The sequence below is a fragment of the Pelmatolapia mariae genome, linkage group LG3_W, assembly GCF_036321145.2.
Source record: "Pelmatolapia mariae isolate MD_Pm_ZW linkage group LG3_W, Pm_UMD_F_2, whole genome shotgun sequence".
NCBI classification, from domain to species: Eukaryota; Metazoa; Chordata; class Actinopteri; order Cichliformes; family Cichlidae; genus Pelmatolapia; species Pelmatolapia mariae.
Genome location: NC_086229.1, coordinates 17,643,999 through 17,716,087, shown reverse-complemented (window position 1 = coordinate 17,716,087; position 72,089 = coordinate 17,643,999). Strand labels below are relative to the sequence as shown.

The 72,089-nt window shown below is 40.3% G+C and overlaps 2 protein-coding genes across 2 annotated transcripts; one reads left to right on the top strand and one right to left on the bottom strand.

Moving 5' to 3' along the window:
- Positions 1-34,427: 34,427 nt before the first annotated feature.
- LOC134621039 (tumor necrosis factor alpha-induced protein 2-like) lies at positions 34,428-40,792 on the bottom strand. The gene is made up of 11 exons (XM_063467442.1): positions 40,669-40,792; positions 39,766-40,411; positions 39,456-39,567; positions 39,128-39,250; positions 38,712-38,806; positions 38,511-38,603; positions 38,276-38,402; positions 38,054-38,173; positions 37,529-37,684; positions 36,128-36,249; positions 34,428-34,569 (listed from the first exon to the last, which is right to left on the bottom strand). Exons 1-11 carry the CDS (start codon positions 40,790-40,792, stop codon positions 34,428-34,430), a joined length of 1,860 nt encoding a protein of 619 aa, XP_063323512.1.
- A 17,225-nt stretch (positions 40,793-58,017) lies between these two features.
- On the top strand, positions 58,018-59,626 carry LOC134621029 (nuclear factor 7, brain-like). The gene is made up of 2 exons (XM_063467432.2): positions 58,018-58,116; positions 58,230-59,626. Exon 2 carries the CDS (start codon positions 58,235-58,237, stop codon positions 59,624-59,626), a length of 1,392 nt encoding a protein of 463 aa, XP_063323502.2. The 5' UTR covers positions 58,018-58,116; positions 58,230-58,234.
- The last annotated feature ends 12,463 nt before the right edge of the window (positions 59,627-72,089 follow it).

The following is a 72,089-nucleotide window of genomic DNA, read 5'->3' as shown; positions in this document are numbered from 1 at the left end:
ACTCGGTGTATACATCTTGACCTCCGAAACAGCATGGATACCGACTCCTTCCCTCATGGCCCTCCAACGATTCATTTCTCGACGAGGAACACCACTGGAAATCATATGTGATCAAGGAACTAACTTCAAAGGAGGAGATAAGGAACTACGGGCTGCTTTTGACAACCTTGCTCCGACTCTACAGCCGGTCCTGATGACTAAAAGAATCCGTTTCAAATTCAATCCCCCGCATGCACCCCATTTCGGTGGAGCCTGGGAGAGGGAAATACGTTCTGTGAAGAATGCTCTGTAGAGAACCATTGGTGCACAAATGGTCACTGAAGAGGTCTTAAGAACAGTCCTAATTGAGATTGAAGGCATTCTTAACTCAAAACCCCTAGGCTACCTCAGACATATATTCGATATTGATCCCATAACCCCAAACCTTCTCATTATGGGCCGATATGATTCTTCACTTCCCTTAGTATCCTATTCTGGTTCTGACCTCCTAGGTTGATGACGATGGCAACATGCACAAATATTGGCAGATCACTTCTGGCGGCACATCATAACAGACTATCTACCATCCCTCCAAAGAAGATACAATTTGGCAGAAGGAGAACCCAGATCTCACGCTGGACTCTGTTGTAATGATCATGGATTCATGCCTTCCACGTGCCCTCTGGCCCATAGGAAGAGTGACACGCCTTCTGAAAAGCCCAGAAGACCGCATCAGAACTGTGGAAGTCTTAGCACAGGATAAAACCTATATCTGCACTGTCTCCTGCCTGATTCCCCTGCCCCCGCTTATCATATCAACATATTTCTTACTAGAAATATGGGGGCGGCTGTTGTAAAGACCCACCTTTTAGCACATCCCAGCACACCCACTCACTTCACCAGATGCACCTTGTTTCTCTCACCTTTAATTGGCTTGTCCTTAATTGCACTCACCTGTCACACATTATATAAGGACTGCATTCACTTTTGGCTCACTCTTTCTTCAGTCCCACACAGGGCGGCAGCAGAGGTGAGGTTTTGTTTGGTTTTTTTTAATTTTATGTATTGTTTAACGTAAGGAGTAACTTAAATCTCTGTTTTCTTTCAGCATTGGCAGTCCATGTGTGTCTTTCCTTCTTTCCTTCTTTGCTTTATTGATTTGTGAGAATAACAGGGAGAACCCTGTGAATGAGTAGATGACTGCTTATTCTCATTCTGATCGGATGAGCCCATGATGCTGATTACTTAAACCCTGAGCCTTCCTTCCTTCATAACAACTAACATAACCACATTAACATTATTGACACTCGCTGACTTGAACAATCTAGCAGGTGGAGATGGCCCACATCTATGGGACTGATGTCTGCTAATAACCCCCATTGTATGGACTGATAACAGCCAAAGCGGGTGAATAAAGTCACCCAGTCGCTAGATGTGCCATTACCCAGCATACATCACTCCCTCCATAAATGCAATAAACGATACAAAAGTAATGGCCTATAATTAATTTATCTGCTGTATCTGCTGTTTATCAGGTAGTTGCTTACATTATATAATATATTGTGTTCAGTACATGTCACTACAGTGTGATTTCGGAAATGTATAAATATACGGAGAACAGGCTCTTCCGCGGCAATCTCTTATCGTCAATAAACAACGGTTAGGGAGCTCTATAGTATTCAATAAGAGGACCCTGCACATCAATTCTCGACGCGAGGGGGGTACCCTGTGCGTTGATAAGTGAAGCAGAGGGAGCCTGACCATGCGTCACACATTTGACGAGTTGAGAGTGAGAACGTGTTGCTTCCTCACTTGCTGCTAAAACCTATATTGTCTGTTCCTAGAACCATGCCTGAGCTTATTTGCTTCTTCTTTTTTTTGTTTCTGTTTTAACAGCTTGATTTTCCTAATGATTTGCATGTTGGTGAAATAGATTCACCTTTGTGTAACCTTGCTTCTGCTTCTTTAAGCATTGATGCACATCATTAACATAATTTTTGGTTTTAAAGAAGCATGGGTCACATGACCAAAAATACCACTATAGTGGTATTATTTAGTTTTTGGAGTGGCACCACTTCCAGAACTACATGTTGTTGTTTTTATCAATAAAAGTCTTTCAAACATGATCATCATAAAATGCTTTGTTGGTCAGTATATCACAGAAATATGTTAAATAAAAGTTTAACACTTTGGTGCCACTGCCAAACCTTTTGATGAGTGTATAGACTCACAGAACCTGTTGCCCTAAAGGTTTTAGAGAACAAATCTACACGTCCACTTTTTAAAAATTACAAATAGGCCCACTTGAAGATATCAAATATTTACATATACAATATTCAGCTTTAAATTTAAACATTTTCATGTTCAGCAAATCTTTGTAAGATCTCCAATTAGGGAAGGGAAGGTGTTAATCATTAAACTGGTCAGAGCTTACAACATAGAAGAATAATTTAGATAATAGTGCAGTTTCTAGAGCGAGGTCACTCCCTTCTGGTTTCCTCATTTCACAGTAAAATATATGAAAAGAACAAACAAAGACAAAGACAAACAAAGTCAGCTTCAGTCAACAGGTGCAAAGATAAGCTGTGAGGTAAGTTATCCATCATTCATTCTAAACTTATAGTCTTGTATATGTTTATATTCTAAACATTATTCTAAAACCTATAAATGATGATACAAACCATTTTTTAAAGACACAATAGATTTTAAATATTCAAAAAGTATTGGATAAAATTATTTTCGATATGCATATAAACTATGTACTAAGCAACTTATTAGACTGCAGATAAGAAACCTTAAATGAGAAAATCTTTGATAATAAATATGTCACAGTAATCATGGTGACTATATCTGTTATACAGAAGCAAAGAATGGAAGAAACCTGTTTACTGATCATCCTGCTCATTCTCCTCTCAGGTCAGTAATATTAATATCTTAAACATTTCAAATATATCCTATAAACACACTGAGACAGATTGATGTCACTTGGGTAATCAGATTACATGTACAGTTTTTTTTTTTTAAATGTATTTATCAACACACCAACCACAAGAAAAGTTAGAAAGTCTTTATGTCCTCGTACCACAAGACCTGCGTCTTCCTATTTTAATGTTTGGATTTTGATTCATTGAATGACGTTTTGTTGTTATTTCTATGGTATCTATTGATTCAAATAGTTTTTCATGTTTTGGCTGCTGATACGCGGCAATTCCCCAGCTGTGGCAATAAATAAGATATTTTTTTCCTTCTACTTATTTTACTCCTCATTCTTATTATTACTGTTATTAACAACAAGCCAGTGTATTCCTAGTGCTGGTCCTAAGCCCAAATAAAATGGGAAGACTTTCTTCACAGGTTCTTGCACTACATTATCCATTACAATGTTTAAGAAATAATTTTTGTTGTTCTTGTTTTGAAACATTACATAAACATTTTAAAAACTATTTATAATTTAAAAAAAGCATGTATCAACTGCAAGTTTTAAAATAGTCAACTGAATTTTTTTTATTTAGCTTTAAATACATTCAATGCTTTAAATGTATTCCTTCTAATAAAAACCCAACTAGTTAAGTAGTTTTCAGTCACATTACTAATTAAAAAAAAACACCAGGAGTAATTGTTAGATAAGTGACATGAGATGGTTAAAGCAAAGAAAAGAGGAATATGTTGCTGGTCTGCTAAGTTAAAACCAAAGATAATATAAATCCAGTATTATTATTATTAATTCTTATCATTATATAACAAAGGGGTGGGCTGCTTCTCTCCACCCCATGGAAAAGGGTAACACTACCTTGGTCTGGGTGCAGTTTCCCCCTCCAGGGGCAAGGGCACCTAGACCTGGGGTATAGAGTACGCTTGGGGAGTGTGATTGTGTGTACAGTGTCTCTCTATGTCTGTCTCCACGTTGGGTGAGTGTTGAGTAATTGCATATGAGAGCATGAGGATGGGAATGGATGTTTGTATCTGTGTGTGCCTGTATGTCTGTGTCCATATGTCAGGTTGGGTATCAGGCGCCACCTCTCTAGGGACATCTCAGGCCCTCCAAGGTATGGAGGCCTATCTCCTCCCACCACTTCCCCTGCCAGTGGCAGACGCCCTCAGACATTGGTGCGTTGGTGGTTCTTTGTGTCCGGGGATGGGCGTCCAGGTACACACCGGCTCACTCCTTGGTGGCTGCTTATCGGGGCCTGGAGCCTGGGGCTCACTCGGGCCACTTCGGGGGTGGGGTGCCCTCAGCCTCTCGGCCTGGGGCTCGGTCACTCTGGCACAGCTGGCTGCCGGCGGAGCTCCCAGGCACGTCACTGCAACCCCCCCTGGCTTCTGCTCTGCGGCTGCTAGGTGACCCCTCATTTGGGACTCTCCTCAGCTCTTTCTGGGATAGTGGCGCGGCTGCCCCTCTGTTGGTCTTCCTTGGTCTCTTGTGTTCTGAGGGCCTCTGGATGTCTGGAGTTTTGATCTCCTCCATACCTGCTTCATGCCCTGGAGGATGGGGCTGTGGCTCCCCACACCCTCTAGCACAGGGGTCGGCAACCCGCGGCTCCGGAGCCGCATGCAGCTCTTTAGTCCTTATTTTGCGGCTCCGGGTGGTTTGGGAAAATAGAAGAAGTATTTCGCTAAAGTGCATTTTATTTGTTTAGTTCTTTTTTTTTTTAACTTGTAGTTCTAAATTGGAAGATTATTGTGATTTTGAAATATAAAAATAAAATGATATCTTATTATTTTTTTCATCACTCAAAATAAGTGTCACACTCGCGGAAGCCAGTATACCCGCTGAAACGCCGTGCATTTATCGAGACTTTCAACCCCAGATAGGCCAATTATGGATCTTCGGATCCACATTATGTCGGCAGCTATTCTCCACCGTGAACTATGTTAAAAACAAACACCGCTCCCGCCTCACAGATGACAGCTTACAGTCCTGCAGAAAGATGAAAGCCCCGATTTGCAGACGCTGTGCGCCGAGGTTTGGGACCAGAAGTCTCATTGTAAACATATCACGGCAGACCCGACGATGTTTGCATTAACATGCTTTTCAGCATCTCTTTATTGACCACTTTTCACACACGGTTGCTGTACGCATAAAGCCGGCTGTAGCTTTCCAGCACACAGCCCGAGAACACAACAGCAGAGAGAGCACAGACTTTAAGGCGGCGAGGCGCAATTGCGTGTGCCGCTCAGGTGCGTCCGACTCCCATGCAGCGGCACTGCAGACCACGCCCCGCCACACACATTAACAAGGTAAAATAGATATTTAGGCAGAATTTTGCAAATATCTATTTATTTATTTTTTTAGCAGCATAGTGCTTTTTTTCCAATTACTTTTTAAAAGTCAGGTCAAGGCTCCAAAAGCCCACAGGTGATATGAGGGTGGCGGCTCACAACAGTTTTTGTTTGCTACATGGATCATTTTAGTTCAGCTGGGTGTCTTTCCTTTTGTTATATTTCTTTAAGAGGTCAAAATGTGTTAATTACATAAATAAAATGTAATTTTCTCTGTTGCACTTCATGGATTTTATAAGCAACACACCTTAGTTGCTCTGTGGATTCTTTTAAAAAGCAGTTAAAAACCTTTCTGTTCAAAAAGGCCTTTTGTTGATCTACGTAATTTATATTCTTGACCTTATTTACATTTGATCTTTTACATTGTGTATAATGTATTGTATCGATTGTATTGTTTACTTTAATATTTGTGTACAGCGCTTTGTGACTGCCTGTCTGTGAAAAGCGCTTAATAAATAAACTTTACTTACTTACTTTAGATGTTCGCACAAAGCAAAAAGGTAAAAAACAATATATACAGTGTTATCTTCATTTTAGATTTCAAAAAGTATTTGCGGCTCCCAGTGTTTTCTTTTGCGTGGAAACCAGGTCCAAGTGGCTCTTTGGGTGTTAAAGGTTGCAGACCCCTGTTCTAGCAGATCATTACATGTATGAACCTTTTAAAAACAAGCGCGTTCATGTTCACAGGTGTACACACGGGTGCTCACACACACAAACTACACCCTTTTTGGCTCCTACCTCAAAGCACACTGTGCGCTGTCGATCTTACGTGCTGAACAATAGTGTTTAATATTTAGTATTCACTGTTATTTTCCCATAGATCAGTGGTTCCCAAACTTTTTTTGTCCCCCTTTGTTTTACAAGAAAAATGTCCGCGCCCCCCCCGCGCGCGCACTAACAAGTCCTCCAACCACATACAACCCCTATTTTGCTCCATTGCGGTTTATTTCACACCTCAAACATTTAGTAAACAATTAAGCAAATACAAGTAATCTGCAATAAATTACAGGTAGTAATAAAATAAACTACTAACTCTTTTATGCTACGTCCACACCTACACGGGTATTTTTGAAAACACAGGTGTTTCGTTCACACGTAAACAGCGTTTCGAATCACCGAAAACGGAGATTGTTTTAAAACTCCTTTTTTGCGTTTCTGTGTGGATGAAGAATGCAGAGTTCGTCACGCAACGTCAAAGGTATGTGCCTGTTTTCACGTCATGCCACGTTATTGTTTACATGAGATGAATTGCAGAATGGCAGATAGAGACAAAATACTGTTACTGTCATGGCCCTGGGTCAGTGACCCATTGTTTTTGGTTGTGTACTTTTACTTTTGATAGTTTTTGTGTTATGACTGTTGTTTTGGGTTTCCTAGGGTTTAGTGGTGTTCCCTCTGTTTGGTGTCTTCCCTGCTTGTGCATCCCCTTAGTGTAGTTGGTCTCTGTGTTTGGTCCGCGTCTCTGAGTCTGTGTCATCACGTGTATATGTTGCCTGTTTTACTTTGAAGGTCTCTGTCTTATGTCAGAGTGTTCTGTTTACATTTCCCCTGCCCCGTCAGCTGTTATGTCTCCCAGGTGTGTTTCCCTCCTGTTTCCCATCCCCTGGTTACTGGTGTGTATTTATAGTGTGTGTTCACCCGTCCTCGTTGCTGGTTTGTCTGTGTTGTTCCCCTTGGTCTCCCTGCGTCTCTCCGTCTGTCTCTCTGTGTATTTCCCCGGACTTCCATGCATCTTCGTTCTGGTTCGTTTTGTTAGTTTGCCCAGTTTAGGTTTTCCAGTTTCATGCTCACCCGTCACTTCTGTTTGTATCTACCTTTGTTCAATAAATATTCACCTGCACCAGAGCTGCCGCATTTTGGGTCCTATCTTCAATACCACACGTCTGCCACACAGGGCGTGACAGTTACTGTTAATCTGACTATCTTCAGGTTTTACACGCTTACATTTTCACACACAGTTACTGTCCCTCTATTTAGAAAGGCAGAGGCGTCACGGTATAATTATTTTATGTGTAGTTGTTTTTTTCCTGTGTAATAATATTCAACATTGCTGTCAATACATTTTTCCAAAAATGCCTCACTGTGCAAAATGGGTTTAAAAACATAAACAACTGTGGGATACTGTTTGTCCGTGATTTGAACCGGGGGACAAATCGTGGCAGGATCAGCCTGAAATTATTTGTATCCCACTGTAACTCTACTGTATAAAGAGCTAACATCTCCAAAATGTCAGGAGTAGTTAGTCCATTACAACAAGTGTTTGTGAACTAAAAATCAAGAATGTGGGATACTGTTTGCCCTTGATTTTAAGAGCCCAGCGCGTGCTCCTGATGCAGGGAAAACTAATTATGCAGGGGAGACCTACCTTGGCACTTGTGCAGGTGAAATCAAAGGGAAGATATGCTTCACCATATTTTCTAGTCTTTGGCTTAGAATGAAGTTGGTTTGGAAACATATTCAGCTGTGCTTCATCCCCTGCTTTGCATTTGTGTGGGCGCCCCATGCTGGCCGTGTCCAAGCATTTTGAGTTTATTACCCCCTTTCATACCGCGCCCCCCCCCCCCCCCCCCCCCCCTGCAATGGCTCTGCACATGCACATGGGCCCCACACTTTGGGAAGGTCTGGCTTACGCTATGATTCAGCACAGCAAGGGAGGGGGCTAGTGAGTCCTGTGAGATTCGCTTATGCTACGATTCAGCACAGCAAGGCAGGGGGGAGTAACTCAAATGTGCTGTTAGCATGTTAGCTGAGTGATGCTACTGTGAACCGAGGAGCTATTGTCTTGATGTGAGCTTCTACTCAGGGTTTTTTCTTCCAGTTCAGAGCAGAAATGTTTTTGTTAATAAAATGGCTGTTGTTTTTTCCCCCCACAATTTTAATTATAAGCTAGATATATTTCTACTAATGGAATTAGTTTGCTAACAGCAACAGGGATGAGTCAGTGACTCAGCTGCGCTTGTGAATCATGATTCACGAGTCAGTAAAGTGATTCTCGAGTATTGAACAATTCGTTCATGAATCGAACATCACTATAGATGAGATTGATTCTACATTTTTACTGATGTGATGTTCTACAAAGTGTTTTTATTTGTTTTTTTAAAAACGCAAAAATTTGTTTGTTACTTAGTAAGTACATATTCAGTAAATGCACGACGTCTCTGAGGCGCGAATTCCAGCCAATGACTTTAGAAAACAAGGACGACGCGTAGAAAAAATATCCCGCTTGTGGAGGCTGCCATCTTGCATTTTTGGCACCAGAATCTGCGCAGTAGTGACGTGAGGTGGAGCAACTGCATCAAGCTCCCGCCCACACACCCAATGAACATGACCGCAAACACGACCCCTTCACTTTTTATGTAGCCCAGCTGCTCCATTTTATTACTGATGGGTTTACCGTGACTGACGACTCGTTAAATTAAGTATTAACAACCATGTCACTGTTATGAAAAAGACACACTGCTTATCATCTTATAGATCTACAACATCTAAAATCACTCTGTTGTTAATTCGTTTGCTAGATTAGCCACTAGCATACGCAATGTGTTGGGGGCTTGTTGCTAGCTAGTTAGCGATGCTACACACCTGTTACTCTAATAGTCTGTGTTACTGAATGATTCAGGACTCCTTAGGTTTTGTTATACATTTTTAGACAGCGATAAGATCAGCTGCAACCTCCACAGAGGCCCAGAGTTACTGTTAATATCAAAAATGTAATGCTGTCCTTTGAGATTTTAACATTTAAGGCTGTGAGTGTAATGGATCTAAAACGGTTTAAATCTTCAGAACCGTCAACAGTCAGGTAACATGGAGACTTTAGTGTAATTTGTTCTTTTCATTTAATAATAGTCCATATTATATCAACAGCTACATTCACCCTGGGGAGAAACTAGTGAGGCAGACCATTGGGACTAAGCTGGGTTTCTGGGTCCAGAAGTTTGGAGAAACTTCTTTCCTTTTTTTCATCACAGCTGTCCTCTGCCAGAAGTTCTGTTGACCCACTGAGAGAGGCATCATTTAAGAAACACCAGGAAGCTCATGGCATTGATCAAGCAGGACTCATCATCTTCACCAGCGGCTATATGATAACCCGACGGGCGGGGCTGAGATAGATTTTGGTTGCCCGGCCGAAGATATCGCTAGCTGCGGGACGTCGGGCTAGCGATTTTGCGAACCCTAGGTTCAGGAGGTTAACTCAACCAAGCAGTCTACTTCCATGTACTGTTTAGAATACCAGAATAGGGAGGATGGTGTAGGTTTAAGTTTATTGGATTGATACATATATACCAACAAGACAGTGTACATCACTGTGACAACAGCGTTTGTTTTCTTTCAAAGGCTTTATGGTTTTTCCTATAATACCTGGTGGGCTGGTCTCTAATCAAAATGCCCGGGCTAGTGGTGTGCGATACTGCATATTTTGGTATCGATCTGATACCAATTAAATACGGGCCAGTATCGCCAATACCAATACCGATACCGATACTTTTCAATAAATAAGGTGGATGCGTCATTGAATTGCTAAATCGCAATTAATTGTCATGACCTTAAGTGTTTTTTGTGATGTTTCCCTTTTTATTATTAAATAGTTAAAACCCAGGACACAATTAAGAGTAATAATTTATTTATAATTAAATTAAAAATGCTTTATTATTGTGGCAGGTGGTGGTCTGCGATGCCGCTGCAGGTGAGATGGACTGACCTTCACGGCATCTACAATCATGCCTGGCCGGCTCAAAACCTGTGTGCTGCTTGTGCTTTTGTTGTTTTTGGTGTTGATGTGTACAGCTGGCAGCGGGAGAGCTGCAGCCTTGAATGTACTGTCACAGCACCCGTGTGATTACTCTAAGGGTGGACAGCGTGCGGCTCGGGGTGAGCCAGAGGCTGGCGCCAGTGGGACCTGCCAAGATGGAGACGGCGGTCAAGGTGCGCGGGGGTCGTGCCACGCCTGAGGGCACTGTGCTGTCCGCTTCGGCCACCTCCAACTGAGGCTGGCACGCTGCACGGCCGTCTGCCCAGCTGCCTGTGAACCACGGCTCACCACCATGCCTGATGTTTCCACGCCGCTGCTTGCCACAGCAGCGGCTGCTCCGGGGCTTCCACTGGAGGCGCGGGCGACCGCCAGAGTGGACACTTCCCCGTCGCTGGGCCGGGGCATGGGGGTATGTGGCGGGGCGTGTTCTGCGATGCCGCTGCAGGTTTGGTGGAGGTGATGTGTACGGCTGGCAGCAGGAGAGCTACAGCAACTGTGTGATTAATATAAGAATAAATGATGCTGTGAAGCATGAAAATGCCATTGGGTCTGGCGATCTTTTTTCTTTTTTCTTTTTGAAAAATCCTAAGTGCACGCAAACCAGTAAACAAATTAAAACAAATACTGTTGATAAACTATAATTCAAAAATTACAATTAAAATCTCCAACAACAAAAACAACTGGTAAAAATATGATTAATATGTAATCAACTTAAAAAAACCCCAAAGTGTCTAAGTCACTTCACGTGACAGCACAACACCAAAACATAAGAGTGGGGGAGAGGGAGCAAAGTGTGCCTGCTTTTCGCTGACACAGGAGCGGCGAGTCCAGCGACCTGGTTGTTTCGTCTTTGCCGACAGCACAGTGTTGTAAATGAGCAGAACTTAAAGTAAAGAATCAATCTCACCAGGCTAGAATCGATCCGATACCGATGCCGACTTGGTATCGATACTATCGATATTTGGATTGATCCGCCCACCACTAGCCCGGTCCAGCCCTGGCTGGATCGGTATTGGAACAGGTCACCCAGATTAAATTACTTGGTGTTACCATAAACCACCACCTTTCATGGTCTCAGCACATCAACTCTGTTATTAAGAAAACGGGACAGGGCATAGCTATAGCTAGGAAATGCTCCTTTTATATTGCTTCTTCAGTTATGAAAGATGTCATTAATGCACTAGTATTATCTCATCTAGAGTACTGTTCTGTCATTTGGTCAGCAGCTAATAAGACAGATTTGAACAGACTTCAGTTAGTCCAGAATAAGGTGGCCAGATTAGTGTTAAGGTGTTCATACTATACAAATATGCATGATAAACTTTCTTGGCTTTCTGTACAAGCTAAATTATACTATGGCTTACTTATATTTTTAAAGAAAGCAATACTGTTAAACACACCATACTTTTTTCCGCTCAGTTGCAGTATCCAGATGAAATACATAATCATACTACACGATTTCTAACAAATCGCAATTTAGTAACTCCACGAGTTAAAAGCAACTTTTTGAAAAAGTCTATTATATTTAAAGTATCTTTTCAGTGGAATAAATTGCCTTATGCAATTAGAGAACTGTCTTCTATTCATAATTTTAAAAATCAACTAAAAGCCTATTTAGGCAGCTTTTAATTATTGTAAATATTGTAAGAGGGCAATGTCATTTGTAATGGAAATTTGTGTATTTTGTCTTAGTGTTATTGATATTTATATGCTCATATTTTCACAATTGTAAAACCTTACTGTGCATGTAAGAGCCATATTATATTTTGCTTCAACTTTATTGTGTAATATTTTATTTGATTGTATTTAATGGTTTGAGCCCCAGGAAGACTAGCAACCTGTCACGGCTCAGGGCAGCGGCCGTGTGAGGTGAGGAAGGAGGACTCAAATGCAGCACTTAAGACGTGAGGGTGATTTATTAAGAATACTGAACATAAAGTGGGGATGGCAAAACAGAACCAAGGATGAACTAAAGTGGGAGAAACTAAACCAAAGAGTAGCAAACCTGAAATACGAGAGGAGAACTGCAGGGAGAGCACATAGAGGAGACATAGAGGAGACATAGAGGAGACATAGAGGAGACATAGAGGAGACATAGAGGAGACGCAGAGTACGCAGGGTAACACGGAGGATGAACACAGACGACACGACGAGGAGTACAGGCAGACACGCAGTATAAATACACACACCAGGTAATAAGGAAATGGCAGACAGGAGGGGACACAGCTGGAACTGATGGACATAACGAGACACAAACCTACAAAGTAAAACAGGAAACTCACAGACTGTTTTACACAACCAACTGGGGGCACGAACAGAACACAAAGGAGAGACACAGGTAGGAATGAAAGAAACACACAACTCAAACCCTAAGAACAAATACAAAATCAGAATAAACTAGAAAAAGGGTAATAATAAACTGAAAGCGCTGGGTCACCGACCCAGGACCATGACACAACCACTGTTGTGGAAGCTAATGGGGTTCCTTATAAATAAACAAATAAACAGAGACCAGTAAATTCACCTGTAAATTCATCCTGTATCACAGCAGGTGATTCAGCATCCAGCTGTGATACAGGAAAGTTTACAGACTACTTAGAAGTGACAGCTGCATTAATTCTGGAATCAGAATTGCATAAGAAAAATGCAATTTGCAGTTTATTGTCTAACAGGTCAAATCTCCTACTCAGATATTCAGCAGTACATATCATGTCTTTGGCATTTGAAATTCTTATATTTTTTTTAATATTAACAGTGCAGTGTTGTTTTTGGTGAAGGCCGAGAAAATACGTTTTAACTTATGAAATGTACTTAGCATTACTTTTTGCAATCTTGGTAATCAGTTGTGTTAATATTTTTACATTTTATCTGACATGTTTGTTGAGTTTTAAATGTCCAGATCTTTGATTTTTTTTTTATAATTAAAAAAGCTTACAAAAGTGAACATTAAATATTGAGTTTTGCTAAAGAGAAAAGGGACTCGGTTGTACTCATTCCTTTTAAGTTTTGTTCCCCCAAACATTTGTAATACATGTATTATTAGTTTTACTATATTAGTTGTGAATGGTTGCACTACACATAGATTTTGCAGTTTGACTACAGAGAAAAAGAAATAAAATTAAAAAATATAGCTCATTCACCAGGAGTACTTTCTTTTTTGTGTTATCGTTCCCTCCATTTAAACTCCAAGAACTTTGATGTTTGAAGTTGCACAGTGATGTGAAACACAAACATCCACCAAATGTGATAAACAAAATGTTATAGAAAATAAAAGGACAAATCTATGTAAAAATGTAAGGAGTAAAAGGAAACTATTTGAAAAATCTACTTGAGTACTAAATAAAGCATTTAAAATGTGTTACTTCCTGCCTCTGGCAAACCTCCATTTAGTATAACTATTTAAATGGTTTTAATTTTTCAGTAATTTTCAGTGATTTGTCTAACAGCCCAGTTTCCACACTCAAAAACTTTTTATTTTTCTCAGGAGGACTTTCTACTCTTCCTCCCCACTCCACAGAATACCACTTTGTGAACCAGCTGAAGACCTGGACTGAAGCTCAGAGTTACTGCAGAGAACACTTCACTGACTTGGTCACCATCTACAACAGCAACATCAACCAAGTGCTTGTGACAATGGCGCAAAATATTGATGATTAGGCTTGGATAGGGCTCTATGATGATCCTTACAGCTGGAAGTGGTCCATGGAGGGACAACTTTTTTATGTTGGCAGTACACATGAATTTTTGATCTGGGCTAATGGCCAACCAGACTGTCTAAATGCAAAGGAATACTGTGTGGCTCTTCAGGGACAAACACAGATGAATGATAGACCCTGTGGAGATTCTTACCCTTTCCTGTGTTACAATGGTAGGAAAAAGATTCGTTGCCCTAGTTATCCAACAATTTTTGAGATTCATAGTCTGTGTGTTTCAAAATGAATCCTTTTCTGAATCTTTCACAGCCAGCAGTACAAGTTACATCTTAGTGATGGAGAGTCGCTCCTGGTCAGCGGCTCAGTCGTACTGCAGGACATACCACACAGACCTGACCAGTATAAGAAGCAAAGAGGAGAAATCCAACATCACGCTCACTTTGAATGGATCAGGGGTTCAGTATGTGTGGATTGGTCTCTACAGGGATCCCTGGGCCTTCTGGTCTGACAACACAACCTCCACATTCACTAACTGGATGTCTGGTCAGCCTGCGAATTCATATTCATCTGAGTACTGTGGAGATTTGAATTTAATGTTGGGGAAATGGAATGACTGCAACTGTGGTTTCAGACTCTATTTTTTCTGTTTCACAGGTGAGGTCCAGAATGCAAACACTGTAAGATCCTGTCATCATGTAAAACACTAATGTTTGTGTTTCTAATATGTGGTTCATTTTTAGCAGGGAGAAAGCAAACAGTGGTGAAAATGAAGCTTCAGTCAGAGGCAGACATGCACAGCACAGAGATCCAGCAGCAGGTTTCACAGCAGGTCAGCAGTTCAGTCACCAACACAAACTTGACACAAGTTCAAACTATGCTTCATGTTTTTCATCATCTGCACATTTTGTCCAGCTGTCAGGCCTCATGCTGTCAGAAGGACTGACAGACTTCAGGATTCGTTGGAGGAAAGTCCAGAGTTACCATGACGACCAGTTGAAGAAGCAGGATGTGGACGGTGGCTGCAAAACTGAAGTCTGACTGGACTGAACCACTTCATGTGTGAAGTTAATAACATGCTGTGCTGAGCTGTCTCATCCTTTAAACCTTTCAATATTTCAGAGTGTAAAGTTCCACCAACAGCTCATTTGTTCAGCTGCAGTTGTAGTTTGGTAGAAATTCTTTAATCAGAGGTCCACTCACTGGTTTTCCTGATCGGCTCTAGTCTCTTGTTTTGTTTTCCAGCATCACTTTCAACACTTTAGACACTGTCCGTCTGTGGACGTCACTGCACAGGCTTTGTCTGTTTGCAGTTTGTTAGGATTCATAGTTCTATTTCATTGTGACAGCAACATCTGCTGACTTGCATAAATGGTAAAGAAGAAAGTGAGGAGACTCAGAGCTCTGCTTGAGAAGGTCAGGGTGGACAACAAAATATTGTACTGTTTATGTCCTGTTTCTACTTTTACTGTTTGTTAACTGTAACAGCCATAAATGAGACCATAACAGTCCCAAACCTTACCTGATATACATTTGGATCATCGCTTTCAAGGAAACCCAGTTGCAATGCATGCTGGATGTCCTCGTATCTGTCACTTTAACTTCACTGTCACTTTGGATAAGCGGATAAAGTCACAAGGAGCTTACTGTAGGAAGTAGAGCAAGTGATGGGTAAAGTTTGCGCTGATGTTGCCATAGTATTTTCTCCTGTGTTGACATATTTGTCTACTTTTGTTATTGTTGCTTTCAGCTTTCTTGATGTTATATTTTAAAGGGTTTTTATGTGGTGTGTGGTTCATTCAGGTTATTGTGTTAGAAATAATAAACAGCTATTTGTTTGAAAACGATGCATCCATATAGGACGTACAAAAAGTAATTCAGAACGAGAGAGATATATTAAAGTAGTAAAATTGAGTAGTATAGATTAATTTCTTATTTAATAATATAATTGACTTTAACAAATTTACATTTTGCCAATATTGACATCTTTGTTTGTTTCATTAGCTTAGCTGGAGTGAACTCATGAAAATAATTTCATATTATTCTTTTGAACTTAATGTGTGGTGTGGGTAATTTGAGCTTATTTTTCAATAACAAATGAATGAGTCCTTTGTGGGGGTTTTCACTGAGTAATAAATCAGGTCACATTGATACAGATCCATGAAGCGCTGAAGTGTATCCTTGCTGCCATGGTGCAAGATGGTTGCCAGTCTATTACAGGTTTAATACATAGAGACAAACAACCATTCACACCTATGGGCAATTTAGAATGACCAATTAACCTAACACCAGGGTTCAGGTTTAGAAAGGAACCAGTTCTGTTCTCTATGAAGGAACATAACAACATCCCTGCCAAACACACTGGAGCCAGTGGCATTTTTTTTTATGTAAAAATGCCAAACTTTTTAAACCAGCTGTTAAAAAGTAAAGAGGAAGTTTAACCTCTGGTTGATGACAGATTCATGTTTATATGTCCGAGGGTTTTTTTTTTTTTTTATCCAAAGCCGATCTGTGTGTCACGATCTGCAGGGCACATGAAGAAAAACAAATGATGTACTTTTGTGAGATCCTGACAATGACTGCTTCCCTGCTATTAGCACACATCCATCAGTGAAGCTTGCCAGAATACAGCAGCTGGTTGTTGTTGCTATAAACTGACACAGAAGTGCTTGGAAATTAATTTTAAAACGCTTGCAGAATCTCACAAAAGCACGCCTTCATTTGTTTTGCTCTAATGTCCCTTGTGGGGCTCTGTAAGATATGAATCAAGGGTTGTAGCGCATTATGTTACCACGGAAAGCAAACCACAGCAGAGCAGGGAGGATGGGAGAAGAGTGGCGCGTGGGCAGACATGGTTGCCGTCTGATGAAGCGGGCTGAGCTCAGAGACACAAAGTAAAGTATCAATCCTGGTCCTGTCGATCAAACACCAATAATACAGCGTCGCTGTCGCTTCTATCAATCCACCACAGCTGAAGCAGCCATGTGTTCACTTGAGTCTCTGAGAGAGTTCATAGAGAAGAGGCTGACTGCTGTTTCTCAACAAATCTTCTGCGAGGTTCAGAAAACCATCGTCTACTATGAGGAGGAGATCCAGCATCAGCGCAGACTGCTGGATATTAGTGATGGCCAAATTAAGCTTTCTGAAGCATTGAAGCTTGTATTAAAAAATGGTTCATTACTCGAAGCTTTGCACACACTCTGGGGACATCTGGTGGCCAAAAATATGAAGAGCAGCTTGAATCTACAAAATGAAACGAACTGCATCCTTAAGACTGCCCATTCTACAGAGTGGAATTTTGTTTGATATTGGGCCACCGTTGTGAACGTTTTTTTGTGGTGAAAAAATTGTTGTTTATTTGTTTAATAAATAATTTTGATCAATAAACTTCCCTTGTTTAAACATGCACCATGGTGTGGTTGTTACGCCCCAGTCTAGGGGTACAGGAACGCAACATAAGTTTGAAAAGATTGCCCCGCCCTGGTCCCCAAAACCATACACAGAGGGAAAACCAATTTCTTAGTGAACGGTGGATTATTTTTCTACACTGCAAAATGAAGCTCCGGGGTGAACAAAGGCCAAAATAACAAACAAAACAAGCTAAGTCAGGAGGAGGTGCTATCTAAAACCCTATGTGAAATCAAAAACCAAACAAAAGACAAGCGCTACACCTAACTCCCTAACTGAGATAGACAGGAGAAAACAGTGCAAGGAAAAACAATAAGGCAGCTCGCCCCTTCTGTTCCAGTGCTATTTACAATGAAAACTAATGTAAACACTATATACAGAATTCAGAAAGTCGCAAAAGTCACAGGCACAAATGTCACAGGTTTTGGAGGCCAGGGTCAGGTCTGCTGCTGCTGTCAGTGGCTGCCCCGGGACAACTGCTGGTGAGGGATTTTGAAAGCGACCACGTGATCAGGGGACCAATCAGCAGCCGTCAGCTCATCCAATCAGGGACCTGCAAAGACTTAAAGACACAGACAAAGAAAACAGCCACCAAAACAGATCATGGCCAGGGCCATAACACCCCCCTTCCCAAGACCAAACATCTCCCCTATAGATGTTTGGCACTTAGGAGTTCAGAAATCCACGCGACAGCTCATCTGCCATTACATTCTCGGCCCCTTTTTTGTTATGGATCTCCAGATTGAAATCCTGCACTAAGAGGGACCATCTAATGAGCCTTTGGTTAGAATTTTGCATCCTAGTCAAAAACATGAGGGGGTTGTGATCGGTGTAAACAATGACGGGTGATGAACTAGAACCGACATAGACCTCGAAATGCTGTAGAGCAAGCAACAGAGAAAGAGCTTTTTCAATGGTACTGCATTTCTGTTGGTGGGAGGTGAATATTTTTTGAAAAGTAACCAGTTGGGTGATCAACACCCTGCCTATCCTCCTCCTCCAAAATTCTTACAGAAGCCACGATAATAGCCGGCCATTCCAAGCCATTCTTATATATATATTTTTGTACTGGGGGTAGAATTGACTGTGAACTGAAAAGGGATAATGCATATGTACTTGCAAATTAAAAACATGATGCATTTAAGGTAACCCTTTTATTAAAGAAGAAAATGTGTTTCTCTGTGTAATGGCCGAGTCTTTTTCTCTTCATGGAGATAATTTCTCCTGCCTTAAAGAAAACCCTCTCACATGGAACAGAAGAGACTGGACTGCACAGGAACTGTAGAGATGCAGGTATATGGTCTTGCTGCGGCCAACAAACTATCAGCTAAAAAGAATAGTTGAAAAAGAATTTTCACGTTTTCAGATAAAATAAACATGCACAATACAAAAACAAACAACAAGAACATAAAGCTGGCAAACCCAACCAAAGGTGACCAAAATCAACTCAAAATACTCCCACATGACAGAACCTCCCCTCTTCCTCACTGGTTCCATATCTCTCAATAGAATGATCAGTGGTTCGCTTTCTCTCACCATCAAAACACTCCACAAATCCCGCGAATGATTCACTTCCTTATAAACCACTGAATCAGTTACGTTCTAAATGAAGCTTTTGGCGTCACTGATCATGTGACTCTGGCCAAACGAATCAAGCCTCAACACAGTGCTTCTGAAGCAGTGTGTTGATTTTTTTGACACACTGGAGCGTCAGCTTCAAGCAGGCCATCACTACAGGATATCAGCCGGAGACCCGACATGCTCACACGGCACAGGTACGGACATGTGTGCAACTCTGTTGTTGGAGCTCAAGTTCCTCACTGTTGATGAAAACATGAAAGCTTGTCAGCGTCTCCGGGATTTCTCAGATGTTAATTGGGAGCAGAAAGCTGTTACCTTGGTGATAAATTTTATTTCAGAGTCTAATTTGTATAAAATGTCGGACACTGGGCATCTATGGAACGCCAAGACTGACAAAATGAACTAATTAAATACACCATTAAATAGTTAATTAATAATTAATTAAAATGGGAAATAATGAATTTAAATATATATTTATGATACATTTAATTAATTAACGATTGACATATTAAATTAATTAATAACACATTTAAAAAATTGACAGTTTTAAATAATTATTTAATGATGTATTTATTTAATTCATTTTGGCACAGAGCTTTGTTTGCTTTTTTTCCCCCTCACATGTCAGCTGTTTAACACCTGCTGCTAATTCAAGAAACACGCCCACGTTACCTGGCGATAGTCACAGTTTAACTGGGAACCAGGTGCTCGATATAACGCAATGTCGGTGCATTTTTCTGCACAAGATAAGTAAATATAGTTTTTTTCCCCAAGCGCAGAGCTGCTGGAGCTTGTTTCCCTACAGAACATTTTTAGCTCAATAGTATTTTGCCCATTGATCATAAGTCAATTAGCAGATGATACTACACTATTTTTACAGGTTCTCTCGCCCTAAATGAAATTTCACTATTTTCAAAAGCCTCTGGTTTGTACCTAGAAAATGTACAAACCAGAGGCAAACTAGAAAATGTGAATTATTAACTATTCATGATTGTAAACCCAGTATCTCTCTTAACATAGCTATTAAAACTGAAATTAAATATTTGGGTATTATAATCTCAAAGAATACTAATAATAGAGAAAATCTAAATTTGGAGCAAATTACCCAGAAATCTAAAAAGATCCTAATCAGCTGTACCTTTTATCTTTTTGATTTGTAAGATATGCACTGTATTTGTTAATTTGTATTTTGCATATGAAATTGGAGGAGTTGTACTTGCATCTTATGCCATCAGCTTGTCCTAAGTCACAGTTTCCTTCCACATATAGCTTTGCAAAATTGTATAAAAAAAGCACTTGCAGCAGCAACAATGTAATATTTCAGAAACACGCTTTGCCGATCCGATCAGCTGTTCATAACACTTCCTACGTTGGAATAGACATCAGCGCCAACTATCGCATGTCCGCCATTACCTGCCCAAAACCGGAAGTGACGGAACCGGATTTTCTGATGGACTTGGTTCTATGGCAGGTCTTAAAGGGTTAAGAACTATTGCTCAGGACCACTTTATAAAGTTACAAAAGAAAATTGAAATTATTCAGTAAATATTGGGATGCTCTTTAAAATGTAAACACAGTGATGTTTACATGTAATGATTTTCAAGTTTTAGAAGTCAGAGAAGTCATTTTATTCAGAATGGAACCTAGAAAACATTTTTTAATATTTACATTAAATACATTTCAAGCTTTTAAGGGAACAAAAGTCAATTTTAATTTTGATGGCAGCAACATGTCAAAAAAAAAAAGTGAGACCAGGACAACAAACAGCTGCAAAACAAGTGCTTAAAAGAAACGGCTAGAGGAAACATTTGGAAAAGGTGCTTGGAAAGAAAAGCGTCTGGACTTCTTTAGGTTGCTTGAAGACGTTTCACCTCTCATCCAAGAAGCTTCTTCAGTTCTAAGGTAAAATGGTGGAGAGTCCAAAATTAACACTAGAATTACTGAGCCTTTTTTCCCTGGTGCAAGTCCCTACTACTAGATTTACTGGCCTGCGCAAATTTGCGTAAATTCCCCCCCGACCTTAACACCTCTTGGTACCCCGCTGAGATTTTCACAGGTCGTCAGCTCCATTGTTCTCCTGCTTTTGTTGTGCAAACACACCCTCCCCCAACCCCTAACCATGAGAGATTCAAGTTTTTCCTTCCCTGCAAGGCTACTTTCCTTCCTTACCTGCCTGCATGCCTGTCCATAAACATATATACACAGAGTTGTACATATATTTATATATTTATATAGCCACACCTTATATAATATGCATAAAGTCTAGTTATACACACAGACACATCTATATCATACACACACACACACACACACACACACACACATATATATATATATATATATGTGTGTGTGTGTGTGTGTGTGTATATATATATACACACACACATATATATATATATATATATACACACACACACATATATATATATATATATATATATATACTATATATACTTTTTTGCAATGACAATGCAGATTTTCCACTTGTGGGACAAATAAGTGCAGATTTGCTGTGTGTGTGTGTGTTTGTGTGCGCAACATTGGCATTTGTTTACTCAGATCCAAGGCAGGCCAAACTTCTGTGTTACAACCTACATACAAAAGACAGACATTCACAATATATGGGTACACAAGTCTGTTTTATTTCAAAGTGTTTCAAACTTTACATCGTTTGCAGACCCAGTGTCCATCATCCCTGCATTTGGCACAGGTGAATTTCTTACATGTTGCACAGGTAAATCTGCTGCGATTCCTGTTGCAGCTCTCTTGCACCTGGCACTGCGTTGTCTTTACAGTCCCTGGCACAGCAGCTGCAGCAGCCTGCCTCTGTGCTAAGATTTCCTTGTGCTGCATGAATCGGCAACGAAGTTGCTGAGCTAGAAGACGCAGAAACAATCTTCTTTTGCCTGTCCACCCTGTACATGCCTTGTACAAAATGTAGGCATTCACTGCCGCCAGGTCCAGCATATTGTAGAAAACCGCTACTGGCCACCTGCGTGTTGCTGATCTTACAGAATACATCCATGTCATTTGGTCCAACACGTCTACACCACACTGTAAAAGCAGAGCGAGAGAGTCATGAGTATATGTTTTTTTCTATAGGCCTGTATAGCACACATCAGAAAACATTGTAGCACTGGTGTAAAATTGTACACACATTCACATACCTTCATGTGGTTGTAGTCTGTGATCGTGTTGGGTTTCCTCTTTCTGCCGTCACCGATCGTCACGTCTTGGTGCATGGAACTTAGAACACACACAGTCTTGGTTTTTTTAGGTGCATAAATTGTCAAGGAGACACTGCCACTTCTAAGCACTGAAGTGGAGAATACCTCTCGCTTTGCAGTATCTTTTGCAAGCTGAGGAAGTTCACGCCGGACTTTATTCACCGTGCCCAGTAATGTTGTTTTGCGCTGCAGCAGTCTGTGCGACAGTGACAGTGAAGTAAAGAAATTGTCCGTTGTGACATTTCTTCCATCATCCAAAAACGGCTCCATCAGTTTCATGACCACGTTCTCTGCCAGCCTCTCTCCCTTCTGACGACTGGGGTCCTTTCCCAAGTAAGGAGATGCACTGCAGACATATTTGGTGTCCAAATCCGTGGCCATCCAGAACTTGATCCCAAATTTGTCTGGCTTGGTTGCAATATACTGGGTGAATGGACAACAAACCTTGGTAGGGAACAGCTGTTCATCTATGGTCATGTGTTCCCCTGGAGTGAAACTCTTAGCACAGTTCTCGTTGAAGCATGTCCAGATGTCGGAGATCGCTGCAAATTTGTCTGTTTTCACCCGTTCTGCCCGCGTGTCCCTGTCATCAAATCGAAGGTGTTGCATAATTGAAATGAATCTATCTCGGGGCATTGTCTCTTTGATTAGTGGCACCAGAAAACTTTCTGACCAGCAATCCACAATGGCACCAACAGGACACGATTGCTCTTACAAACAGGATTGAAATGGGTGCCATAAGTTCATGAACTGCCAAATTCCAGTCCGGCTCTGTTCTGCGGGCTTGATGTACCGTGCACTCTCTGATGGTCTGCAGCATTCCCACGTCTAACAGGCAAAGGAAGCTTTGGAGCACACTTGTAACTTTACGCTGTCGGAAGATAAACAAATAGAAAATGGTAAATTTACATGAACCTCACTCTAAATGGGTTTATATAAATATCATATCTAATATGGCAGTGACAAACCTTAGCAGACTCTGTGGGTCCAGCTTGCGCAGTGAAGCACGAACGATTTGCTTCTGCACTGGGCATTCCAATGTCCTCCTCAACCCACACAGTGCCGTCTTTTGCCGTGTGGTTCTGGCTGGGCTTCCCAGTACCACGGGGCCTCTTCCGTGGAGGCATGTTGGGTTCTTGTTCCGTCTCATTTTTAGATTCTTCTGAGGAGGTACCAGTGGCCTGCTGGACAAATGAAACCTCTCCTCCATCAGAATCTGCTTCGTCCATTTCCCGAAGTAAGGCCAAAGCCTGTTGCGTGGAGAGGTTCTTCCTGCGTGGCAGTGATACGGAGGCCATCCTGATGTGCGTTCTCAGAAATGCGAACAAGAAATGATTCTCCGGCCTGGGTCGGTCTGCTTTTATGCACAGCACAGTGCTGTAGGCAAGCAATGCCACTCCCTCACATACACAGTGACGATGGAACAATGGAAGATCTGTGCTGAGAGTCAAGGAAGGTGTGAATGTGTGTCTTTTATATTTGCAGGTCAGTCAATGTGTGGGATATTTTGTATAGATACGGCAGGCATTTCTGAAAGTTGTAACACAGAGGTTTGGCCTGACTTGGACCATTCTTTCCTTCCCTGCAAGGCTACTTTCCTTCCTTACCTGCAGCGTACTATACCCCATGGTAGTTTCTATGTGCAATATTTCTCATATGCAATATTAGATCTTGTCAATCCTTGTCACTACATTGGATGCCTGGCCATAAACATATATACATAGAGTTGTACATATATTTATATAGCCACACGTTATATAATATGCATAAAGTCTAGTTATACACACAGACACATCTATATCATATATATATATATGTGTGTGTGTGTGTGTGTGTGTGTATATATATATACACACACACACACACACACGTAGATAGATAGATATGTGTGTGTGTATACATACACCAATATTTTTTAATACACGTGTCCATATTTATGTTTCCAGATTGTTTGTATAGTGCACTTTCTATACTGTGCTCTGTCCACTTTTTTGCAATGACAATGCAGATTTTCCACTTGTGGGACAAATAAATGCAGATTTGCTGTGTGTGTGTGTGTGTGTGTGTGTGTGTGTGTGTGTGTGTGTGTGTGTGTGTGTGTGTTTGTGCAACATTGGCATTTGTTTACTTAGATCCAAGGCAGGCCAAACCTCTGTCTTACAACCTACATACAAAAGACAGACATTCACAATATATGGGTACACAAGTCTGTTTTATTTCAAAGTGTTTCAAACTTTGAAACGAACCTTGGTAGGGAACAGCTGTTCCCTACCAAGCATTTCTTGCAGCTGGCAACAACGGTCGTGCATTCAGTATAGTTGTGACTTCCGCAAAAAATGTGGTCAAAATCTCATGAGTAAGTTGAAGCATTTCTACCAGGCATTCCTGAAAGTTGTAACACAGAGGTTTGGCCTGCCTTGGATCTGAGCAACTCTGAGTGAGCAAATGCAAATGTGCCAGGCCTCAAGGACAATGGGTGGTTTGCACAACAAAAGCTGTAGGAGAAACAAGCTGACGACCTGTGAAAATCTCAGCAGGGGTGCTTAACACCTCGGGACTTGCACCAGAAAATAAAAAAGCCAGTAATTCTAGGGGGTGTTGGGTTTAGGGAAGTTACGCAAATTTGCGCAGGATAGTAAATCTAGTGTTAAAAGAGCCAAGAGCCTTTGGCTCTTTTAAGGGGAGAGTACCCAGCCACTGTTACAGATATGTAGAAGACACTTGGGTCAAAATCAAAACAAAAGAAGTGGAATCCTTCACAGTACACATTAACGCCGTGGATAAGAACATCAAGTTCACCAGCGAAGACACAAAGGATAACTGCTTGCCTTTCCTGGACTGCGCTGTGCACATTAAAGAGAATGGCAACCTCAACATTGAGGTTTACCGGAAGCCCACACACACGGACCAGTACCTCCTCTTTGACTCCCATCACCCTCTGGAACACAAACTTGGAGTAATCAGGACCCTACACCACCGGGCAGAACATGTTCCCTCCAAGCCTGAGGGAAAAAAGAAGGAACACACACACATAAAGGAAGCAGTTAAAACATGTGGCTATCCTAATTGGGCGTTTATAAAGTCAGCAAAGATGCACAGAAAAGAAGATCAGACACCAGCGAGGGAGGATAAGAAAGACAGACGCAACAACGTTGTTATCCCCTATGTAGCCGGTGTATCAGAGAAACTCAGGAGAGTTTTCTCCAAACACAACATCCCAGTGTACTTCAGACCCAGCAACACACTCAGACAGAAACTGGTTCACCCGAAAGACAAAACTCCAAAACACAGACTTAACAATGTGGTGTATGCTGTACAGTGCAGCGAGGAATGCCCAGACCTCTACATTGGAGAGACCAAACAGCCACTTCACAAGCGTATGGCACAACATAGAAGAGCCACCTCCACAGGACAAGACTCAGCAGTCCATCTGCATCTAAAGGATAAAGGTCACTCTTTCGAGGATGCCAACGTTCACATTTTGGACAGAGGGGACAAATGGTTTGAAAGAGGAGTGAAAGAAGCTATTTATGTCCACTGTGAGCGACCATCTTTGAACAGAGGCGGTGGTTCACTACACCAACTGTCTGCATCTATAATCCGGTTTTGAGTTCCCTTCCCAGACGCCTTAACGCCCACTCACACCTTGGCTCATGTGATTAGGTAAAGGATCATCAGGGGGCCCTTTGTCCCTCTTTGGGGGGGAAACTCCCACTGGGACTCTCCACCATTTGACCCTAGAACTGAAGAAGCTTCTCGGATGAGAGGTGAAACGTCTTCAAGCTACTCAAAGAAGTCCAGACGCTTTTCTTTCCAAGCTCCTTAGACTACAATGACCTGGATGATTGAGAACCTTCACAGACAACATTGATGAATGATTCAGTTCCACATATGATGAAACCACCACCACCACCCCCATTGTGCTCCAGTCAAATTTGATTGATATAAAGGTTTTATCTCTGAAATAACTCTCTGGATAACTGTTTTTGTCACGTAACTGGATTGATCAGGCCTCAACCCTGACCTGAACAACTTGAGTGTATCACCTGAAGGCTAAGCTTCTGCTCGTCTAGCTCTTAGGGTCACTGAGGCACGCAACTTACCACATAAAGCTGGAACTCTCTTAGGGGAAAAACTGAAAAATGAAACAACAATGAAAATAAAATAAAATATTGCTCATCAGATTATAACAGCTAAAAACATGAAATTTGCATTATTTGGATGACCTATATAAAATATATTCGAACCCAACAATAACACCTCTCACTATTGCCAATATTAACAAAACTAAAAAGAGTAGGTCTAATTATGAAAAAGGTAATGTGGCAAAATGTTGTAATAAAACTATTACAACAACTAACACCTGAGTAGAAAAGTTTTTTTAACTGTAAAAAAACATATTTAACAAATTATTTTCATAACTTTTCTTAATGCATGCTCAATCACCCAGGTAAGTAAAAACCCAAAAGTCTTAATCAAACACCACTGATCAATAGTTTTTGATTGATAGCTGTAACAATTTGAATATTAATGATCACAAAGCTGAGGTTACAGTCTATTGTTAGTCTGTGGGCGGGTTTTAGTTATTGTGCAAATGTACTGTTTATAAGATTGGGGAAACCTCCGGTCAGTTGATACTGAAGAAGTCACTTGGATGAGTGACGAAACGTTTCTTTGACTGAAAATGCTACATCCAGATGAACAGATCCAACCTTTTTGTAATTTTCTGAACTGAATGACTGAGTGTATATGGAGGTATTCTTCTGTTTTAATTACACATGATTCACGATGAAATGCTTTGCTTACTTTGCAACAAAAACAGCAGTATAAAAGCTGCCCAAAGAGGCTATTCATACAATGAATTATATAAATGTAGTTTGTTCATGCCCAATGTTCCCTCTAAGCTGTGCACATGCGCAATTGTGCACTGCTGGCAAGGTCTCTGCACACAAAAAAAAAATCCAACCTGAATTGAAATTAAAATTAATACTTTAACAATTCTGTTTTGCAGTGTTAGTCAGTGAGTAACTGGCTGCTCCCATATGGGATTAGAACGATGCCGCCTTATCCCATAGTTCAGCCAATAATGCGATTCACATTCATATATATGCAGCTAATCAACGTCATTGGCAGGCTATGACAGCGTCCTTATGTGCCGACACCGGTGTTTGAGCTGACAAAGCAGCGTGGCTGATGTGGAGTGAAGCCACGTTGATGACAACGTGTACAATGCCAGTTTTCTTCCTGAAAACTGGCGTTGTTTATATTTACTGCAGGAAGAAACGGTAAAAACGGCGTTTTATGATAAAATAGGCTCGAACGCCCTCTCGACAGGTGAGCAAAAACAAACCCCACCCCCCTCTTCCTTTCCTATTCGTCCAAAAAAGTACCATGTCAACCAATCAAATAACGATATGGCAACGTGGCATCAAGTTGTTAAGAACCGGGGGGAAGTTTTAGGAGTGACGGCGGTGTTTAAAGATGTGAGAGATTTGAGACGTTTAGCACAAATCTTGTGTAGTTAGTGTGTAGTGTAGTCAATAGTTTTGTTGTGTGTGTCAGAACAATGAGGCGACTGCTGAATGTTACAGGTGTTACAGGAGTGATACATCTCCTGTTGTCAGGCCTGCAGGTATCAGACTGTTGTTCTCCTTTATCTCATAGTGGACAGAAATTATTTTTTGGAGTGGCACAAATAATTTGTGTGGCATCAGACTTTATGCAGAACAGCTGCTTGTTGTGTAAATAGCTTGAAATGTTTATTTAAAAATGCCTTGGCTGCATTTAAAAAAAAAGCTGCAAAAAACTTTGTTGTTTGCATAACTCAGTAACTTTTTTGAAGAAGTAACTATATAATTAATTGCCCAACATTGGTCATTATATACTGTATTTTGCAGACAGAGAGTTACAGGACTCTCTCCCAGACCACAGACTCATAATACAGAGCTCAGAGCTTTATGATAAAGAAATTTAAAAAAAAGAAAGTTGTGTTTTCGAAATTGGAGTTCAAGTTATTTTTACTTCCAATAGTGTTAACATACTACACAGGTCATGAACAAGATTTTTTTTAATTTTCATTGTAAATGGGCTAAAGCAGTTAATTAAAAGTAGTCTAACATAAATGTAAACGCTGTAATTTGATTATTGTAATAAACCATTTAACTTGGATGGATTCAATGCCGGCGTGACCACAGTGCACACGTCTGATGTCACTCACAGTGGTCCAAGGGACCGCTCAGGGAGTTTGTGTGTTCGCTCAGACACGTGAAAAATTAGAGGGAACATTGTTCATGCCTCTATATTGTAAATCAAACCACCAAAGCAGCAAAAAAGCAACATGATGTTTTCATGCTCCTGCAGCACATTGATGCTAAACGTTCTCAAACAGCTGATTTCATGCACTGACCTGTGCAAGTGAAATAAGATAAATGCTGTTAATCAATAACTTTCGGGCGATCGTGGCTCAAGAGTTGGGAGTTCGCCTTGTAATTGGAAGGTTGCCAGTTCGAGCCCCGGCTTGGATGGTTTCGGTCGTTGTGTCCTTGGGCAAGACACTTCACCCGTTGCCTACTGGTGGTGGTCAGAGGGCCCGGTGGCGCCAGTGTTTGGCAGCCTCGCCTCTGTCAGTGCGCCCCAGGGTGGCTGTGGCTACAATGCAGCTTGCCATCACCAGTGTGTGAATGGGTGAATGACTGAATGTGTAAAGTGCTTTGGGGTCCTTAGGGACTAGTAAAGCGCTATATAAATACAGGCCATTTACCATGTATTAACACATCAACTACAAGTACAGAGACAATCTTTACCTATTCATACCACAATACCAGCATTCATTTTAAAAGATGTTACTTAAAAAATTTTTTTAGATATTAAATAACTGTTTTAATTTACTTAAATTTACCATTTAACGTTTGCATCTTCTGGCAGTCTGAACATTGGAATGAAGCACACTCCGAGTTGTAAGGGCTGTAACAACAACACTGGAATCACACTCACTTTTAGTCCAAACTAGCAGCTTCCTCTGAGTGAGTCCAGCTACAGGAGAGAAAAGTGGAAAACTCCAACACTGCTGCTTCAAGCTGCTGACGCTCCACACACTGAATGTGAGTTTGATCAAAAACACGACTCAAAGGAAGTTTCAGTGAAGGTCGAAGAGGAGGGAGCCAGGACTGACTGTACTTCCTGTCTGCTGTTTTCAGCTTCACTCACAGACACAATGGCTTCTAGATCAGAGGAGGATCTCTGCTGTCCGGTCTGTCAGCAGGTCTTCAGAGTGCAGAGCACAGTGCCAGTGTGTCAAATCTGCAGAGACTCAGAAAAACACACCAATCACAGATTCAGACCAATCGATGAAGCTGCACAACAACACAAGAAGAAACTTCCGGAAACTCTGGAGCCCTTAAAGAAGAAGTTAAAGGTTTGTGAAGAAGTTCAAGTGAAGTTTGATCAAACAGCAGAACACATTAAGGTCCAGGCCCGACACACAGAGAGGCAGATTAAGGAGCAGTTTAAGAAGCTTCACCAGTTTCTAGCAGAGGAAGAGGAGGCCAGGCTGGCTGCACTGAGGGAGGAAGAGGAGCAGAAGAGTGGGATGAAGGAGAAGATGGAGGATCTGAGCAGAGAGATAGCAGCTCTTTCAGACACAGTCAGAGCCACAGAGGAGGAGCTGAGAGCTGAAGACGTCTCATTCCTGCACAACTACAAGGCTGCAGTGGAAAGAGTCCAGCACTGCCCCCTGCTGGATGATCCACAGCTGCCCTCAGGAGCTCTGATAGACCAGGCCAAACACCTGGGCAACCTGACCTTCAACATCTGGAACAACATGAAGGACATGGTCTCCTACACTCCTCTCATTCTGGACCCAAACACTGCTCATCCAAACCTCATCCTGTCTGAAGATCTGACCAGTGTGAGACGAGGAGGAGAGAGGCAGCAGCTTCCTGATAACCCTGATAATAATAAAGAGAACTAATTGGTTCTACTCTGTCCTGGGCTCTGAGGGCTTTAACTCAGGGACTCACAGCTGGGATGTTGAGGTTGGAGACAGTACAGGGTGGGGACTGGGTGTGTTAGCAGAGTCTGTGCAGAGGAAGGGAGACATACGAACTGAATTAAGGGCTATATTGTTTAGTAGAAGTAAATACTACAAACACTCACCATCAGCTCCTGTCACTGCTCTCTCAGTAGAGAAGAAGCTCCAGAGGATCAGAGTGAATCTGGACTGGAACAGAGGACAGCTGTCGTTCTCTGATCCTGATACTAACACACACATACACACCTTCACACACACTTTCACTCACAGGATGTTTCCATACATTAGCACTATTTCTGGTAAAGTGAAGGTGTGTCCATTGAAGGTGTCAGTGTCAGTGGAGCAGATGAGTTGAGGATGATGATATTTGTGATTGTGTGCATCTGCCGGCTGTTATAATTTTGCATGCTCAGCATTTTTCCAGCTGTCCATTTTGCTTGTCCAGTTTTTCCGTTTAAGTTATTACTATTGTGCTAAATCATAGCATTTCTGCTGATTTTTAGAATTTCTGCTAAATCATACTATTTCTGCTATTTTATATGATTTGTACTAAATATAGTATTTCTGCTAAAACATAGTATTTCTACCAAATATAGTATTACTGATTAATTATAGTTTTTCTACCAGATCATAGTACAGTATTTCTGCTTTTTATGGGATTTGTGCTTAATTATTGTATTTCTGCCATTTTATAGTATTTGTGCTAAAACATAGTATTTCTACTAAATGTAGTATTTCTGGGTAATCATAGTATTTTTATATATTTTTGCCTGGTCCCCAGGGAGCCAATCCTCTGTGAGGACTGTAATATTCAAATTTACATATCTGGGCCTGCACAGCTTCCCAACCAGCCAATCATATCTGAGGGCTGAGACATTAAAATCTGCATATTGGGGCCTTTATGGCTTCTAAGCCCACCAATCATCTATGTCATATATCTCTAATATTTCATATTTTTATTTTAAATGGTCAACATTTCAAGATTCATCCATCTCTTCTCAACAAAACAGTGTAAGAATGACAGTTTTAGCCCCTACGGTTAGGAAATTATGGCCATTTGTTTAAGGGGAATCCTCAATATGAGAAACAGACTGCAAAAATCCTGTCTCTCTCTGTGCTGTGTGTGTGTAAAAACAGGTGCACCTGTTTTGGCGGAAAAAGTACACAGCCTCTCTGATTGGTGGATTCAAATTGAGCAGCTCCCAGGCTGCTTGACTGACCTAGAAACTTACAAGAAAAGCTACTAACAGCCCCTGTTCACTTGCTTCTCTCTCCCTGTGTGTGTGTGTGTGTGTGTGTGTGTGTGTGTGTGTGTGTGTAAGACAGATTTTCAGGTAACTTACTGGGTTACTGCACAGGGGTGGATCTAGAGAAATTTTCTTTGGGTGGCATGAGGGTGGCAAAGAAATGAAATGGGGTGGCAAAATCAAAGCCCACATTACACACTTTAGTTACATAAAACATGTGAGTTTTTATTTTATGTACTGCATAGCCTGTATAATAAATAAATATGTAGCCCAATAAGTATAAAATCCAGAAAGCTACACAACATGGGGCGGTTCATTTAAAAACACAAGTCTAACTTAAGTTTCACACTGTTTTTTGTTAGAAAACAATCACAATGTTACATGCTTAAATTACACAAAATGTCAGAAATCTGCACTGTCATGACCAAAAATATAAACCTAATTTTTCATGAGTTGTTGGATTAACCCTCTGAGGTCTGAAATTAAACAGCCATTTTTGACTCCTTTTGAGTTTATGTTTGTATTTCACCCTCAAATTGTTTCATTTTATTTTTTTCCCCTTGCCTTGTTTGGTATCTTTTCAGCTCAACTGAATTTAGTTGTTTTTCACTGACGTACTGCATTAGTACTACTATTACTATTAATAGTACTATTACTGATTTGAAATCACACAAAGAACTTAAAATCCTAGTAGTATTTTTTACTGTAAAAAAACCACAGACATGTTGAGTACATTTTTATAACTTGAAATGCAAATATAAAATGTACATTTTGTAAACATATACAACTATTTATCTAAAAATGCAGCCAATACACCTGCTGTTTTTTCATTTTCTACAACCATTTAAAAATATTACTAAAACTAAAATGAGAGAACAATCAGATTTCGCAATAAGATGCCCCACAAATGATGTGTGCCAGTAAAAAAAAAAAAAAAAAAAAAAAAGTTTGTCCACCATAAGACAGAGGAGAACAGCACAGGGAGAAACCTGCAGGCCTGACAACAGGAGGTGTATCACTCCGCTGGTTTTCTACTTAGTGACAGTGTTTACATTGCAAATTTGCCTTAGTGACATTCATTAGTGCCCTCACTGACACACAAAACAACGACTACACAACAGAACAGCTACATTAGACAACACAACACACTAACTATACACGTCACAAATCTCCCACATCTAAAAACTCTCTCTCTCTCTCTCTCTCTCTCTCGCTCGCTTGCTCTGTCTCGCTGCTGTTACCGTCACTCTCAAAACTCTCCCCTCTTCCTAAACAACCAAATCCTACGTGTTGACTTTTTTTTTTAAATTGGTCGACATGGTGCATTTTTCCGCCGATAGGAAAGAGGTGGCTTTTTTTTCCCTTTCTTTACTGTTTTCACGCTGTTATTAGAAAACGTTTAAAACCCACACACAAAAAAACGTGACGACAGTATTTAGTAAAAAACATGGCTTATAAATGTTATCATAACTCTGGATTTACAGGCCTGTAATTAAAATTTAAAAACTTTGAAGTCCGAACTTTCAATGTGGGCTGAAATAGAGACTCAGCGTGGCTGCAGCTTGTTGCTATGTCAGCTTACATCAGTCATGTGATTTGGAGGTTCAGCGTGTCTGTGGACCACAGAGGGTTAATAACACTCACCTTCCTTCCATTTCCAGAGTGTAACATCCAAACAACTTTGTAAAATCCGAAATTCCCATGGTGTTGTTCAAAATGTGCTCTGGCACAATCACAAGCATGGCTTGCTACTGAAAACAAGAAAAAAGCCAGTCCTGCTATGGCTGAACCATTTGTTAATGGTGGAGGGGGTGAACACTGTGCAATATATTCAGTTTTAGCATTTATATTCACTGTTGACTGTAACTACGCTCAAACTGTTAATGCTATCTTATTTTATTAAACAACACTGTCATATGCAAAACTGGGGTGGCACTTGGGGTGGCAAGGGATCATTTTAGGGTGGCACTTGCCACCCCATGCCACCCTTCTAGATCCGCCCCTGGCTAAGACTGTAATGGGAAATTCACAGAGAAACTCGCGGAGTCTTCAACTGACCGCTGCGGCACACCTGCACCAGGGCAAACTTCCGCCTACCCCAGTCCTGCTTTACAGGTGAAAATATTGCAACTAGTCTTTGACTTTATTTATTTTCTGCTGTGTTTTACTTGCATCTATTTGAAAGAGTGCAGAAAATAGGTTTAAATGTTAAATAAATTTCTTCCACTCAGAGAATGTTGCATATAATTTAATTTTTGCCTGATGCATAAAGTTAAAAGATTAAAACTAATAAAACAAGTTTTAAAAAGAGACTTTTCCATTTGATTACATTTTGTATGATAGATTATGCAGAAAAAGTAGAATTGGGCTGAAAGATCTATCGCTTTATCGCCTATTCAGGTTGTAAATTGTGTTTTTAAAAAGTAACTACGTAACTACGTAATTAATTACTTTTGAGAATAAGTATAAGTAATCAGTAAAGTAATGGGATTACTTTTGGGGGGAAGTAATCAGTAAATAGTTACTGATTACTTTTTTCAAGTAACTTGACCAACACTGGTCATAATACATAAAACTATCAAAAGCAAAAGTACAACAACCAAAAACACTGGGTCTCTGACCCAGGACCATGACAATAATACTTAATATAAAGATAAACTATTACTTAATTCCCTGTCTGTTGCCAGTACTATTGCTGTTTTTTCCACATATTATAAACCCTACAGTTAGTTTACATGTGGATCATCTACTAAACACAGAGTAAACAGTAAAAACAAATTGAGCTGGTTTTTGCACATTTATTTAAAAAAAGGAACTTGCATCTATTTATGCACATCAGACATGTATAATTCTCTGTAATACTATTTATGGCATGAAACACAACAAATATTAGACTTTAACATTATTGTAGTTTTCAAACAAAACGACATATAATAGAACAACACTGACCTGTTTGTAAGTGTGTAAAAACACACACTTGCATACTTATTTACAGTTTATATGAAATGCACAAAAATTGCCAGCATGAATGTAACATCTAGCTTATGTATACAGTAACATACAGTGACTACAGCAAGCATTCACCATCACAGAGTCTGCGTATAATAGGGATTTCAGTCTTAGTAACATCTGAACCAAGGTTTTTCCATGGCATTCACTCAGTATGTCTTTACAGAAATAGACTGCAACACGATATAATACACAATAATATTGCTGCTGTGCAACCAAACTCTCAGTCAGTGATACTCTAAGAAGCAAATGTGCGGCTCATCTGACTTAAACTTTGGAGAAAAACTTCCGGGTTCCAGGATCAGCACGGCTCTCTTTCAGTGTGTCCGACAGAGTGGTTTTGACGATTTTCCTGTCGGCTTTGGAGAGGTTTGTCTTGAGTTTGAGCAGAGCCGAAACATGTTTTTTACTGTAGGTGACAGAAAGAAGAAATAGCTAAAAAAAAAAAAAGTGATGATTTTCTCTATGTAAAGTCAGAGACTGTGAAAAAAAGGATTGTCATGTGAAAGCTGCCACATATGATATAGAAAAGAAAGAAATATAAAGAAATGAGTTTGAGCATTTTTTTTATATAAATCTGCAATGTTTTATTTCACTTTCAACATACGAATAACAGCAAACGTTATATCTTCACTGATCCCGTCAAGACTTGTTTTGACTGACATATGTCTTTTTTTGTAACCAGTTTTCTGCCCCTGACACACATCCATCCTTCCTGCAAACACTAACAGCTGTGATTAACACATTATCACACCTCTTTGAATTGCTGAGAAGAAGGGAGATGGAAAATGTCTCAGTCCACCTCTGTTGGAAATCTGACAATAGGTGGAGCTCTTACTGAAATGGATCTGTGCCTCAAATGCATGTGACTCTCCGAATATGAACATTTTTACCAAATAACTCTTCCTTAAAACTCTTAGTCAGCATAAACATACATGAGTGCTATCAAGAGCAGTGTTTATGTCTCCTGGTCCCCTTTCCTCTTTTTCTTTAAGGTTGGAAAAAAAGACCAAAACAAGACAGTTTGGTTTTCCGTTGGAAGAAATCTTTCATTTAACTCCAATTAACAGCATTATTGACTTCATCTACACACAGCTGCTGCTGCTTCTCTCATGCCAGTTTCTGTTTCAGTGCACTATCATTGAAACTGGTAATGTAAAATAGAAAGGCAGCACATCTACTTTTAGCTCATGTTAGTTCCCATGAATGTAGCTCATCCTGCTCACAAGAAACATCTGAAACTAAATGAGGTGTTTCGCTCAGTCTACTTCCTGTTTTCCCTCAGCTCTCTCCGAAAACTATGATTGTTTATCCTGACCTAATGTCTCACAAAGCTCTTATCATGATATAGTTCTTTATACACTTCTTCCGTTGTTTACTAAGGAGCTTGGAAAGAAAAGCGTCTGGACTTCTTGAGTTGCTTGAAGACGTTTCACCTCTCATCCGAGAAGCTTCTTCAGTTCTAAGGATCAGTGGTGGAGAGTCCCAGATTTAAACCTAGTGGGGGGAGTCCTCCCCCCCCCCCCCCCAAAGGGTGACGAAGGACCCCCTGATGATCCGCTACCTAATCACATGAGCCAAGGTGTGAAAGCGGGTGTGGGCCCTAATCAGCCTGAGTTTCGGGTGAGCTCATTGTGAGACCTTGCCCCACCCTATCATGTGATTTCCTGAGGTCAGATGGCCCAGGATGTGAGTGGGAGTTAAGGCGTCTGGGAAGGGATCTCAAAACTGGATTATAGATGGCAGACAGTTGGTGTCATAAACCACCGCCTCTGTTCAAAGATGGTCGCTCTTTGAACAGAGGCGGTCTACGATGACCTGGATGACTGAGAACCTTCACAGAGATACTTCCGTTGTTTATGATACACCAGGCTCCAAAAAATGAGAGCACATTACATTTTGTGTGAGTGATACTCTGTATGTTTTTGTATTAAAGTAAATAATGTCTGAGTCAATTCAAAAGTTACCTGAGGCCGGGATAAGCAGATCCCAGTGAAACGATTTGCGTCTGTATGGCGGGAATATCTTGGAGTTTTAGCACTTCTGCAATCTTGGTCAGGATTTCCTTTAACCAGTCTTGTTTGGATCCCTGTGAAGACAAATCAGTGACGTCAGTTTAGTCTGCAAGTTTCCTCAAACTGTAATTAACATAGCTGCTGTTTTTGGAAATAATAATGATAATAATAATGATGTATTTCCTTCAGGATCTATTGGACTGGAACTTCCAGCTAGCTGGCGTGAAATGTGAAAATGAAATTATCTGACATGCCTCAATGCTGTGCTTCAAATGAACTAAAGTGTCATATAATGAATGAATGAATGAATGAAATGCTTTATTGGCCATATGCAGGTTGCCCCACAGAGGAATAGACCCCCCCCCCCCCGACTTACACACACACACAACAAGACAACACATGGGAATACAAGTCGGAGATCGGCAGCGTTACAGAAAAACACTGAAGATGTACACAACAATGGGGAAAGTACAAGAGGAAAAAAAGAGACCTCTACTCATGCTGGGCACCTATGGGAGGACAGCATGAGAACAGGAAACAAAAAAAACTCCTCTGCACAGAAAGCACATAAATGTCCACAGTACAACATTGGCGCACGTGACAAGCCACAGGGTTGGGTAGGGGGTGAGGGGTAGTCCGAAGGAAAACACAGCAGTCGTCCTGCACAGCGCTACCATTCCAGCGCGGCGCGCAGACCCGCCGTCTTCCCCCACAGGAAAAAAAAAGCATTGAAGGCGTTTGGAAAGGGAGGGTGATGAGTGCGTGCTCATCAGTGTAAATGTATGTGTATGCGTGTCCAGAGTTCATATAGTGTAGTATTGTACGTGTCCTTTGATAACAGGAAACCATCTGCCAGCCAGGTTGCAGCCTCGCCAGAGGTGAGAAAAGATGTCTTGCAGCTTATAGACAATAACCTATAGGTACGCTATGCAACGTGACTACTGAATGCTTTTTTAATACTGTTGTTTAGACTATAATAAACAACAGTAATAACAACTGTAATAAAACTGTTAAGCGCACACCGTTATTTCGAGATTCGCGGCAGAGTGTCATGCAGGACGCATCTCCCTTCCAGAAGTAATAAAAGTGTTAAAATTGTCTACTGAGCAGTGTGTTGTCTTCCATCAGATGCTTATGAGGAATCAAAAAAATCGGTGAAGTATTGATATTTAACACTGGGAAATATGTGTGAATTTTAAATTCTTTCGGTTACACAGATGTTGTTGGAGATGTTAGTTGAATTTGTGACTAAGGTTGTTTCACCCTGTCAAAAAATGTTATGCTGATCAGTGTTTGTGCTTGATTGATTTTATTTGTGTCTCAGCTAAAGTGTGCAGTGAAGGTAAGTCTCACCATTCTGGCAAACAGCTCGTGCAGTTTCTCTGCATTTTCTTTCACAGTCATGTAAGCCTTCTGCTGACGATCCTTGTCCTTCAGTTTCACCTCTCCTTTCAGGAGCCTCCGGACATATTCTACTGTCATTTCCTGCTGAAGCTGACCAATCAGCTCCTGAATTAAAGTAACAAGATCATATTTTAGTCCATTGATTTAAAAGTTGGTAATAATGGCTTCGTAGCAAAGTTTCACGCTGTCAGTTCAAGTCAATTCAATTCAGTTCAATTTTATTTATATAGCGCCAAATCACAACAAAAGTCGCCTCAAGGTGCTTCATAAGTACAGAGAAAAACCCAACAATCATATGACCCCCTATGAGCAAGCACTTTGGCGACACTGGGAAGGAAAAACTCCCTTTCAACAGGAAGAAACCTCCGGCAGAACCAGGCTCAGGGAGGAGCGCGGCCATCTGCTGCGACTGGTTGGGGTGAGAGAAGGAAAACAGGATTCTACCTGTTTTAGGTTCTAGGATTCTGTTTCTACCTGATGACAGGATTGAGTCAAACCCCGAAGTTCTTGAAGCTCTTCTTCAGTGCTACACAGCAGCTTCTCAAATGTGTTCTTCTTCAGCCAGTCACTGGTTCCCACCTTCTTGTAGTGTGGCTGTGTGGGGAATAAATGTGACACATTTTGTTGATCTCTGAAGATGAAGACGATAGCTGAAATGAGGAAAAACTGCCTCTAAATCTGTTTTAAAGAACTTACCTTGAGGATCTTGTGCACAGGGGTTAATAAATAAGTGTGGGCAGACTGTTTCATCTCAGACAGGACCCTCAAACAGTTTTCCCGCACATTCTTTGAGAATAGATGGCTCTCCATGATAAGGAAGTCCCTTTAGACAGACCACACAAGACACATCAGCTTACAGTGAAGTATTCACCTGTTATGATGAAGGTAAAAATTATTATTTTATCTCCATCTAACTGGATCAGAAACATACCTGAACTGTTTGACACAGCTGAGGTTTGCCTTTATGAAAACTTTGCTGTGCGGTTTGTTCTGCCTTATGATGTCTTCATGAAACGCTTTATACCTGCAGAAGATTAAGAGCAGCTTTCATATCTTGTTGTTACCAGACATTAAACTAAAATGTATTTTCAAATGACAATATTTAAAAGACAGCCTTGTGAAGCCTTGTTACCTCTGCATGAAGTCTGTCAGGTTGGATGTTATTTTCTGGGCCTTGTGCTGGTCTCTTAGAGTTATATGTGTTGATGTCACGATGCCGTTGATCAACTGAAGACAAATGGATGGACAGTTTTAAGTTGCCAAAGTACTTTACACAGTAATGCACTTCCATCATTTTCAGATCCAGTTAAGCTAACAATGTTATGTCATTTCTTCACCAGAATTTTTTTTTATTGCACAGTTCTGACATAGCAATTTATCCAAAGCCTCTCATCATGGTCAACAATTAGAAGTCAACAAATGCATGACTCACTATAAGGATCCTTGAAGTTGGCCACCACAAGTGACACCTTTCACTTTATATTAATACATTTACATAAAAGCATCAATTTCAGCCTTTTTAATATCAAGTTGTTGCAGCAACTCTACCTGGATGACATCATAGGCCACAGGACTGGTGTAGCAACCATCATCTCTTGTCGGCTCCTTTCCTTGATCCCACTCTTTCTTTGCTTCATCCAATACTCGGCCAATAAAAATCATCAGGTCGCTCTAAACACACAACAATATACAGCTGTCACTTTTAAACTGCTTTCATGTGTAAAGATTTAATTAATGACAGTAATAATTACATCTACAATATTATGTTCAAAAAATAAACCAGCAACTCTTTGATGCTGGACTTGAATATCTCACTTTAAGCCCTGCAATGACCATACTGATTAACTGGATACACGCCTTAGATACACTGTGTTACCTGTTGTTTGCTGAGGTACTGCTCCTCCAGAGGTTTCAGTAACTTGTAAGGAAGCAGGTTTCCCAGCGCTTTAGCATTGATATTACTGGCCAGACAAGGTTTTTCAAGGATTCTGGTACACAGAGCAGATAACACATGAGTTTCTATAAACACCCCAAGTTGTGTTTAGTCTACAAAAACGTAATTTATTTTGCTAATTTTTCATGTATTTATTCTTCTAAAAACAATCAAGATCCTCACACTGACAGATATCATCATGTTTAGGCACAGAAAGATGCTACTTCAAACAATAATTGAACTGGGGGCTTACCCTGGATAAAACTCCTTCACCCATCGCAGGAGGAAACTGCAGTCCTTGTCATCCAGAACAAAGTCTGCAATCTTTTTGAGTCTTACGCTCAAAGTTTGATGGTACAGTCTTGCATAAAAGTTACAGATGTCCATCTCTGGTGGGTAGCAGTTCTTCACCACCTCCACCACCCACTCCATGTCCTCCTTCAGCTGCCTGCCCATGGACTGAATGTCTGTCTGGATCGAGGACTGGTTCACCTGGCCACCAGTGGGGCTCGATGGCCTCTCCAAACGACTATACACTAATTCATGAAGCACTTTGTCATGGTGCTCCTTCCACTTCTTGGGCCTCCAGGCTGGTGGCGTCCGGCATTTTTGTCTCCACAGCTGGTCCTGCTCTTCCTCAAGGTTGATGGCTTTCACTGCAGATATCAAAGCAGACACCGCTTCCTCACTGCTGAGAGAAAGACTCTGCTGCACGGTCTGCTCTATACGTTTTTCAATTGCTTCGTAGTCTGCAGCAAGCTTTTTTACTGCTTCCTCATGAGCTTTAAGTGCATCAGCCTCGGTTATCTCTCCAAACAGATGTTTCTCCCTGTCTATCAACAGTTGAGTGGCTTCGAACAGGTATTGTCCTTCAAGGCGTTCCTCAAAAGTAGGATTCACTGGTGGACAAAAACAAAGATAAATAATCTTCAAACAGTTCACATTCCTCCTAAAATCAAGTATTTAACATTTCTGGAAGAAATGGAGAACTTTATTTCTGTAATAGAGGTGGTTTTTACACATCAGCACTATTTTGTGGAACAACCATAACATCTATTTCCTTTCCTTTTTTAATATATCACACAAAACACAATTTCATTGAGATACAGAGGGTTAACAGGAAATCGCCAATAGCAGCTGGATGTATGTCACTCACCAACTGGCTGCTCTTCTTCACTAGGTGATTGGTGTCCAACAGTACTGGAAGGACCGTTGTCGTTGGGTTGACCTGTGGGGCTTCGCCAGGTCGTAAAACGTGACCAACAGGCCAAGATCGACATTATCTATCTATCTATCTATCTATCTATCTATCTATCTATCTATCTATCTATAAAAAGTCTTTCAGATTCTACTCACATAAGCTTCACAGTCACTGCTTTGAAAGTAACTGCAGCTGCTGTAAACTTTTATGCCGAATGAGACAAGCTCCTCCTGCTTGGGCGATGTAGGGAAATTTCAGAGAGACCCACAGAGCCACACATGCCATCCCTCCCCTTCCAAAGCACACAGTCACACACACACACGTGCACGCACACACACACAGAAAGCTGTGCTGTTTTTAGCGCTAGGACAGCAGTATTCTTGGCTTCTGGAACAACTGGATCAAACAGGGACTTCTTAGACTGTTAGGAAATATTGTGCAGTCTTTCATACTTTCTTTATAATGTCAATGATCCTGTACTTTTATTTTCATGGTCAGGTCAGTTGTGCAGCAACACTAAAAGCTCACTAGAATGTTATGTTTTTGGTCATTTAGTTTTTATTTTGTTACCAACCTAACTGATGGCCATAAAAAGTGTAAAACGGTGATCATGTGTTCATGTTTAGTATTTCAGAATTTGGAGCCATCAGAGCTTTAGCGGCATCCATCATTGTTAAACATGTGTGATGGGCATTAAGTGGACCGTGTCATGGTAGATTTCTTTTCTGATGTATTAATCACATACTGTAACCATATCACATTAGTAATAGTAATATCACTTCCTCACTTTAGTATAGTATGCATGCATGTAGAATGTTATCACAAGTAGGCCCCAAGTTTTATTGCACCTTCACGGTGGACCCATTATAGACTTGAATATCTGCAGACATCCTGGAGGTGACGGGTGGTCATAACTTTTCTTAGAGTGGGCGGGGGTCAAGGATCAGCTGGACTGAAGGTATACGAATACGTGATGTGCTGTGGAATGCTCTTTGTTTGAGAGTGTCTGTGTGGGTATAGAAGATGAGCAACACCACCCAAATTTCAGAAATGATCTTAGTGTTCGGGTGGGACGTTTCTTTCTACATTGCAATGTCTTTATTAAACCCACTTCAAATCAAGCTCACTGAGTGTGTTGCAGGTTATTGTGTTTTAATACAGAAAAAAATCAAGTATGACTATTACTTTATTGACATTCAACAGACACCTTTTGCCATCACATACTTTGGTTTCATATTGTGCTTTCTGGTACTTATGTTGCATCCTTTAAATGACTGACCTCCTTTCTGCTGCTGTGTGGATACACACTGCAGGTATATCTTTTACTAAGTCAAACTAACATTTATCCAGGCCTGGGTTACAGAGGGCTGCAGTCTACACAGAGACACCCTGACCTCTCTCTCCCTAGCTCTTCCAGTACAGGGCACCGAGCTGTTCCCGGGCAATCCAAGAGAACCTCTCCAGTGTGATGGGGGTTTTCATGCAAGATAATTTCTCAGACATATCAGATATAGATGACTCCTTACTAGTTCAATAAGTGAACCTCTATGACAGGGGATTTCTAAAAATCACCCCGCAGTTCTTCAGCTGAGACACCTGAGTTAGAAAACACAAACACTGCAGTTGTCTTTTACTGGCGAGGGCAGTCATAGAGCGCTCGTACTCACAGACTTGCGCTGTATCACTGTCTGCGTTCTTTATTTATACAAGCTTGTGTGTGTGTGTACAAAGATGACAAATTTATTCTAAGAACTCAGAGCTGAGGTTCCCCTTTTCTAAGTCTGTATGTTCCAGAAAAGAGGAAGCTGTTAGCTGGTAAATAAGTTTATCATCACAAAAGTTATTAGGTGAAAAGTCACGTAGACATGTGGTTTGCTTAGTGATCCATAAAAAGAGCACATTTCATGTAGCTGATCACATTATGTACAATTTTCTTTTAACACTCTAAAAAGGAGAATTGTAGATTTACACTAGTTGTGAAGGTCTTTTGGAACCATGTATGAACTATTAATGGTTAACTTCCCTCTGCGCTACCTTGATTTTAGCTTCTAGTCTCCTCCTCCATGGAGGGTGACGCTCCTTTTGGCTGTTCATCTTGTGGCCAAGCATCTATTAATTCACTTGTAACCTGCAGTTATCATTCTTATGATTTTTATAATTAACATATGTTGATACTTATTATAGACATTACCTGTAACTCTGTAACCCTGTCTGTACTATTGCTGTTTTTTCCACATATTATAAACCCTACAGTTAGTTTACATGTGGATCATCTACTAAACACAGAGTAAACAGTAAAAACAAATTGAGCTGGTTTTTGCACATTTATTAAAAAAACTGAACTTACATCTATTTATGCACATCAGACATGTATAATTCTCTGTAATACTATTTATGGCATGAAAATATTAGACTTTAACATTATTGTAGTTTTTAAACAAAACGACATATACTAGAATGACACTGACCTGTTTGTAAGTGTGTAAAAACACACACTTGCATACTTATTTACAGTTTATATGAAATGCACAAAAATTGCCAGCATGAATGTAACATCTAGCTTATGTATACAGTAACATACAGTGACTACAGCAAGCATTCACCATCACAGAGTCTGCGCATAATAGGGATTTCAGTCTTAGTAACATCTGAACCAAGGTTTTTCCATGGCATTCACTCAGTATGTCTTTACAGAAATAGACTGTAACACGATATAATACACAATAATATTGCTGCTGTGCAACCAAACTCTCAGTCAGTGATACTCTAAGAAGCAAATGTGTGGCTCATCTGACTTAAACTTTGGAGAAAAACTTCCGGGTGTCAGGATCAGCACGGCTCTCTTTCAGTGTGTCCGACAGAGTGGTTTTGACGATTTTCCTGTCGGCTTTGGAGAGGTTTGTCTTGAGTTTGAGCAGAGCCGAAACATGTTTTTCACTGTTGGCGACAGAAAGAAGAAAGGGTTTTAACAAAGTGACGTAAAGTCAGAGACTGTGAAAAAAGCATTGTCATGTGAAAGCTGCCACATTTGATATAGAAAAGAAAAAAATATAAAGAAATGAGCTTGAGCATTGTTTTTATATAAACAGAATCTGCAATGTTTTATTTCACTTTCAACATACGAATAATAGCAACAGTTAGAACTTCACTGATCCCGTCAAGACTTGTTTTTAATTGCAATATGACTATCCAGAGTTGGGACCAGGAAGCTGAATTGCAGTCTTACACGCCTCTCTGCAGCTTCTCTACTCCTGCTACCCCCCCCCCCCCAAAAAAAAAAAACCCATCTCCTTTGAGACTGTGTCAGCTCCCAAACAGACAAAAAACAAACTAAAAACCAGCAATAAACAACTTGAACATAAAAAATCAAAAAGAAAGAACAATACAGTATCCACATCTGAACCAAAGAGTAAAACAATGAAATGTGGATTATTAAATATTAGGTCTCTCTCTTCCAAGTCTCTGTTAGTACATGACTTAATAATTGTCAACAAATCGATTTACTCTGCCTTAAAGAAACCTGGTTGCAGCCGGATGATTATGTTAGTTTAAATGAATCAACACCGATTTAGTGCTCAGCTCAGAAAAAATAATTATTGTGGGTGATTTTAACATCCATGTAGATGCTAAAAATGACAGCATCAACATGGCATTTAATCTGTTATTAGACTCAATTGGCTTCTCTCAAAATGTAAAAGAACCCACCCACCACTTTAATCACACTCTAGATCTTGTTTTAACATATGGCATAGAAACTGAACATTTAACAGTGTTTCCTGAAAACCCTCTGCTGTCTGATCATTTCCTGATAACATTTACATTTACAATAATTGATTACACAGCAGTGGAGAGTAGACTTTATCAAAGATGTCTTTCTGAAAGTGCTGTAACTAAGTTTAAGAATATAATCCACCCACTGTTATCATCTTCAATGCCCTGTACCAACATAGAGCAGAACAGCTATCTGAACACTACTCCAACAGAGGTTGATTATCTTGTTAATAATTTTACCTCCTCACTACGTACGACTCTGGATACTGTAGGTCCTGTGAAAACTAAGGTCTCAAATCAGAAGTACCTGACTCCGTGGTATAATTCTCAAACACGTAGCTTAAAGCAGATAACTCGTAAGCTGGAGAGGAAATGGCGTGTCACAAATTTAGAGGATCATCATTTAGCCTGGAGAAATAGTTTGCTGCTTTATAAGAAAGCCCTCCGCAAAGCCAGAACATCTTACTATTCGTCACTGATTGAAGAAAATAAGAACAACCCCAGGTTTCTCTTCAGCACTGTAGCCAGGCTGACAAAAAGTCAGAGCTCTACTGAGCCAACCATCCCTTTAACGTTAACTAGTAATGACTTCATGAACTTCTTCAGAAATAAAATTTTTATCATTAGAGAAAAAATTACCAATAATCATCCAACAGATGTAATATTATCTACAGCTACTTTTAGTACCATCAATGTTAAGTTAGACTCTTTTTCTCCAATTGATCTTTCTTAGTTAACTTCAATAATTACTTCCTCCAAACCATCAACGTGTCTTTTAGACCCCATTCCTACAAAACTGCTCAAAGAAGTCCTGCCATTAATTAATTCTTCGATCTTAAATATGATCAACCTATCTCTAATAATCGGCTATGTACCACAGGCCTTCAAGGCGGCTGTAGTTAAACCTTTACTTAAAAAGCCATCTCTAGTCCCAACTGTCTTAGCTAATTATAGGCCAATCTCCAACCTTCCTTTCATATCAAAAATCCTTGAAAGAGTAGTTGTCAAACAGCTAACAGATCATCTGCAGAGGAATGGCTTATTTGAAGAGTTTCAGCCAGGTTTCAGAGCTCGTCACAGCACAGAAACAGCTTTAGTGAAGGTTACAAATGATCTTCTTATGGCCTCTGACAGTGGACTCATCTCTGTGCTTGTCCTGCTAGACCTTAGTGCTGCGTTCGATACTGTTGATCATAATATCCTATTAGAGCGATTGGAACATGCTGTAGGTATTACAGGTACTGTACTGCAGTGGATTGTATCATATCTATCTAATAGACTCCAATTTGTTCAAGTAAATGGAGAGTCCTCTTCACCCACTAAGGTCAATTATGGTGTTCCACAGGGTTCAGTGCTAGGACCAATTCTGTTTACATTATACATGCTTCCCTTAGGCAGCATCATTAGAAGACATAGCATAAATTTTCACTGCTATGCAGATGACACGCAGCTCTATCTATCCATGAAGCCAGGTAACACACACCAATGAGTTAAACTGCAGGAATGTCTTAAAGACATAAAGACCTAGATGGCCGCTAACTTTCTGCTTCTTAATTCAGATAAAACTAAGGTTATTGTACTCAGCCCTGAAAATCTTAGAAATATGGTATCTAACCAGATTCTTACTCTGGATGGCATTACCTTGGCCTCCAGTAATGCTGTGAGGAACCTTGGAGTCATTTTTGACCAGGACATGTCCTTCAACGCACATATTAAACAAATATGTAAGACTGCTTTCTTCCATTTGCGCAACATCTTTAAAATTAGAAATATCCTGTCTCAGAGTGATGCTGAAAAACTAGTTCATGCATTTATTACTTCCAGGCTGGACTACTGTAATTCATTATTATCAGGATGTCCTAAAAACTCGCTGAAAAGTCTTCAGCTAATCCAAAATGCTGCAGCAAGAGTCCTGACAGGGACTAGAAAGAGAGAGCATATTTCTCCTGTTTTGGCTTCCCTTCATTGGCTTCCTGTTAAATCCAGAATTGAATTCAAAATCCTGCTCCTCACATACAAGGTCTTAAATAATCAGGCCCCGGCTTATCTTAATGACCTTGTAGTACCATATCACCCTATAGAGCACTTCGCTCTCGCTCTGCAGGCCTACTTGCTGTTCCTAGAGTATTTAAAAGTAGAATGGGAGGGAGAGCCTTCAGTTTTCAGGCCCCTCTTCTGTGGAACCAGCTTCCAGTTTGGATTCAGGAGACAGACACTATCTCTACTTTTAAGATTAGGCTTAAAACTTTCCTTTTTGCTAAAGCATATAGTTAGGGCTGGACCAGGTGACCCTGAATCCTCCCTTAGTTATGCTGCAATAGACGTAGGCTGCCGGGGGTTCCCATGATGCATTGAGTTTTTCCTTTCCAGTCACCTTTCTCACTCACTATGTGTTAATAGACCTCTCTGCATCGAATCATATCTGTTATTAATTTCTGTCTCTCTTCCACAGCATGTCTTTATCCTGTTTTCCTTCTTTCACCCCAACTGGTCGCAGCAGATGCCCGCTCCTCCCTGAGCCTGGTTCTGCTGGAGGTTTCTTCCTGTTAAAAGGGAGTTTTTCCTTCCCACTGTCGCCAAAGTGCTTGCTCATAGGGGGTCATATGATTGTTGGGTTTTTCTCTGTATTTATTATTGTGCGATCTACTGTACAATATAAAGTGCCTTGAGGCGACTTTTGTTGTGATTTGGCGCTATATAAATAAAATTGAATTGAAATAAAATTGAATTGAATGTTATGTCTTTTTTTGTAACCAGTTTTCTGCCCCTGACACACATCCATCCTTCCTGCAAACACTAACAGCTGTCAGTAACACATCACCACACCTCTTTAAATTGCTGAAAAGAGGGGAGATGGAAAATGTCTCAGTCCACCTCTGTTGGAAATGTGACAATAGGTGGATCTACTTTTAGCTCATGTTAGTTCTCATGAGTGTAGCTCATCCTGCTCACAAGATATATCTTAAACCAATTACGATGTTTCGCTCAGTCTACTTCCTGTTTTCCCCCCGCTCTCTCTGAAAAGTGCGATTGTTTATCCTGACCTAATGTCTCACAAACCTCTTATCATGATATAGTTCTGTCCTTGATGTTTATGTTACATTTGATACAACAGCCCAAAAAATGAGAGCAGTTTTGTGTGAGTGATACTCTGTATGTTTTTGTATTAAAGTAAATAATGTCTGAGTCAATTCAAAAGTTACCTGAGGTCGGGATAAGCAGATCCCACTGAAACAATTTGCATCTGTATGGCGGGAATATCTTGGAGTTTTAGCACTTCTGCAATCTTGGTCAGGATTTCCTTTAACCAGTCTTGTTTGGATCCCAGTGAAGAGAAATCAGTGACGTCAGTTTAGTCTGCAAGTTTCCCCAAACTGTAATCAACATAGTTTGGGGAAACAAAATTTCCAGCTAGCTGGTGTGAAATGTGAAAATGAAATTATCTGACATGCGTCAATGCTGTGCTTTAAATTAACTGAAGTCAGGGGCGGATCGTGAGAAATTTTAGTCTAACTTAAGTTTCACACTGTTTTTTGTTAGAAAACAATCACATTGTTACAGCTTAAATTACACAAAATGTCACAAATCTGCACTGTAATGAACAAAAATTTATTTGTTAGAATCACCCTCTGAGGTCTGAAATACAACTGGCCATTTTTGATTCCTTTTGAGTTTACGTTTGTATTTCACCCTCAAATTGTTTCATTTATTTTCCCCCCTTGCCTTGTTTGGTATCATTCTTTTCAGCTCAACTGAATTTGTTTTTTCACTGACATACTGTATTAGTATTACTAATCTGAAATCACACAAAGAACTTAAAATCCTAGTAGTATATTTTACTGTAAAAAACACAGACATGTTGAGTACATTTTTATAACTTGAAATGCAAATATAAATTGTACATTTTGTAAACATATACAACTATTTATCTAAAAATGCAGCCAATACACCTGCTGTTTTTTTCATTTTGTACAACCATTTAAAAATATTACTAAAACTAAAGTGAGAGAACAATCAGGTGTCACAATAAGATGCACCACAAATGATGTGTGCCAGTGAAAAACAGTTTGTCCACCAAAAGACAGAACAGCACAGGGATAAACCTGCAGGCCTGACAACAGGAGGTGTATCACTCCGCTGGTTTTCTACTTAGTGACAGTGTTTACGTTGCAAATGTGCCTTAGTGGCATTGATTAGTGCCCTCACTGACACACAAAACAAAACGACTACACAACAGAACAACTACACAAGACAACACAACACACTAAGTATACACTCCACACTAAACGTCACAAATCTCCCACATCTAAAAACTCTCTCTCTCTCTCTCTCTCTCTCACTCGCTCGCTCTATCTCGCTGCCGTTACCGTCACTCTCCCTCTTCCTAAACTATGGAACGCCAGGATTGCCATAATGAATTACTTAAATATACTATTAAATAATTAATTAAATGTGTCAATAATTAATTAAAATTGGAATTAATTAATTAAATACATAGTTATGACACATGTAATTAATTAATTATTGACACATTTAATTAATTATTTATGTATTTCACATTTTAATTAATTATTGACACATTTAATTAATTATTTAATGATATATTTATTTATTTCATTTTGGCAGTCCTGGCACCTGGCTCTCACCATGAATTAATTTTATCTGTCAGCCTCATTAATCTTCCAATTTAGAACTACAAGTTAAAAAAGAACTAACATAAAATAAAATCCACTTCAGCTAATTACTTAAAAAAAACGAATTTATTTTCCCAAACCACGCGGAGCCGCACTAAAAGGACTAAAGAGCCGCATGCGGCTCCGGAGCCGCAGGTTGCTGACCCCTGCCCTTCCATTTGTGCAACATCTCTAAAGTTAGAAGAACTACTGCAATTCATTATTATCAGCATGTCCAAAAAACTCGCTGAAAAGTCTTCAGCTAATCCAAAAAAGCATATAGTTAGGGCTGGACCAGGTGACCCTGAATCCTCCCTTAGTTATGCTGCAATAGACGTAGGCTGCCGGGGATTCCCATGATGCATTGAGTTTTTCCTCTGTGTCTGTGACTTCCTGCCAGTCATAAAAGTAATCTCCTCACCCAAGCTACACCAAATTCCTCTACACAACATACAAAACACAGTTAACAGATTACAAGCAATTTGTTCGAATCACTTTTAGCCAATAAAATGTGTGCTTTAGTTTCTGTGTGAACGGGGTGGTGGAGTCCTCACGGCCAGCAAGCTCCACCAAACACACAAACAGGAGGGAGAGGAAGATCAGAGAAGCAGCTACAGAGCAGTAAATATGGGGGTATTTTAACTACGAAGGCCTACTAGAGTCTGCAAGAGTCATATCAAGTAGACTTTAAATGACTTAAAAAACACAGATGCATTAGAACTATGCATCCAGTAATGAAGCTGGAACAACACAGATGAACAAGTGATTAGGACGGGCGACATATCGAGTCTAAATGTATTGATATATTTTTATACGAGATATGAGATGTAACAATATCGTTTATATCGATATAGTCCATGTTACATTATAATTATACTTGTGGAGCCGCAAGTTTGCCTCTCTTTCGTCCACTTTTGTCTCTACGCAACGTTACTCCGCCTCGGCTGTCTCCTTCTCCTGAACACAACTCCCCCTCCCCCGTCGCTTCACCTGCAGGCAACAAGATGGACACGTCAGCTATCAAAGGGGAGCTGGTCGGTAAAAAGAAAACATTTGAAGATTACAATTTTAGTGCTGTCAGCGTAAAGTTAATGTCATAACTGCATTAAAGGGGCAAATCTCCGTTAACTAGTTACTGCGGATCACCCCGTGCGTGGGGCTGGGCAGGGTTAACAAGCTAACCGGGCTAACGCGTTGACGCACGGCCTAAAATCCTTTAATTTTCTCAAAAATCGACAGTGTGCCTTATGTATGAATCCTGGTTGTGCTTACTGACCTCGAACCAATTTTATGTGGTACACAGTTTAAAAAAATCTGTCAAAAATTTTTTTGGTATGACTTTGGTAAGCTATGAAGCTGCACTGCTTGATTGTTGGAGCATTACAGCTACCGAGGAGCCTCGCAGAGTGATACGTACTCAACGCAACGTAATATTACCGTATTATGTGTATAAGGACTAGGGATGGGTACCGGTGTCCGGTGCCTCGATGGCACCGGTTCTGACATAAACGGTAGTAACCAGACCAAAAAGCAGCGCACATTTCGGTGCTTTATTTCGGTGCTTTTTTTTTTTTTCCTGAGCCAATTCTAGCCAATCATTTTACGTTTCCGAGGATAGTAGGCGGGCCCAGGTACTTACGTTCTTTTAGAACAGAGCTACAGATTAAAAATGCCCAAGGCGAAGCGTCAAAAGTCTGGCTGTACTTCGCAGCAAAAGATGCAAACTCAGCAGCCTGCAACAAGTGCTTTAAGGTGATACTGTGATACTGTCAAAGGAGGTAACACCTCGAATCTGATGAAACACCTGGCGACGCATAGCGTTTTTTTTAAAGCCGAGAAATGCGCCGTGTTTGATTGCTGCGAGACTTCACACCGAGCACATCTACTGCAGGTGTGGTGCCTGTTATCGGACCCGGAGTTAGTAACATCCCCCAAAAACCCCTAGCCCTGCCAGTGTAGCAGATATGATGACAGATGATGATGGCAGCAGCAGCCATTCTTCTCTGCGTGAGTAGCTTAATGTTGTTCGTGTGTAATTTACGTTGAGTAGGCTAACCACGTTATTACATTAATGCATGTAAGGTGAACTAGCAAACACCGTCGTAGTTACATGCGGCTGTCTTCTTGTTTGACGGCAGATACTCCCTTCACCCTGGCCAAAAATGCTAAAATGACCAAAGAAAAAGTGGAAAACAGTTAAACATGAGAGGTTTTTGGACAAAGTTTGTGTTTTTTCCATTGTTTAAGCACTGCTTCCAGCCAAGAGTGATACCATATATGCCCTTTAGCTGCAGAAAAGGCTTACATTGTTATCTTTTTACAAAAAAAAAAACAACTAAACATGAGAGGTTTTTGGACCAATTTTGTGTTCTCCATTCTTTAAGCACCGGTTTGAGCACCGTTTAAGCACCGGCACCGTTTCAAAAGTACCGGTTTGGCACTGGTATCGGATAAAACCTAAACGATACCCATCCCTAATAAGGACCATAAATGGCACCTGTAAGAGACACGGTTACAAAGAGGATTTCAAACTCAAGGCTGTCAGTTGCACAGTAGAACTTGGAAACAGAGCAGCTGTGAAATCTGTCTTTGTTATTATGCTCAGCGTCTTTTAGTTTACATTTTGACTGCACAATTGCGAGCTTTTTGTTATGCACAAAAACAACATTGTTTTGGTTTATTTATGGAGCATCATTAATAAATGCACTGATAATTTAAACAGATGCTTCAGGAGTTTTATCCCACTCATACTCTCAATCCAGTGTTTGTCATTCTAAGTTGTAAAACCAATCAGACAAAATTATCCTTGGCATACATATTACATCCCAGTACACTGTTGGTGCATTCCATTTAGAATACAATTTGTTAATAATAAATTAAATAAATGAAACATTTAATAAATTAAACATTTGATGTAATGTATGTTTTGTAAATTATTTGTTTTACATTGTTTTACGTGACATTCTTAAGCAATGTCAGGAAGCTGGTATTTTATTTTAAAACTAATTGCTATTTTTATTTATTTAGAGAATTAAAAGCCAACTCCAGACCACTGCTTGCTTGTCCTGATTTGTGAGGGACTGATGAAGAGTTGGTAAGGAGAGGAATCAGAACAGGAGCGCCTCCCCCCGCCCCCAAACACATAATCAGGTAATGTAACTTTGGTAATTTGAGATTCATTCAGGTTTCTTTTGAATTGTTGACACTGTCCTCTCCTCTCTTCTCATTATAGTTTTTGTATGCAGTGCCAGTTCTGCTCGTTTGTCTGTTCAAGCCAAGAAGTACTCTTAAGGCATCACCAGCTACGACGTAGAAGAGGATTTCATTTGCCCTGTGTTTACAGTGACTGCGTCTGTTCGTTTAGGACACGAGGGGCATTGAAGTCTCACCTCAGCAGATCACACAACAGGGCTAAGAAAAGGCAGGAGATCCCAACATTTTTTGTGATTTTTGTGAATTTAAGGAAAACTGCTCACAGCATACATTTATTTCACATATTTTAAGGCACTTAAAAAACATCAGACATTATCATGTCCTTTCCAAAAATGTGACTATGCTACCAACAATTTATCAACCTTTACGTCACACACAAGCAGAAAGCACAAAAACTCAAAAGACATAAAAAACTGTATTAGACTGATTTCTCATGCAAATGCATGTCCTAGTGAAAGTAGCTCCCCTGATGAATCCTTAAATACCTCTCAGGAGCCAGAGACATTACCAAGTGGTTCAGGTGTAGCATCAAGTGATAAACAGGACAATGAGTTTGTAGATTACCAATGTCTTGAACATAAAATAGCTAGACTTTTTCTATGCATGCAAACATTGTTACATGTTTCTAAAAGTTCTTTGCAGAGAATTATTGAGGAAATTAGTGACATTTTAAAATTTTCTCAGGTTCATTCATTTCAAAGAATCAAAGAGGTGCTTGCTGAACAGAACATAGAGGCAGATGATGATGTAATTAAACATATAAATGATGCACTTTTCAAAACCAACCCATTATCTCAACAGAACCAAAAGGTACATTATCTACTGATTACAAGAGAAATATTTATTTCAAGAATAATTTTCATGTAATTGAGCCTAAAGAGTACACCTACAAAGCGAGAACTAGAAATACTTTTGTTTATGTCTCAGTAAACCAGGTCTTGGAGAACTTATTGAAAGAGAGAAGTTTCTTTGAAAAGTTAGCATTTGATAAAGAAATTGGTGAAGGTTACAGATCATTTAGAGATGGGCAGTATTTCAAAAGCAACAAGCTTTTAGGATTGCAAGATACTAGCATTAGTTTAGCTTTGTATATTGACGACTTTGAAATATGCAACCCTTTAGGAACATCTCAAAAAATTCATAAAATAACTGCCTTTTTTTGGGTTGTACTCAACTTATCTGCAAGGTTTCGTTCCACATTGCCCTCAATACAGCTTGCTCTTCTAGGTAAAAGTGTAGACGTTAAACAGTTTAGGTATGATGCTTTTCTTTATTCACTCATTGAGGATTTAAAATATCTTGAAAGCACAGGGGTGTATGTTGAATCTTTAAATAGTTTTTTAAAGGGAACTGTATTTTGTGTCTGTGCAGATAACCTTGGGGCTCACAGCCTTGCAGGTGCAAGATTTCTGTGAGCGTTTGAGTCAGGATAATGCTCTGGCTAAGCAGCACCTCACTGTTTCACAAGGAAAAATGAAACACACTTATGATAAGGCTGCTGTCAAATGACAATTCCAGACATGAGATAAAGTACTTGTTCCCTTGCCTGTCCCCGGATCATCTCTTTCTGCTAAGTATGTGGGCCTTATGAGGTACGCGAAAGAGTAGGAGAAACTGATTCCATAATCAGCACGCCAAATCGAAGACGCAAAACCCGTGTTTGCTATATAAACATGTTAAAGTTATACCACTCCCGACCCCAACCAAAACCCACTGGGAGCTGTGCTCCTGTGGCCATCTTCAGTCACTCAGAGGTAGAAAGCACAGACGAGACTGATGATTTAAAACTGAACTACTCCAGTTGTTCTAAGCCCCGCTTGCCTAACTCTGAAGTGTTAAAATCATTCTGGAGTCAGCTTGATCACCTGTCTTCCGAGCAACAAGAAGACGTAGCTTGGTCCATGAGTACCCCTGTTTATTTGGCGATGTGCCAACACGGACTACAGTGCTAAAACATGACATTGATGTTCAAAATGCAAAGCCCATCAAAAAACACCATTATCGCGTAAATCCCACCAAACGTTTGTTGATGAAGCAAGAAACTGAGTACCTGCTACAACATGGTTTGGCAGAGCCCATTCAGAGCCCCTGGAGCTCACCATGCTTGCTAGAAGCGAAGCCAGATGGTTCATCTCGTTTTATCACTGACTTTTATCGCCGTTACTGTCCCTGACTCTTACCCACTCCCTAGAATTGAGGATTGTGTGGACAGTATTGGAATGGCCCAATACGTGACTAAATTAGACCTTCTCAAAGGCTATTGGAAAGTCCCCTTAACCAAGCGTGCGTCTACCATTTCAGCTTTTGTAACTCCTGACACCTTTTTGCAGAACACTGTCATGGCATTTGGGAAGTGTAATGCACCCGCGACATTCCAGAGATTAGTGAATAAGGTCCTCTATGGCCTTTCCAACTGTAGTGCTTACCTAGATGATCTGGTAATATACACTAAAACATGGTTGGACCATTTGTACACTTTGTGCCAAGTATTCTACCGTTTAGCTCAGGCTTCTTTAACCCTCAATCTAGCTAAATATGAATTTGCTAAGGCCACAGTGACTTATTTGAGCAGAGAGTTGGGACCCGGGCAGGTGCGACCTCTTAACGCCAAGGTTGCAGTGATTATGGAGTATCCCACACCTACCACCCGGCAGGAGTTGCGCAGATTCCTGGGAATGGTGGGTTATTACAGGAACTTCTGTAAAAACTTGTCCTCCATAGTCCAGCCGTTGACCAACCCGCTAAGCCCTAAGGTTGATTTCCTATGATCTGATGAGTGTCAGGATGCCTTTGAAAGTGCAAAAGCCCTCCTATGCCACACTCCCGTGTTAAATGCCCCCGACTTGACGCGTCCATTCAAATTAGAGGTTGATGCCAGTGCTGTTGGGGCTGGGGCAGTACTGTTGCAAGAAGACTTGCAGGGATTGGACCACCCCATTTGTTACTTCTCCCGCAAGTTTAACAAGCATCAGGTAAACTACTCCGTCATTGAAAAGGAGACATTGGCCCTGTTGCTAGCTCTTCAGCACTTCCATGTGTACTTGGGGGTCTGGCACATTACCCGTTGTATTGTACATTGATCATAATCCACTTGTATTTCTTGCCCGAATGTTTAACCACAATCGACCACTCATGCGATGGGCCTTGCTGCTGCAAGAGTACAATTTGGAAATTCGGCATATAAAAGGATCAGAAAATGTGCTAGCTGATGGCCTCTCCCGGTTGTGAGTATGACTTGTTATGTTGTCTGTCACGAATATTGAAATCTGTGTATACAAAACGTAGTCTTGTATTTTAAGGGGAGGGGCGTTACGGCCCTGGGCCTTGGAGGGAGTGAGACTGCCTTTTTGTGTTTATGCAAATCCAAGTGTGCCATGACTTGTGGGTGATTGGCTGCTGGGAGTCCTGTGCCAGCCTTCTTTTATGCAGATCACAGTGTGCCAAACCTCGTGGACGATTGGCTGCCTGGAGATCCCATGACCACTCCAAGACCAATTGACTGGCTGATTGTCTGCATCTGGGAGTATAAAAGGCTGAAGATCCTTCACACTATGGTGAACTGCTACTCTGAATTGAGCATGCGGTGTTTTCCTCGTCTGCTTTGCATGTGAACATTGTTTGTTAAACCTGTTCGCTATGTTAAACATAAATGATAAACAGTTGACCTTAGTTTTACTAGAGTCTTGTGTTTGATTTGAACTGTGTTTGTAACCTCTGATATTCAGCTGACCTTAGTTTTAAAAGAGTCTTGTGTTTGCTGGCTCACCTTAGTTAACCCTTAGCTTTTATTCTTGCCTGCTCTTTTCATTGTGTGTTAATTGTTTTCCCGGTGGTCTGTTGAATAGCCCCGTCGGTTTTCGGTTTAATGTTTGTAAAAAAAAAACCTTTATTAACTCAGATTTCATGAGAGGGCTTGTGTATGTTTCTCCCCTCCTGTCGCCTAGCAGAGGGGGTTGTAACAGTGAACTTTAAACTTTTGCGAGATCTCACTCTCAATAGATTTTAGGATTTGTTTCAAAACTCTTGTTTTAACACACAGAACACTAAATGATCACATCCTAGATTATTTATCTCAACTTCTTACAAAATATATGCTGCTCGTTGTCTCCGTTCATGGACTCATGATGTGTTAGTTGTTCCCTGTACACGACTAAAGACTAAGTGTGACAGAGCCTTTCAGTCTGTGGCACCAAGGCTGTGGAACAGTCTGCCTCCACAACTACATTTAGTCGACTCTGTGGATTCTTTCAAAAGCAGTTCAAATGTTTCTGTTTTACAGGCTTTCTAATGAGAAACATTTTATTGAATTATTATTTCTTTATTTTGAAAGTACCTGTTTATTTTACTGTCTTATTGAATCTTTATTTCCACTTAATGGTCATGTTTATTTGAGCCTTTTGTGTGAAGCGCTTTGTGACCGCTGTGAAAAGTGCTTAATAAATAAACTTTAATTACTTATCTCTGAAAATCAATCAATCAATAATCAAACAGTGAGTTTGTGCGTTTGAGTTTGTGCGTTTGAGTTTGTGTGTTTCAAAGATGGAGGCCACGCTGCTCTCAGAGGACTGTGTGTGGTTGTGGTAAACGTGTGAGCTGCTGCTGCTTCTTCCTCACATGTTTGATATGTTTCATATTTCCAGCTGATGCTGATCACACTAACCTTAACATCACAGAACATCCTTTGGTTCTTCTTCTGTTCCTCTGAAACTTCCTGTGTGTGCCTTTCAAATTAAAAGCCCTCCCTGACTGTAAAGACTGGACTGTGCTGCAGCTGGTGGAAACAGTGTGTAGGTGTGTTGTGTTTGATGGAGGACTGAAGTGTGTGTCCAGCTGAGCTCTCTGTGTGCTCATATATACAGATGCTGATAAACACATGTTTGTATTTGGACCCTGTTACTGATCAGGACCTGCTGTGTGTTTCCTGTCCACAGGTCTACAAAGAGTCGCACTTCCTGCTGTGGTTCAGATGTTCAGCGTGTTGCTTTGTTTCTCACATGTTGGCTCCACGGTCTCTGCTGCTGTGGGCTGATGTCATGCAGCAATACAGCTGCTGATCATCTGGCCTTGTTTTGCTCCATCAGCAGATATTTGACTTTTAGATCACATGATATTTGCATGCAACCTTCAAACACGTGTGGAGAATTCATTATTTCTTTGAAAGATTTTTTAGTAAATAACAGAAAAAAGAAAGTAAGAGAAAAGCAAAACTTAAATTCTATAAAAGAGTAAAAATTCCACACATGTAACTCACTACTGTGTGAACATCACAGGGGAGAAATCGTTCCTCTGAGTCAGAGATGAGTGTCAGTAACACAAAAGTAACACTCAGTGTCATGCAGTGACTTTTACACAACCAGATCAGATGAACAAACTCACACTAAAACATTTTGCTGCACTCTTTACACTTATTTCTTTTCTTTCTGCTCTTTTATATATTTTGTAAAACCATAAAAAATATTTTATATCAGCAGCAATTTTTCTTAAACTGCTGCATCACAGCTTTCATGCTCTGACCTGCATGTGAAATGAGATAACAGCTCTTTATCAGTAACTTTTACAACTTCTGGCAGGTTAATGTCTGAAACACACCCTTAGTTACAGGAAATAACACCACTGATTCTTCTGAGACTGACACTTATCGTTGGACCAAACTAGCAGCTTCCTCTGAGTGAGTCCAGCTACAGGAGAGAAAAGTGGAAAACTCCAACACTGCTGCTTCAAGCTGCTGACGCTCCACACACTGAATGTGAGTTTGAGCAAAAACACGACTCAAAGGAAGTTTCAGTGAAGGTTGTAGAGGAGGGAGGGGAGCCAGGACTGACTGTACTTCCTGTCTGCTGTTTTCAGCTTCACTCACAGACTCAATGGCTTCCAGATCAGAGGAGGATCTCTGCTGTCCGGTCTGTCAGGAGGTCTTCAGAGATCCTGTTATTCTGTCATGTAGCCACAGCTTCTGTAAAGACTGTCTGAAGAGATGGTGGAGAGAGAGACCAAGACACGAGTGTCCAGTTTGTAAGAGAAGATCTTCAAGGAATGATCCACCTTTTAATCTGGCTTTAAAGAACCTGTGTGAGTCGTTCTTACAGGAGAGAGATCAGAGAGCTTCAGAGGCTCTCTGCAGTCTGCACTCTGAGAAACTCAAACTTTTCTGTCTGGACCATCAGCAGCCAGTGTGTGTCGTCTGCAGAGACTCAGAAAAACACACCAATCACAGATTCAGACCCATCGATGAAGCTGCACAACAACACAAGAAGGAACTTCAGGAAACTCTGAAGGCCTTAAAGAAGAAGTTAAAGGTTTGTGAAGAAGTTCAAGTGAAGTTTGATCAAACAGCAGAACACATTAAGGTCCAGGCCCGACACACAGAGAGGCAGATTAAGGAGCAGTTTAAGAAGCTTCACCAGTTTCTAGCAGAGGAAGAGGAGGCCAGGCTGGCTGCACTGAGGGAGGAAGAGGAGCAGAAGAGTGGGATGATGAAGGAGAAGATGGAGGCTCTGAGCAGAGAGATAGCAGCTCTTTCAGACACAGTCAGAGCCACAGAGGAGGAGCTGAGAACTGAAGACGTCTCATTCCTGCACAACTACAAGGCTGCAGTGGAAAGAGTCCAGCGCTGCCCCCTGCTGGATGATCCACAGCTGCCCTCAGGAGCTCTGATAGACCAGGCCAAACACCTGGGCAACCTGACCTTCAACATCTGGAACAACATGAAGGACATGGTCTCCTACACTCCTCTCATCCTGGACCCAAACACTGCTCATCCAGACCTCATCCTGTCTGAGGATCTGACCAGTGTGAGACGAGGAGGAGAGAGGCAGCAGCTTCCTGATAATCCAGAGAGGATTGATTTTATCCCCTCTGTCCTGGGCTCTGAGGGCTTTAACTCAGGGACTCACAGCTGGGATGTTGATGTTGGAGACAGTACATTGTGGGGACTGGGTGTGTTAGCAGAGTCTGTGCAGAGGAAGGGAGACATAGAGCCTGGATTATGGGGAATAGCATTCTATGAAGGTAAATATTTAGCAGGTTCTCCATCAGCTGGATCCACTGTTCTCTCAGTCCAGAAGAAGCTCCAGAGGATCACAGGGAATCTGGACTGGAACAAAGGAAAGCTGTCATTCTCTGATCCTGATACTAACACACACATACACACCTTCACACACACTTTCACTCACAGGATGTTTCCATTTATTAGCACTGTTGGTAAAGTGAAGGTGTGTCCGTTGAAGGTGTCAGTGTCAGTGGTGCAGATGAGTTGAGGATGATGATGTTTCTAATGTTGTTTCCTGTCAGTGAATTGAAGCTGTTAAACTGCAGCTGTCCTCCTGCTGCCTCGTTGTTCCAAAGCTCTTTGTTTCTCTTTTAGTTCTCACTGTTTCTTTCTGTTTCTGCTGTCCACCTTTTCACATGGAAAATCATTTCACTGTTTCTCACTGAATGACTCCTCAAACTAGATTTGAAATTCTATCAAGTTTCTAATCATTACAAATGATTCATGTTTCCATTTGATGTGTGTAAATGGAGATGATTTAGTTTGCTGGGATATGGACTGACTTGTGTTGAATGGGAGGAGCAGTTTGTTGTTGTCTTCTTGTCTGTTTATTACAACAATAAATATATTGTTGAAACAATGATTCATGTTTAACTCCATATATGAAATGTTTCTGACATTTGAATTCTATTTGATTAAAGACTTTCTTCATGACACAAATGAGATTTCAGTGTATTAATAGAACTAAATAAGCTCAGAGTTGAAAGTCTAGTAGGGGAGACCGGGGATAGTTGTAACATTTTTGACATTTCTGTCTCTAAATTGGAGCTCTTTTAAGGTAGTGGATTCAAAATGTAATGCAAAGTATTTACATGTCTCTGCTGTTAAATAGTGCAGCTATTTTCTCTGCAGCACCATTACTCATTGCATGGTATGGTCTCAAACATAAAGAGTGAAATGTTACAATTAACCCCATAGTCTGGGTTAGTTGTAACATATCCTGGGGTGAAATGTAACACAATGAAATAAGGGTACTGACAAAACATTAACATGTAATCTTTTTTATTCAACACATGAATGCACTTAGAGCTGTGTGTGTGACAGAATGCAGAAATCTAGCTTTTGAACATATTCCAAACCCCCAAAGAAGACAAATGATGGAATTTTCTGCAACTGAATATTTCATTAATTTTGGTTGGTCTTCCTTGAGTTTGGCCTCATGGACTAAGTGGGCATTATAACCTACAACTCTTGCACCAACTTTTGAACATAACAATGAAGCTGAAAAAATTTGTTTTCAGCATCGCAATTCCATTACTTTTTATCATGGCTTACCTTGGTGTGGTTTGCAAAGTGCTTCAGAAAGATGAGGAAATCTGTTTCTTGCACCCATCCTGATTTATTTCCACTACCAATACTTCCTACTGGTCCATCTCTGACACAGTGGTCTGCATAATGTATGTGTGGGAACACAAACAGTGGTTGTGTTGCCAATGGCATTAACCGCATATACAAAGGTGACCAGTGAACCTCTCTCTGCTGATGTCATTGTCCCAACTTGTTTAATATAAGTTGGTAAGTTGTAACATCTGCATTATTGTTACAACTAACCCAGACTGTTGCTGTTACAACTGACCCAGACTCCTATAGCCATGAACTAGCTAACATTACAGGGAAGGGGTAAAACATTAGCACTAAAGACCTACACAGAATATATCCCCATAGACATACAAATAACATAATTTAAGTTTGATGAGTTTAACTGCAAAGCAGATAATGCTATTAGAAATTGAAATAAAGTAGAAAAACTTACTTTTTGGCATACAAATTACTTTTTTTCGTGTTAAATTGTCTGTGTTTGACAAAACGTGCTGATTTTTCACATGTGATAGAAGAACTGAATTGGGCATGCACAGGATGAATCACATCATTTGAAACGTAGCCCTGATTGGAGAAATTGGAAGTGTTACAACTGACCCACGTTACAACTATCCCCGGTCTCCCCTATTATGTACGTGCTTCACTGTCAGTATCTTCAGGGGGATTCAAAGGGAAACATCAAACTGCTGTAATGAGATCAACTAGTTGGGCTGAACACACTTATCTGTAGTTTGTCTCCATCCAGGATCATCAGAATATAATGAACATGTGTGAAGAGCCAAAAAATGCTGCTCCCCTCTCAGCATGATGAGCTCCAGCCTTTGTTAACAGGACAACAGGAAACATGAGACAACTTTCAGAGACAGTAACCAACTGTGGCCACAAGATGGCAGCAGCTGATCTGAGATCCTTTATTGGACAGAACGACTCTGCTCTGTGACGTCATCAGAGAGACGGCCTTCACTTTGATGGATCTGACGTCATGTCTGCACTGTGATGATGAAAGCTGATAAACACATTGTTATTGATCCATGAAATCACCTCTGTCCTCTCAAGTGTAGCTGTTTACAGAGCTAAAGAAGTCCTTCATCATCAAAACAGACAAACATGTATTTTCTGTATTAAGTGACGTCATCCTCACTCTAACCTCTTACATACATTCTGTTCAGTTTTCCTGCTGTAAGAAATAAACTGTGTCCAAATAGAAATGCAGGGAAACATCCATTAATAACAGGTGAGCCGTTTGTTTCTGACTTTTTATGAAGTTTAGTTCTTTTATGTTCTTTGTGTAACGTTTAGATGTAGACACTGCCAGGCCACTTTATTAGGTACACCTTGCTAACTGCAGGTTATAACCCCTGCTGGAAACATCCCACAGATTTTGATCCTTATTGACATCACAGCACCACACAGCTGCTCCAGATGCTGTTGGATGCTGGTCAGGGCTCTAAATGTGAAACTTTTCTGAAAGTAATAAACCTGAGAGGAAATAAACTTTGGACTTTAGTAAGCTGAGCTCTGAAGCTGTGATGGAGCTCAGTCGGTGTGAAGGCGGCTGCTGTGTAACAGATGTTTGTCTGAGGTGCTGCGACTGATCGTGGTCATGTTTATTTAAAAAAGTCTGTGATGAAGCAGGCTGTGCAGTCCGAGCTCTTCATCAGTTAACAGTCCTCCAGAGCTGCTGCAGGGAGCTGACTGTCCTCCAGGTGGCACTAAGTGAAAACAGTCCAAAGAAATAAACTTTTTGAAAGCTAAATAAAATGTAAATAAACTTTATATATATATTTAAAAACAGCTACTCTGTGACTTTACACACTCACACTGTACACTGAGAGAGCTGACGCCTGATTGGAGCAGCACAGAGTTAGCTTTCTTTTCTGGTTGTGGATTGGTTCGTCAGGATTTCCCCCTTTACAGGTTTAAAAACAATCTCTGTTTTTAAATATTTTGACCTGCTTCTTGTGTCTAAAGGTGAAGCAGCACCAAAATCCTCTGATCCTCATGTTGTAGCTCTTTGTGTCCAGCAGGGGGCAGAACACCTCCAAACTGTGCCAGCAGCTCTCACTGTGAGCTCAGACATTTGTGGACACTCAGTCTGTTTGAACATAGTAAATAACCAGAGCTTCTCAGACATTTAGACGACTGTTTATGGGGACACCACCTGCCCGATGGTGTACAATGTAAAAAAGAAAAAATTGAGAAAAAGTAAAAATTTCAAGGCAACGTGATGAAAGAGATTGTGAAGTTTTCTCAACTTTTGTCTACTGTTATTGACTTAACTAAAATTTACAAGTTCTGACAAGAGTTCTGCCAACTTGGATCTTCTTGTTCAACTAAGTAGGATAATTATTGAAGTCTAAAGAAGTAATTCAGGTTTCAATGCCATGTATTTCTGCCTTCCCTAAATGCAGATACTCTTGTTGAATAATCGTACAATTCTTACTCCAGTGAGTTGAAAATTTTCCTATATAAATTAAGGAAAATGTTTGTTGTTATCATATTTGAAAAATGATCAGTAAATAGATATTGAATAAAACAAAGCACAACTGAATTTTATCTAAAATCTTATTACTGTCTTGTAAAGCTGAACTTAACCACTTGCACATGAAATAGATAGTGTCACAAATTATTGGCTACATACTGAGACACTGACATTTAACACGGGCATAGTTAAAAGTTTTTAGAAATATTACTATCAATGAACTGTGAACTAAAACACCAGGTCTGTGCTTTATGTGAAATGGACAACACTTTAACAAATCTTTTAAAATACTACATGACAAAATCTCAACATATATTGTCAGGAACCTAGATTCCTCCGACTAAAATTGACATTTCTAATAATGATTTATCCGCTTGGCCTTCGTCCTTCCAGGTCAAAAGTGATAGGTTGGTTTTCAGAGACCCTATGCGCTGTGAATCTTGATAGCCACAAATCAAAAAATTATGGCCTGAACTCCTTCAAAGGTATAACTCATCTGTTTCAAATAGTCAATGTTAAGAGCATACAGAAGGCCAAAAAGGTATGGCAGGGCAGGAGAGGGGTCTGGACAACAGCGTGGTCTCACACAGACGTACAGGAATCATCATCTCTTAAGATAGTGAGGTCGGCAACAGATGCACTATTCAACACTGGTTCCAAAATGTCAGTGTGCTGAAGAAAAGTAAAAGATGAACTAGAAAGCGAAAATTTCCGAAGAAATTTTAAGTGTGCCTATGCTACTGCCGGATCAGTTGTCCAAAGTCATCAGGATGTATTTGGAGCAAAAAACTGCTGAGTTTTAAGTAGAGAGTCATCAGCTGTTAGGGCCTGTTGCTATAGTAACTCCTGTGAGTGGCAGGAGGGAATGGGACACACACACACACTCTGCAGTTGGGGTCAGACAGAGAGATGGGCAAACAGGAATTAAGCTCTGAAACAAATGCTTGCCAAGAGAAAACTGTAGGTCCGATCGCAATAATTCTTTCACCGTGAGTGGCAGGAACTTCCAGACTACAACATATTAAATTTTCATGCCTGTAGATTGTATTATACTGACGTGGTGACAGTGTAAAAACACCCTTCGATGTTAAGTCTGAGATGAAAATTGGGAGCAGTTTTAGAATGGTCGTCTATGGGGGACAGAGAGGGAGGAGGCTGCGCTTTGATGGCATTTGTGAGTAAACCATAAATCTGATCTTGATAAGAAAAACATTGGATGAAAGAAGACAACGATAGCTACGTTTCGCTGTATAAATTATTGATGTAGGGTAAACGGTTTGGATGGGACAGGAAGAGAAAGACAAATTTTTTAAATTATTCCCCACACTCTGTTTTTTTGGCAGTTGACAGTGCGGCGAACATTCCATGAAAATCTCAATTTTCCTAAAACTTAAACTGCTCTTGTGAAACAACCGTAAGATATATGGTAACGAGGATTTGGCCAATAAAAGTCCAAATTCTTGTGACCTGTTTAAAGTTTAAATGACATTTCTATGACAAAGTATGGCCGAGCGGTAGGCCTTCAAAGTGGCCTGGGTTGGCACCTTTTTTTGGGCCCTTCCCAATCGAAATGCATGGGGAAAAATGGGGTCTTTTTGGGGGAATTTTGGGAAAACCGTGCGACGAATCCCTACCAAAAGTCATAGCACCCTATTCCCGATCGAGCCACACGAAACGGTGTAACATACGTGGGGGTCGTCTCAAAGCTGCGGGCCGTTAAAAGTTCATAATTTCAGGCGGAAGAAAAATAATAATAAGAATAATAAATCTGTCGAATAGTAATAAGTGTGCCATTACATAGGCACACTTAATTATTGAAAGTGAAGAAAAACTAAAGACAAAATACATTTCTACAGATTTTAACTTAAACCTCCAAACCATGCTGGCCATTTGACTCATGGAGGTTTTAAATAGAAAACACTTAGTTTCCTTTAATTGATGAAACAGTAGCTTTCACCCACCAACCTTGTGATGAGTTTTGTACAAAAATATTTTCTGCCCTGGAACATCCACTAACAGCAGAAAAAAGGGAACGAGAGTTATGACATATGCAATGCTCACCATAAACTTTTCTGGACTGCACTGAGGTGGTGTACATTTCCACTTTGGATGACGTCATCCCTTAAAATATCTTATAGGAATTAGTTTTAGTTGCATTACTTTTTTTGGCCTCACCAAGCACTTCAGGAAAACCTCTGTTGCATCTTCTCCAAGGAAAACGGGCAGGCCTCTGAGTGCTGCTGTCTTTCAGTGGGACACAATGTCCGATGTCTAAAGAATATTCAATGGAAAACAAGCATTTTAATTAGTATAGTAATGTTGTAAATGGTAAATGGTAAATGGCCTGCATTTGTATAGCGCTTTTCTAGTCCATAGGACCCCAAAGCGCTTTACACTACATTCAGTCATTCACCCATTCACACACACATTCACACACTGGCGATAGCAAGCTACATTGTAGCCACAGCTGCCCTGGGGCGCACTGACAGAGGCGAGGCTGCCGGACACAGGCGCCACCGGGCCCTCTGACCACCACCAGTAGGCAAACATGGGGTTAGTATCTTGCCCAAGGATATTTGGCATGCAGCCAAGATGCAGCCTGGGGTCGAACCACCGACCTTCTGATTAGTGGCTGACCTGCTCTGCCACCTGAGCTACAGCCACCCCATGTTGTGTATTTATACACAATGCAAAATTAGAACTCTTTTATAGTAATGAAAAAAAAAGCACTGGTCAGACCCAGCAACATATAAAACTAAAAAAAGCATCGATAAAAATACAATAACTGTGAAAACATTTATACTATCTGCAATGTGTAATCTACAACACACAATCCTTAAATATTGTCTCCTTTTTGTCATTATGTAAAAAATGGGTAATAAGCGAATAAGTTTTACCACGGCAGACATGCAGTAAAAAAGCCAGTGTGAGATGTCATCATTTGGAGATAAAGGTCTGTCTGAATTTCAGTGTTTAACACTAAACAGTATCGAACATTACTTTTTGCAGAGTTCGAACAAGCTGGACCAATACTCTGAGCTAAAACCTTAGCATGGAAGTAGGTGAAGGGCTGGAAATGTCGGTAGGTGCGTGAAATAAATCCTAACACCCTTAGTTAACTTACTGGCTAGGGGCAAATGGTCGGCAGCTCCCACATCTGTCCAGAACACGTCCAAATACTACACTCCAACTGCAGACCACGCTAAAATCCGTAATGGTCGAAAACTGCAGTTCACATCCAACTTTGGTCAATCTTTCTTAGGAAGTTTTCAGCACAGAACACGTTGACCAACCACCACCACACAGCTCAGGTCTGCTCAGGATCAGAGCTTCAAGGTCTGTTTGTCCTAGTTAGTGGTGTGTGGATCAATATTGAAATATGGATTCTTCTGATAGCAGTAATTTATGCTCTAGAATCGATTCTCAAATATCGATATTTTAGTACTTTGGGGTAAATTTGTATAGTCGTGGCCAAAAGTTTTGAGAATGACACAAATATTCGTTTTCACAAAGTTTGCTACGTCAGTGTTTTTAGATCTTTGTGTCAGTTGTTTCTGTGATGTATTGAAGTACAATTAGAAGCACTTCATAAGTTTCAAATGCTTTTATTGAGAATTACATCACATTTATGCAAAGAGTCAATATTTGCAGTGTTGGCCCTTCTATTTCAAGACCTCTGCAGTTGGCCTTGGCATGTTGTCAATCAACTTCTGGGCCAAATCCTAACTGATAGTAACCCATTCTATCATAATCACTTCTTTGAGTTTGTCAGAATTAGTGGGTTTTTGTTTGTCCACCTGCCTCTTGAGAATTGACCACAAGTTCTCAATTGGACTGAGGTCTGGGGAGTTCCCTGGCCATGGACCCAAAATGATTTATTCTCCGAGCTACTTAGGTGTCACTTTGGCCTTATGGCATGGTGCTCCATCATGCTGGAAAATGCATTGTTCTTCATCAGACTGTTCTTGGATGGTTGGATGAAGTTGCTTTCAGAGAATGTTTTGGTGCCCTTCTTTATTCATGGCTGTTTTGGGACAAAATTGTGAGCCCACTCACAATTGGATGAGAAGCAGTCCCGAACATGACTGGTCTCAGGATGCTTTACTGTTGGCATGACACAGGACTGATGGTAGCACTCACCTTTTCTTCTCTGGACAGTCTTTTTTCCAGATGCCCCAAACAATCAGAAAGGGGCTTCATCAGAGAAAATGACTTTACCCCAGCCCTCAGCAGTCCACTCGTTGCACTTTTTGCAGAATATCAGTTCGTCCCTCATGGTTCTTTTGGAGAGAAGTGTCTTCTTTGCTGCCCTTCTTGACACCAGGCCATCTGCCAAAAGTCTTCGCCTCACTGTGTGTGGAGATGCAATCACACCTGCCTGCTACCATTCCTTAGCAAGCTCTGCACTTGTGGCACTCTGATCCTGCAGCTGAATCATCTTTAGGAGACCATCCTGATGCTTGCTTGACTTTCTTGGGCGCCCTGAAGCCGTCTTCACAATAATTGAACATCTTTCCTTGAAGTTCTTGATGATCTGATAAATGGTTGATTTAGGTGCAGTCTTAGTAGCAACAACTTCCCTGCCTGTGAAGCCATTTTTATGCAACACAATGATGGCTACATGTGTTTCCTTGCAGGTAACCATGTTTAATAGGAACGATTTCAAGCATCACCCTCCTTTTATTCTAACTCAGTCAGCATAACATAATGATCTCCAGCCTTGTGCTCATCAACATTCTCACCTGAGTTGATGAGAACATTATTGAAATGATCTCAGCAGGTCATTTTATGGCATGAAATGCTGAATGATGGAATGCCGTGGAAACTGAATTTTTGAGATTAAGTTAATTTTCATGGCAAAGAAGGATTTTGCAGTTCATCTGATCATTCTCCAAAACATTTTAGAGTATATGAAAATTGCTATTATTAAAACTGAAGCAGCAAACTTTGTGAAAACCAGTATTTGTGTCATTCTCAAAACTTTTGGCCACGACTGTAGTTTATCATTAACAGGAACATAGAGGAAAGAAACTATATCATTCAGATCATCTAAATTGGAAGGAACTACTTCCTCTTATGCCTTGCTTAGTCATAAGGCTCTATAAATGTGTCCCAGCCCCTGGCATGCGCACTCACAACAATGGCTGAGCGTAAAAGTAGTCATGTGTGGTCGTATTTTACCTCCACAAACAGCCAAGACGCAGTTTGCGATACATGTGGCAAGACAGTGTGGTGTTGTGGCAACACCAGTAACCTTGTCAAACACCTCAGAGTAAATCACATGACAGAATATGACGTACGTATGTTGAGGCGAACTGAAGGAGAGGGACAGGAGAGGGTGCTGCTTGGGCAAGACAGACGTCTCTCACGGAGTCCTTTAGTGCTGCAGGCAGGCAAGGTGTTCAAATAGCACACAAATTCAGTTTTTTATTTCTATATGATAATTCTGCATTATTAAGTGATAAGAACAAGTAGTCTGATGTCCTGTAATCATTATGAAACTATATTATTATATTATTATTACAATTACATAATACAATTATGTATTCTATTATGAAATACAATGAAACATTAAGTTTCTGTACAAAGTATCGGTATCAGTATCAGTATCATTGATAACACCCTGAATTTTACTTGTTATCGGATCGGAAATGAAATCAGTGGTATCACACATCACTAGTCCTACACTGTAAAAAAGAAATCCTAAAAAAAACTGTAATATTCCGGCAGCTGTGGCATCAAAATAATGCCAGAAAACAACAGAAAATAACTTTCTCATAAAAATACAGTTATTTTTAGTAATGACAATACAGTTTGTTGCCCTAATTTTACATGGGATTTTGCCATTTCCAAGTGCTTTTAAACATTAAATTAGGAACATTTTAACGTCATTAAACAATGAAATTACCTATAAACAAGGTCAATGAATGCAGCAATATGATTAATAATACTCGAATGTACAGAAATATACAGTTAACAGTTGGTTTAAATAAAAATGGATTGCATTCATATAGCGCTTTTCAGGACCCTCAAAGCGCTTTACAAATTCCACTGTTCATTCACTCTCACAAACTGGTGGAGGCAGCTACAGTTGTAGCCACAGCTGCCCTGGGGCAGACTGACAGAAGCGAAGTTGCCATATCGTGCCATCCACCCCTCTGGCCATCACCAGTAGGCGGTAGGTGAAGTGTCTTGCCCAATGTCACAACGACCGAGACTGTCCAAGCCGGGGCTCGAACCGGCAACCTTCTGATTACAAGACGAACTGCCAACTCTTGAGCCACGATCGCCCTAAATAACATTATTTGATGTAAAAAAAAGTTTATAAGAATCACTTTATATATTTTTCCATAGCATTACATTTGTATTGAACAGTTCAGTCTTTCAAATAATGGACAAACATTTGTGAAATTATGATACATTTGTGAATGTATTTTAACAATCTAAATATGCATATATACAGACGGATACATTTAAAAAACAAGAAAAGTATGTTTTATTACATTTAAAGTGATTTTATGTTATTTTACACTTGAAATGTAAACTCACAGTCTATTTATGTAAATCTAATGATATTCTAGAAAAACAGTACAAAACTGTAAAATACACAGTAGAATATTTTTATATACCAATTTCTTTACAGTGCAGTTTAAACTTGTCAGTAGCCGATGGGGTTTCCCACTGGTTCCAAACTTGAGTCAAAAAATCTGCTCAATAGTTGATGAGCTTTGTTATGTTCTACAGAAAATCTTAATTAGGACATCCGCGAAAGAAATTAGTTGGGCAGAAAAGCTTTTTAGATTTTACATGGAAAGTTTTATTTCTAAGTCAGTTTGTTTGAAAACTTTAATGAAATCAACAATTATTTGTTATCGTTGTTACAGTGTACTGTGTCAGAGAGGGGGTGTATGGTGCTGGGTGTAGTCTCTCTGCTGGTTCATAGTTTTTACTGAGGAGCTGTGTTCATGTCAGGAAGGTTTAGTCTGATCACTGTGGTGCAGTTTGGTTTACTCTGTTTCTGAGATGTGGATTGTGTGTAGGATCATTCTCTGCAGGTCACCTGATACCTGGCAGTAAAGTGTTTATAAATCAGCTCCATCAGATTTAATCCAACAGAATAAAATGTAAAACACTCCAGGGCTTTTAATCTGAAACTTTATCTAGAGCTGTCTGGAGTTTATTTTTACATTAAAACATTCTGGGATTACCAGACTGTCCACATCATGTGTCCTACCAAAACTTTCATCTATGATAACTTTCATCCACAAACATCCCCTGACATTAAACCCAAATATGTCAGAGTCTGCAGTGTGATCATTTAATGTGGTCTGGAAAAGCTGCAGTGGCTCGAGCCAAAGGTTTAATATTAAAAGAAAAGGGAAGCACAGTACCAGTACCAGAGCTGCAACATGTCACATTAAAAGCCCCAGAAAAGGGAACATGTGACAGTGACACCAGCAATGTTTAATATTGAAGGTTAACTTGATTTAATATGGTAATAAACATAATGCAATATCCAAAAAGAAAAAATATTTAAAGCCACAGAAGAAGAAAATATGATGTTATAGCTCTAAGTCAAGTTTCAGATTAAAAGCTCATCATTTAAAGTAAAGTCAAATATGCTGGAAAAGGGATAATTAGAAAAACAACAGAAAAACATATTAGAAAGAAGAAATAAATGTTAGCAGCTTCCTAAAAAGTTTCGAAGTAAAAGGCCAGGAAAGGGGAAATACATTTTATTGGCTCTAAGAAAATTTCAGATTAAAAGCCACAGAAAAGGCCTTTTACACCTGCTGTGATATTTGTGATAACAGCATTAGCTTGTGAGTGTCTGTGGGTGCACTGACACTGGGTGATCTGTGCTGTGCTCGAGCTCTTTTCACCTTCAGTTTGTTTGACTTGTGTGTTCACTGCGTGCTGGGCCCAGCTACATTTCAGTGATCACAATCCACGCACAGGTGTAGATCTACAACACTTCAAAACTCTTGAGTCACCTGGTATTTCTCTCTAATCAGTGTGTTTATTCAAATCAAAGACATGTGAGCAGCTCAGTTACACCAAAGGAACATCATCTCTTAGTAAACCTTATTAAACGCAAGAATGTCAGGGATACAGAAACAGCAGAGTCTCTGTTTTAGGTCACAGAGATGCTTCAAGGAGTTTATAAATGTTGCATTTATCTCAGATTTGAGAGCGAATGATTAGTATCAGTACTCAGTGTGTGTGTGTGTGTGTGTGTGTGTGTGTGTGTGTGTGTGTGTGTGCGAGAGAGAGAGAGATATATTCAGGTATCTTACTGGGTTACTGCACATGCAGTTTAGTGTATTACTGCCTCCTACTGGAACAATGATGTCATTGTTAGTGTATCACTAAACTATTACTTAAACTTGGTCTATGTTACTGTTGTTGTGAGACCTGGTGTAGAAAGAGTTCACTCTGGTTGCCTTTAAATCACAGCTGAGAGGTTAAAAGGTCTTAATATTTCACCTTCTGTGAGTAAAAAACTGCTAAAACAGAGCATTTAACTATTTTGTAACAATAATTTATTCTTAATCAAAGATAAATCAAAAAATTAGTCTGATCAATATTTTAATGAGAAATGTAGTGGTGTGTGTGCTGCAGGATGGGATGTTTGACCTATAAAAGGTTTGATTTAAAATTTAAAATCGTCTCTCTGGCTCTTGACGAAGGCGATCACACTCCCTCTCCCTTCCCTTATCTTTCCTGCTTGGCTTTCTCATGTCTCTGTCTAGTCTTGTCTGCTTCTCTCTCTCTACCCTGGAAGAGTCTTACAGTCTGTTCTCTAAAACCTACAAGAGGAATTATGGATTTGATCAACTGGTCCCTGAATGCAATTGAGACCCTCTTC

Bases quoted from the DNA above. Each gene is read 5' to 3' on its own strand.
- LOC134621039 (XM_063467442.1), bottom strand. From the start codon at position 40,792: ATGTCGATCTTGGCCTGTTGGTCACGTTTTACGACCTGGCGAAGCCCC. The intron at 39,568-39,765 runs GTAAGCCCCCAG...TCTGTGTACCAG, and splicing joins GTGAAGGAGTTTTATCCAGG to AATCCTTGAAAAACCTTGTC. The intron at 38,403-38,510 runs GTATGTTTCTGA...GTCTGTCTAAAG, and splicing joins AGCTGTGTCAAACAGTTCAG to GGACTTCCTTATCATGGAGA.
- LOC134621029 (XM_063467432.2), top strand. From the start codon at position 58,235: ATGGCTTCCAGATCAGAGGAGGATCTCTGCTGTCCGGTCTGTCAGGAG.